The sequence below is a fragment of the Myotis myotis genome, unplaced genomic scaffold, assembly GCF_014108235.1.
Source record: "Myotis myotis isolate mMyoMyo1 unplaced genomic scaffold, mMyoMyo1.p scaffold_m19_p_10, whole genome shotgun sequence".
Classification (NCBI taxonomy): Eukaryota; Metazoa; Chordata; class Mammalia; order Chiroptera; family Vespertilionidae; genus Myotis; species Myotis myotis.
Window position 1 is genome coordinate 76592406 of NW_023416314.1, and position 70764 is coordinate 76663169.

General features: G+C 56.6%; 4 long non-coding RNA genes across 4 annotated transcripts; 2 read left to right on the forward strand and 2 right to left on the reverse strand.

Annotated features, from left to right (window-relative positions):
- Positions 1-3146: 3146 nt before the first annotated feature.
- On the forward strand, positions 3147-7505 carry LOC118665182. Its single transcript, XR_004970580.1, has 3 exons — positions 3147-3378; positions 5637-5709; positions 6073-7505. It is a non-coding gene; the product is annotated as an uncharacterized LOC118665182 (long non-coding RNA).
- Positions 7506-17421: 9916 nt separating this feature from the next.
- LOC118665184 lies at positions 17422-32803 on the reverse strand. The gene is made up of 3 exons (XR_004970582.1): positions 32497-32803; positions 20340-20411; positions 17422-19609 (listed from the first exon to the last, which is right to left on the reverse strand). It is a non-coding gene; the product is annotated as an uncharacterized LOC118665184 (long non-coding RNA).
- Positions 32498-35385, forward strand: LOC118665185. The gene is made up of 3 exons (XR_004970583.1): positions 32498-32592; positions 34263-34317; positions 34976-35385. It is a non-coding gene; the product is annotated as an uncharacterized LOC118665185 (long non-coding RNA).
- A 2379-nt stretch (positions 35386-37764) lies between these two features.
- LOC118665183 lies at positions 37765-43313 on the reverse strand. Its single transcript, XR_004970581.1, has 3 exons — positions 41999-43313; positions 40190-40296; positions 37765-38779 (listed from the first exon to the last, which is right to left on the reverse strand). It is a non-coding gene; the product is annotated as an uncharacterized LOC118665183 (long non-coding RNA).
- Between the last annotated feature and the right edge of the window lie 27451 nt (positions 43314-70764).

Here is a 70764-nt window from a genome sequence, read left to right on the forward strand (position 1 = left end):
CGCAGGGCGCCTCATACTGCAGGCGGCGCTCCCGGTGCTGGCCAGGGTGCCGAGCATCTGGCGTTCTCTGCCGCGGGTGGGACGTGGGACATTGCGCAGCCGCTCCGGGACAATTAGGCAGTTTCCTTACGCACTGGGATACGCTGTGAGGATAGGCCCCAAAGAAAGGAAAACATGCCCACAGAGACCCCCGCGGGAGAGTCCGCGGGGGCAAGACCCCCGTGCCCCGTGGCCATCGGCGCGGGAAGGGATACGCAGTCCACAAGGCGCAGACGCGCACGGCCCGGCGACCCCGCTGCCGTCTCGCTGAGCAGGGAGCAGACCGGGAGCCGTGGCTGCGCGGCTCCATCGTGCGGTTCCACAGCTGGCAAATCTGAGCGGCGGCAGCAGGAAGCGGGTGGGCAGCTACCTGCAGGGGGGGCGGGAGGAGGGGGGGGGGCTGCTGGATTGCACAGCGGCACGAGGACACTTTCCAGAGGAGTGTATATCCGGGTAAGTGCGGGGGTTGCCCAACTGTGAACATCTTTCACCTCATTCAATTGCACACTTAAACTGGTGGGTTTTGTCGTACGTACATTACACCCCACAAACCGGCTGTTTCCAAGCCCGAGGCCTTCCCTGGCGGCCCCACAGTAGATCGTGTGGATATTTGGTGACGTTTCCTGCCCAAATGCAAACATTCTGTCAACAGGCTTGGCCGGGGCGCGATTCCTGGGGACTGGGGGAAGGGGTGAGCCTCCGGCCGGCGGCACCGCGGCCGTGAAAGCCACGTGGTTCCCTGGCAGCTGTGCGGGGAACAGCTACGTCTCGGCGGCCTACAGCAGGGAAGGCTTGTGTCGCGCTTTACGGTAGCCACAGTCAGTGCCGTTCTCCACACGCCGGCGTCCAAGCTGAAGGCACAGAGCTGGTGTGGGCGCGCGAGCCGAGCCTCATGGCAACCTCAATGGCACTTCAAGTTTCTGCTCAGAAGCATATCCTCTCGCGTTCCATTGGCCCAAGCAAGCAGGTGGCCTCACCCAGTGCTGGGAAGGAGCACAGGCCCTCTCCGCGGCTTCCGTGGGGATGTCCTGTTCGCGTATGGAAAGGGGATGCAAACATGCTACTAGCACATCTCCCAGTCAACACATACACACACACACACACACACACACACACACACACACACACACCAGACTCTCGCACACAGCTTACACCTTCAAAGCCTGGGTTCCTGGATTCAGAGGACCTGGGGCAGCCCGCGCTGCCAGCCGCTGGTAGCCGGGAGCCCATCCTGCCTGGGCACTCGGCCTGGCCACTTCTCAGCACACGCCTTCCAGGAAGCCACTGGAGGCACCAGCGGGACCTGCTGTCCCACAGACGGGCACACAGTGTCCCAGCGGCATGGCTGGGCCCGGAAACCAGTCCCAGAGGATAGAAGGAGGTGACCCACGGTCCCAGTCCGCCCAGTGGAGGAGGCTTCCGGGGGCGGGGATAGAACCAACCAGGAAAGTCTAGCAGAGACACCACCGTGTTGCCACTGCCCGTCCCCCTCGGGCCACCGGTCCTTCCCAGAGAGGCAAGTAGCCTGTGAGCACCGAGGAGCCACAGCTCCCGAAAGCGGGCCGTCTCACCGACCCTCCCTCCCACCGCAGACGCGGCTGCTTTTGGGCTGAACAAACCCAGCGTGGCCATCCAGGGGGAGCTGGGTGCCTTTCTCCACGTGGACCCTCTGCTCCGTGGGGATCCCTTGAGCAGAACGCAACTGTCTTTGAAGTATTGATCTTCTCTGACTCGGCGACTGAAACTATCGGACACGTGGGACATCTGAACTTAGGCTGAGGCTGTTCTGTGGCCTGTGGAAGCTGGAGGCTCGGGGGCGGACCAGCCATCGTCAGGCACGGCTGGATCCAGGTGCTTAAACAAAGTCCCGGGTTCTCTTGGCCACCAGCACTTTCTACCTCTTCCCTTCTCCCTGTCTTCCTCTTTCAGGTATTTCTCTGCCTTTCTCCGCTCATTATCCTTAGGCTTTGCAGACAGGTACCCTTCATGGGGTATGAAAAATGTCAGCAGGTGACCCCAGGCAGCTTTGCAAGTCTTGAGCCAAATGACACCGCCTCCTGCTGGGCGAGCTCCAGCCTGAGCCACACACCCTCCCTGCGATCAGGGGACATGGGTCCAGGACTGCCAGCCCCTCCAAGCCACATTAAGAGGGAGAGAAAGTGTTCAAAATTCTCCAAAAGAAAGGGCGTATTGCTGCCTTAAAAAGGAAGGGAGCCTGCTCCACAGAAACCCATCGCGGAGCCACGTCCACTGCAGCTGCGTTCTGTGCCTGTACGTGTCTGCACAGCCGGCCCTGCTCAGCGCTTCACAGCTTCTAAGACTCCACATAGTCACCCGCATTCACAGGCCGGGCACTCACAGGCTGGCCACTGATGCCCAAGCAGCCTGGAAAGGGAGACATATCGTCCTCCCCTCACTGATGAGGAAGCCCAGGTTCCGAGGGGCTGGATCTGCTTCTCCAGCTCACCGGGTCGTAAGTAGCAGAACTGGGGCGAGCAGTCAGGTTCTCTGAGCTCAATGCTTCTTGTACTTACTGCTCAGCTCCTGGGCTCAGGCTGTGAGGCCTCAATGCCATCTTCATCACCACCACCTTCAACATCAACATCCCATCACCACCAGCACCAGCACCACCACCAACATCACCATCATCTCCACAACCACCACCTCACCACCACCATCACCATCAACAACAACCCACCATCACCACCAACAGCGTCACCATCACCATTACCAACACCCTCCAATAACTACCATCACCATTATCAACTCTACCACCACCATTCCATCCATTACCACCATCATTAAAAACAACACCATCACCATAACAACAAAACCATCGCTGCCACCAGCTTCCTGGCAACCGAGCATGGAGCCCTAGCTCTTAGCTGCAGACACAGCCAAGGAACTGGGAACCTAACGGAGAAGGAGACGCTGGCTGAATCAGATTTTCCTAGTGGGAACTCCTCTCCTGGCAGCTCTTCTGTGGCCGGAACCCAGCGTTGCACTCACAGCTTTGCAATGCCTCTCCGAGTTGGCTGAGCTGGTCCCAAAGGCCTGCGATCCTGTTTTGGAGAGAAACACACATGAGTCACTGGGGCTGACATTCTCTGAGATCTGACAGAGTTTCTACTTTGGGAACCTACTAACCGTGACTCAGCAGCGATTCACCCAGGAGCGGGCCGGGGAAGCTGGGGACAGGCCTTCTCATGGGCCCTGCTGTGGCCACTGGGAGCTGGGTCGGTGCTGGGCTCTGCATACTGTCTCCCGGTGACCCCATCATGGAGCTCAGGCTGGACCTGATGGTCAGAGAGAGGAAGCGGTGCTCCCCACGGTTACACAGTGAGTAGCGGGAAGAGGCAGAACTTGAACCCAAAGCTCTGTGACTCCAAAGCCACAGACGTCATTGTCCCAAGTGGTTGCTATGCTGTCCCAGGCTGGCCTTTCGACGCTGCCTTTCACTCGTGGATCTGGGAGCCCTGCTCTGAACGAGGCCCCTCTGGCTTGCACCCACCTTTCTGGGAGAGCGGCTTGGTGGTCCAGGGCGGTGCCCCGGGCGTAGCCATGTAAGCCGGCCGCGGGAGCAGCAGCGTGGCCGGAGGCCTCTCTGTGCTGCCAGGGGACAGGCTTATGTGTCAGTCAGGGTTCCACCAGGAACGAGATGACTCAAGTTGGGAAAACTGCAGAGGATGGGGAGCACGAGGGTGGGCGCTGCACCGCACTCTGGGCCGCAGCCACCCTTACTGAGGCTGAAGGGATGGGGAGGCACATTGCCGGGACCTGGAAGGAGCTACTCTGACAGAGAGCTGCCTAGGGGGACGGTGCGCCCTTTCATCCAGGGACACAGCCTGCCCAGGTGACCCCAAGGGGAGCTGCTGTGCTGTGCATATTGTGACTTCTCCTCCCCTCTTACCTGTAGCCAGGGCTCGCCATGGCCCCGCCCCACAGGAAGCCAGAAGGCATGGAGCCCAGGAACGGGGCCCATGGGGCTCAGCCTCTGGGGAGAGAGCAGGGCAGAAAAGGAGCCTGGAGGGTCAGTGGAAAGTGGCCGGCACAGGGTGTGGCCCTGTGGACCCACAGCATCTCCTACCCCCAATGGGGCACATTGGGAAGGGAGATAGTGCCCAAAGGGAGCTTCCCTCTGTGAAGCAGGCAGAGGGGCAGGACGCCCACCCAATCTCAGCTCTTCTAGTGGGTCCGGGGGTCCTCAGGAGACTACAGACGGCCCCCAGTGCCTCACCCGGGGATTGGTGTGCCCACAGCCCTGCCTGCAGATCCCCTCATCCTTGGGGGTGTTCACTCTTCCTGCAAGGAGCTCTCACTGTCTCTTTCCCTGTGGGAGACCATCAGGGACCAGAACCCCCCAAATCATAGCCAGCAGTGATCAGTCTGTAGAAACATCCTCTCCCTCTCCAGGGCTTGTCCCATATGTAATCAGCAATTTCAAATGGACAAAGAAACAAGAAAATGTGACTCATAGTCAAGAATGAAAAACAACAGTCAATGGAAATCAACCCTAAAGTGGCCTGGATAATAGATTTAGCAAACAAACCTTTCAAAACAGCTCTTATAACATTGCCCCAAAGTTAGAAGATAATATGCTTGAAGAATTCATGGAAAATGTAGTCTTAATAAGGAAACAGATAAGGAATCTAGGCAGAGACGTGGACACTGTAATAAAGAACCAAGTGGAAATTCTAAGTCTGAAAAGATAGAGACATTAACATTCACTGTTGGAGCTGTGGGCCTGAAATTCCGGAGGGAGACCAGGTCGGGAGCTAGATATCAGAGAGTCATCAGCTTGGAGATGAGAATAGATGAGCTCCCGCCTAAGGCCGTGGAGACTGAGCCACAGCCTTCACTCCCACTGGGGAGGTCAGACAAGCAAACAGCAACACTGAGCCCGCTTAGGTGACTGCCAATAGCACCTTTCCAATCCCACCTCTCAGAGGACTCGGCCCGGAAACAGAGCCTCACCGCGCTTTGTCCCTTTCGATACACAGCTCCTAACTACAAGCTCCGCGCGAAGCAGAGATTTGGTCATGGGGATCCTTCCCTACCAAGTAGAGCTGCTTTGGGAAACCAGTATGAATGGGGCTTCTTGCTGGGTTCCAGGCAGATGAATTCCCCTGCTCTCTCCCACCCTTGCAAAATGGGATCTGTGATCTTGCTTGATTCTGGGACCAGCAGGGCCCTGCTGGGTGCCCCGTATCCCTAGGCTCCAGAACCTGAGGAGGGGTGTGGAGGAAGTGGCTGCTGTCAGGGCCTTGTTGGCACAGAATCAGAGCAGGGCTGCTGAGGTGAGAGTGAGGAGCTCCCCATCCAGTGGCAGGCAGGGATTAAAAGTGCCTTTATCTGAGCTCTGACCTCGTGCAGGCACTGTGCTAAGCATGTTACATGAATCACCATAACGTCCCCATGAAGTGACAAGCCCCGTTTTCCAGGCAAGGGCACAGAGACTTAGAGGAGTTGGGTGACTGACACCAGGGTAAGGTAGAAAGTGGTAGGACTCGGAGTCAAACCGGGTCTCTCTGACTCCAGAGCCTGTGTGTTTAGATTGAGGTATGTGTCCCACTGTTGTTCAAACCTATTTCTTCCAGAGTCATCCTGGTCTCTGCAAATGATTCATCATTTTTTCAGCCACTGGTGTTAAGCACCTGGGAATCAGGATGGGTAGGTAGACGAATGGGTGAATGAATGGATGGGTGGATGGATGGTGGATGGTTAAATGGCTGAATGGATGGAAGAGTGGGTAGATGAATGAATGGATGGGTAAATGCGTGGATAAGTGGAAGGGTAGATGGGTGGATGGGTGGGTAGATAATTGGATGGGTGGATGGATGGATGGATGGATGGATGGATGGATGGTTGTACATAGGAAAGGTCCCCACACCTTCCTATCCCTCCAAAATGATTACTTCTGTGGCTCCTTCAGTGTCACCCATTGAAGGATGGCTCTTTGGTGTGCCAGGGGAGACTAGCAAACACGCCCAGCTCCTCCCATCTTCTCCATGCACATTCTTCTTCCCTTTACAGTCACGCCCCAATCAGGCCTCACACCGTGGCACCCTCTTGAGGGACTCAGCTTTCCAGGAGCCTCTGCTGAACCAAAGCTTCATGATCCTCGCTCGCCCGCCCACTGGGAGACGCTGCTGGCTTCGGCCTCCCCCTCCTCAGCCTCCCAAATCCAGCCCCCCAGCCGGCCCCCAGCCCAGCACGGAGTCAGCCCCCGTCACCGCAGCTGTCCACACTGACAAAGCCTGGCTGTTCGATAAGGCCGTGCCAGCTGGAACGAGACACTTCCCGTCCGACGGGAGCTTCTGCACGGAGCCTGGGGGCAGCTGTCGGCTCCGGCTAGAGGAGCGCGGAGCCGGATCTGGGGCCTGCACCCTCTCTGGGCCCTCCCTCCCCCAGAGGCTCCACAGGGGTCCTGACATGGGGGGTCTGGAGGAGGGGCTTTTGCTCTCTGGACCCTCTGACCCCGATGCTTAAGAACCCGCCCCTTTGGGAAGTACAGGGTTCTGTTGCTAGGACAGGGCTGGGGCTGGCGGAATGTTGGCCCCTCCCTGGGTGACACTGCTTTCCTTGGTCATCAGGTGCCAGTGACCAGAGCAGAGACTGAAGTAAGAGGTGAAGGTCGTCTATGTAACCAGCAGCAGAGCATGGTCACAGCCAGGATGGACATCGGTGTTGGCCACCAGGGAGGCAGAGCAGTGTGCTCCGGCCAAGTCTGGCCCTGGGTCCAGCAAGAAACCACTGCACCTCTGGAACAGCTCTGCCGAGATCTCCATGGCAGCTGGACAGCCACTCCCGGCCCCTTAAGCTGGTCCCTGGCCACTGGACACTCATCCCATAATGATTTCTGGAGCAACTACTACGTGCCAGGCATGAGGACACCAACAGGTCCAAACCCCTGCCCTCGTGGCAAATATGTTCCCAGAGCACAGCCTTCTCTGACTGGGACCAGCCCTGCCCACTCACCCAAATCCCAGGCCCAGACCCCAGACCCAGCCTAGACTCCAAGCCCAGACTCCAGGCTCAGCCCCCAGCCCCCAGCCCTAAGCCCCCATTCCCCAGCCCTCAGGCTCAAACCCCAGACCCAGACCCAGCACAGATCCCAGACCCAGGTCCAGACCCAGGTCCAGATCACAGAAACAGACCCCAGACCCTGATTCAGGCCCAGACCCCAGGCCCCAGAACCAGATCCCAGACCCCAGTCCCAGATCCAGACCCTGGGCCCAGACTCAGGCCAGACCCCAGACCCTGGCCCAGACATAGGCACAGTCCCAGACCCTGGGCCCAGACCCAGGCCCAGCAGAGCCAGCCGCCTTTTCTGGCTTGATTCCTTTATAAGTCTCTAATTACATCCTGGGAGAAGCAATTAGAATGAAACGGAGGGGTTTTTCTCTCTCTCCCGCAGGCCAGGCCTGTTTAATAACTTAATTGAATACACAGAATTATAATTACAACGTTAATATTTCCTCTCTGTAAAGCCGCCGCATTCTGCTGGAAGAAGCCTCCCTTGGGAATGGCCGCTTCCCACAGCCCCCAGCGCCTCGCGGTCCGAGTCCACTGCCTCCCTGCGGGTGCCCCCCTGGCTCTGCTGATCCTGGGGCCCAGCAGGGCTGGCAGGAGCTCCAGCCCGGGGGAAGCGCGTCCTCCCATCCTGAGTGTTTACAGTCGAGCTCAAACCACACGGTGGAAATTACGCCGAAGCTCCTAATTGCACATTTCCTTCCTCCAACCATTTTCTTTTGACGGTCGACTTTGAAAACGTTCACCACTTAATTTTCCCTGGGGCAGGAGGGGGGAAGAAAGGAGGCAGCGGGAGGGGGACCAGCTCCCCGGGAGGGGCCCCCACTTCTCTGGCGTCTCCAGCGGAAACTCGGGGGTCGCAGGCTAAGGAATCTTACCTCCCGCCTCCCACCCCCAACTAGGTGTCTCCTTGAGTCTCATTTCTTGTCCATAAAATGCAATTAAGAATATTCAGCTTGCAAAATAATGGTTTGAGATGGGCCGGCACGTACTAGGTGCTCAATAAATGCCGGGCTCTTTCCTCTCAGCTCTGTGGAGGAAATGTGGGCAGAACCCCCCACCCCCCCACTCTCGTACCTGCCCCCCCCCCCTCACTCTCATCTTCTGTCTGCGTGTAGTTCATGCACCAGCTAAGAGCAGCTGCCAGGGTCAGGTCCCAGCGTGGCCTCTGGCCAGCAGGGCCATGAGGGCCTGGGGGAGTGACTTGTCATCTCGGTTTCCAGGTCCATAACAGGGCATCATAATGGGGCCAACATCACTGGGTTGTCCTGAGGATGATGGGACTCACCTCATAAAGCGCAGGACCAAAGGAAGGCTCAGCGGCGTGGCAGCGACCCCTGCCAGTCGCTCTGGAGGTGGCAGGGGGCCTTGGGATCAGACAGACTTGGGTTCCAGCCCTGAACGTCCATGTACTTGGGACAGTCAGCTGATTCCCCGGATCCCCTGGATCTCTCGCTGTGAAATAGGCACCAACACAGGGTTGCTGCAGGGTGTGAGGCAAGGAATGGGCAAGCACTCTTGCCCTGAGGCTGGGGCTCCGAGGGGGCCTCCGTCCCAGGAGTGATGAAGGGAGGAGGCTGCCGTGCGCCCCGCAGCCCCCTGAGCCCAGGCCATGTGGGAGACCGTGTGGTCCTCTCTGCGAGGTCCCTGTGGAGAGGCCACCAGGGCGGTGGTGGGAATAGGAGCTCCCGCTTCCTGTGGAACAGGGAGCTGAGCCTCAGTTTTCCCATCTGTGAGCTGGGACCCCACCTCCTTCCCAGCTCCGACCATTCCATTCCCTTCTGTAACCACCTGTGAATTCTGCCCTGGGCCCTGGCTGCTCCCCGGACACGTGGGCACTCTAATAACAAATGGCTGGTAGCACCTGAGTTCTCAATTCGTGCTAGCTGCTTTCATAAATTATATATCTTAGATCAGCTTACACGTATTAGCTCATTTAATTCTTAAAACTGCCCCATGACAGAGTTATATTTCCATTATTCCCATTTTACAGATGAAGAAACCAAGGCTCAAAGTTGCCCAAGGACACAAAGCTAGAAAGGGGCAGCCTGAGGCCAGAGCCTCTGCTCCTAACCATTGTACCACACTGCCTCCTTCCGATGAAGCAGAGTCCAGAGAGGCCAGGAGCCTGCTGAAGGCGCCACGGCAGGTTACTGGCTGCACACACGCACAGGAGTCCTAGCTCCCAGGCCTCTGTTCTTGCTTCTATACCCCCCTTGCTTCTATATTCGCCATCCAGCCATATCCTCTGGGCATAACATGAGCAGGTTCTTCCTGGGAGAGGGACACAAAGGAAACTTCTACAGTGAGGTACCTCGTAGTTTCCTGTGAAATGTTAACAAAATCGGAGAAACTAAGATGGCGGCATAGGTAAACACCAGGAAATTGCCGCCTCACACAACAATTGAAAATTACCGCAAAGGACAGAGCAAACATCATCCAGAACAACAGGAAGGCTGGCTGAGTGTAAATTCTACAACTAGAAGGAAAGAAAAGCACGCTGAGAGCCGGAGGAGCTGCAGAGGTGAAGTGCTGCGGAGGTGAAGTGCAGAGGTACGGCTGGCTCGCGCGCGCGCGCGCGCGCGCGCGCGAGTAAAGGGGGTGGCACCTGAGGACGCGGCTGTCTTTTTGAATCACAAACTCCCGACTGCTCTGAACTCCAGTTCCGGGAAGTCTCTGGGGACCCAGGACTCATACGGGGAGAAGCTGGTCTGTCCGGCAGCGGACGAACTTGAAGGCGGCTTTCCCTCAGAGGTGCTTGCAGCCGTTACCGGGACACTGAGACCCGCGACTCCGGGCGGAGAATCAGCCATAGCTCCTTGATCCGCCCTTTGACTCCCTGAGACCCCGCCCCACCCAGGCTGCGGCAGAGGCTTGTGCATGTGAATGTACCTAACTGCAGCCGAGCCAGGCAGACCCGGAACTTCCAAGAGAAGGCCCAAGGCCCCGCAGCGGCTTGCATTGCTTCACAGCTGAGCCTCTTCGTGGCTCCTGCTGTGTGGCCTCAGGCAGAGGCTGAATTAGCACCTCCTTAGATCCAGGAGCCACTGTACCCAGTGGTCAGAGGGGGACCATCCAGATTGCAACTCCTCAGATCCATAAGGGACGCACTCAAGGAGCAGACTCAGTGAGCACCAAAGCCCCACTGAAGCAAGTCTTGCCCCAGAAGGGTGTCTTCAGCACAGAAGTTCTCCCACTTTAGACACAGCTGATTCTCACAGCCAACTGGCCTGGAGGTCAATTCCTCCCAGTGATCCTACAACAACCAAGGCACCAAGAGTGCACCAAGAGTGTCCACCCCAGGTAACTGGGGAGGCTGAGACACTGGGCCCTACAGGACACCTGGCGCGCAGGGCCACTCTATCAACACAGGGAAGCTGCCAAAATGCGGAGACAAAGAAACAGGTCACAAATGGCAGAAATGGAGGAAAGCAAACGATTGGATATAGAGTTCAAGGCCACGTTTATAAGGTTTTTCAAGAATTTTATGGAAACCGCCAATAAATTTAATGAATCCCTCAATAAGTATAGCGAGACCATGGATGACATGAAAAAGGACCAACTAGAAATTAAGCATACACTGACTGAAATAAAGAATAATTTACAGAGATCCAGCAGCAGACAAGAGGATCCTAAGAATCAAGTCAAAGATTTGAAATACAAAGAAACAAAAAATACCCAACCGAAAAAGAAAAAAGAAAAGAGATTCCAAAAATATGAAGATAGTGTAAGGAACCTCTGGGACAACTTCAAGCGTACCAACATCAGAGTTATAGGGGTACCAGAAGGAGAGAGAGGGCAAGATATTGAAAACCTTTTTGAAGAAATAATGACAGAAAACTTCCCCTACCTGGTGAAAGAAATGGACTTACAAGTCCAGGAAGCGCAGAGAACCCCAAACAAAAGGAATCCAAAGAGGACCACACCAAGACACATCATAATTAAAATGCCAAGAGCAAAAGATAAAGAGAGAATCTTAAAAGCAGCAAGAGAAAGACAGTCAGTTACCTACAAGGGAGTACCCATACGACTGTCAGCTGATTTCTCAACAGAAACCATGCAGGCCAGAAGAGAGTGGCAAGAAATATTCAAAGTGATGAATAACAAGAACCTGCAACCAAGATTACTTTATCCAGCAAAGCTATCATTCAGAATAGAAGGTCAGATAAAGAGCTTCACGGATAAGAAAAAGCTAAAGGAGTTCATCACCACCAAACCAGCATTATATGAAATGCTGAAAGGTATTCTTTAAGAAGAGGAAGAAGAAAAAGGAACTCTTACCATTTGCCACAGCATGGATGGAACTGGAGAGCAAATAAATACCACATGATCTCACTCATTTGTGGAATATAATGAACAACATAAACTGATGAACAAGGACTGATCCAGAGACGGAGAGGCATTGATTGGACTGTCGGGACTTGGAGGGAAGGTAGGGGAGGGTGGGGGTAAGGGGGAAAGATCAACCAAAGGACTTATATGCAAGCATATAGGCCTAATCAATGGACATGGACAACGGGGGGGTGAGGGCATGAGCGGGGGGGGGGGGGGTAGAGGGTAACGTGGGGACAAGGACACATATGTAATATCTTAATCAATAAAAAATATATTAGAAAAAAAAATGTTAACAAAATCTCAACAAAAGACACCAGGACCCACAGCAGCTCACCAGGTCACTCAGGAATCGTCAGGACTGTGATTTCCATCAAACCATCAAGCACTGAACCCCCTTTTGTAAGCTCAGAGCTCAGGCCCTCAGCGGTGCCGTGCGTGCTGAGCTCACCTCCGTGCAACATGGTCAGGCGTAAAAATGTCCCACGGTTCCCGCTGAGGGTTACGGAGAATCATGAATGCAAAACACGGAAAAGTTAGTGGAGTTTTAAGCACAAAACACATGTGGCCTCGTTGAGATAGAGGGTTTCCAAAGTTGTTCAACCAGGATGGCGCCTGGCTGCGACCTCGCCTTCCTTGAGCACGATCCACAGAGAGTGGGTGAGGGCTTTCTCCAGGGCTCCACAGTGTCGGGCAGACCACATGCCCCTGAGAGACGTGCGGGGAGTGAATGAATAAGCGAGCGAGCGAGTGGCGTGCCGGGGACGGTGCCCTTGGCAGGTGGGCCATTTTCCTCTCCGGCTCAGTGAACTTATGCGCTGGGAGAGGACCTGTGTTCCCAGCTGCCAAGTCTCCAGGCAGCAGATCTGGGGCCTCACAGCAGCAGGGACCTGCACCACCCACCCAGGGGGCACCAGGCCCAGCGAGGGTCAGAGACCTTCTGGAGAGAGCAGGGCTCAGAAGGCATCCCTCCCTTTCTGGGAAGTCACACCGTCCAGCCCTCTCTCCCTGCAGGGCTCCAGGAACCAAGGCCTTAGCCATCCAGCTGGGCCAGGCAGCATGCCCCCCCGCACCCCCCCCCTACCCATCCAGCGCGCGCGCACACACACACACACATGCGTTTGGCAACTGCTCAAAAAGATTCCAGGGAGGTGGCCTAAAGAATGAGACACTGTATGAATGAAGGAATGTGTGGTAGGAAGTGACAGTGGTGACTCAGGGTGACTCAGCCTGGAGCCTGCCAGGGGCCCGCTGAGCAGCCATCTGTGGCCACAGCAGCCCTTGCCCACTCACCTCAGGCCGGGGCCAGTTCCCCTCTCCCCAGGACCCATCTCTCGGCCTGGCTTTATGCCCAGACACTTGGAGAATGGAGGGGAAGAAGGTGCATGGCAGGTGCCTAGACTGAGCCCAGGAATGAAGTTGGGAGAAGCTGTGAGCAGGAGGGGAGAGGGGCTGGGTTGCTACGCCTCCCCCTGGAGGACCCGGGAACCTCCTCCTGCTTTCCTTAGAAGCCCATCTCATCCAGCACCCCTTGGTGTGACAAACAAGGGAATTGAGGGGGCCTGATGTGGAGATGACCAACCAAAGTCAAGGGGCTGAGAAAGCGGAATGAAGAACAGGCTGCAAGTCTCCCAGTCCCAGCTGGGACCATGGATGTCCCCAGGCTGCAGCCCAGGTGGTGGCAGGCATGGGCATCATGCCAGGCAAGCCAAGGCTCTGCTCGGGACCTGCTAGCCCCACCAAGGTCTCTGCCAGAGTCAGTTCACATTGCCCACAGTCCCTCCTTGAGACAGACTCAGATGTGTATTGCACTGTCTAACAACCCACCAATCCATCTATTCATCTGTCCATCTGTCTATCCATCCATCCAATGTGAACTCTTCCTTGCAGCCTGGCCATGACCTCAGCATCTGAAACACACATTCACCCCGTGTTCATCCATGCCTCATTCTCCAGATCTACCCATCTGTCCATTCACCCATTTGTTCACCCACCCATCCATCATCTGTCCATCCATCCATTTATCCATCCCATCACCCATCCATCCATCATCTATTCATGCATTCATCATCCATCCATCCATCCATCCTCATGGCCATCAATTAATTCATCCATCCACACATTTATCTACCCACTTATCTATCCTCCCTTACACCATACATTTGTCAATCCATTTGTCTTTCCACATACCAATCTGACCATCCATTCATCCATCAATTACTTATTCACTGACCCAAGCTTAGTAAGCCTTGACAAGGTAGCGGGTCCTGTGGCTTTCCCCTTACCCCCAGTCTTCCATGCCCACTCCTTCCTCTAGAGCTATCATATCTCATCCATCTCCAAGCCCCCATGACTCAGGTCATGGCCCGTGACTTTCAGGAGCTCACAGTCACAAGGGACAGACAGGATCTGGACCCAAAAAACTCTAGACCGGACAAAACTGTCCCTTCTCTTTCCCTCCCACCTTGTCAACTGTGGAGCCCTTGGCCTTGTTCCTGCCGCTGCTGACCTTCATCCCTCACCTGACTGGGGAGGGAGAGGCCCCCAGCTCCTCACCGTACAGCTAATTGGCCAGGAGAAGGCCTGGGCCCCAGACTCCAGGGCAGCAGTGATTATGAGCAATGCCTGTCGCTTCCTGCCTGGCCCCAGCCCGCCCCTCCCTGTGCTTCTAGGTGCAGTCTGTGGTCCTTGGCTGCAGGGCCTAATTAATTCTGGACTGGCCCAGCGCTTTGAGATTGCTGGATAAGAGGGAATTCCAGATGGGCAGCTCAGCCCCATAAAACCATAATTGGCTGTGTTTTTTATAATCATAATAATACCTTACAGCTTTTGCATTTCAAAGCACTTCATTTCCATGAGTGAGTTTAGGGCCCGCAGCAGCCAAGGCTGGAGGGTCAGGAGGGGCCCTGATGAGAACACAGGATGGCACAACACTGTGTGACCCCGGACAAGACTGTCTTCCGGACCCTCAGCCTCCTCAGCTGTGCCGGGGAGGCAATGCCCACCTGGCCAGGCACGTGAGGTCGAAATGAAACCCGCCCTTGGAGAACCCAACGCAGTGCCCTGGGGCGCGTGATACAGGAGCCTGTGGTCAGCCGGGTGAGGGGGGCAGGGCCTATGGACTGTCCACCTGCCATTGAGAAGTCACACCCCCTCAAGTGGCCCAGAAGGTGCCACAGACTGAGGTTCCAAGGCGACATCCAGCACCTTCCTCCTCTATCCATGCCCTGCAGGTGACTTCTGAGGGTCAACCACCTTCTGCTCTTTTCTCTGCTGAGTTGTCATGCTGTGTTAGTGACTGTGGGACAGAAAGAGGTAATGGAAATAGTCTCCACGAATGACAGATGGATCCAGCAATGCAATCGGGACCAATGCAGCCGCGCCCACCCAAGGACCCTCCACCATCAGTGGCAAAGGGGCTGTAGGGGCTCAGGGTCCCCTCTGCAGCCCGTTCCTCTGGGTTCCAGAGCCACCAGGGCCTGCAGACAAGGGAGCGGCTGAGGGACACCGCGCCACCCTGAGCCGAGCCAGGCCCCAGGCAGGGGCAGGGGCAGGGCCTAGCTGTGGCCTCTCCCCCGACAGTCCTTCTCTTCAGTTCAAGCTCAGGGCTTAGTGCCTCCCAAACTGGCCAAGGTTCAGGGTCTGAGATTTCCCTCTGCTGATGGTCTTGCTCGCCCCTGCCCACCAGGCCTGGGGGGTATCCCTACCGCTGAGGCCGCCCCTCAGCTTTGGGAGGGCCTCGGCAGAAGGGGTAGGCATGCCTCCCCTGCCAGGCCCCTGCCCGGCGGCCCCTCCTCACCTGCCCAAAGCCAGGCTTGGCTTTCCAGCTCAGCTGGGCCCCTGTCCCCTCCCAGCCTCCTGCTGTCCTGGGCCCACCCCAGTGCCCCTCTCGGTGGCCCCAGTGGCCCTGCAGCTCACCAGTTCGCTCTTGCTTCTAAGCCTTTGAGCTGATGGTCCTCTTCCTGGAGCCCCACCCCTGCCTCACCCCCTGCCATCCCTTCCCCTGGCCGATGTCTCCTCACCCTCAGGGGTCTGCCCAGGTGCCCCAGGGATCACATCAAGGTCACTGGCACTGAGGGGTTCTAGGGTCAGCTAATGAGTGAAGAATAAGTGATGCTGTGAGACCCCCTGGGGCTCCGTGTGCACATGGAAACGTCACCCCAGGAGGAGACACTGCTGGGTCAGGAGTCTGTGCCCCGAAGGCCTTCATTTTCTCCTTATTCCTTTATCTTCCTCTATCCTTGGATCCATCCCAGCCTGGGAGGTGGAGACCACAGAGGGGAGCGGGGCCACCAGGCAGGGGGCTGGCTGCCCCACCTGGGCCCTGGCCTCCCAGTTGCCTGGGACAAAGACCAATCAGTCCTCAGGGGAGAACCAAGTCTGCTATGGCCAGTACCAGGCTCCGGTCCCTGCCCCGGCCCCCGGGAGGGTGAGCCAGGAGGCTGGAGAGAGCGATGAACACCAGCCAGGCAGATGTATAAACTTGGCTTCTTAAACCCCGCCCCCCAGCACCTGCACCGCCCCCTGCAAACCTGCAAATGCCACAGGACAGGGAGGTGGAGCCGGGGCTGAACACCCAGCCAGGACACGGGTGTCAGGCAGGTCCTGTTTTTGTGAATGAAGCATGGCCCAGCTTCCTGCCGGCCTCGCCTGACCACTCTGTAACCTCAGGAGAAGCGCTGACAAAAAGGGGAACTTCAAAATCTGAGTCAGACAGAAGCAAAACAGACAGAAATGCTTCCTGGGTTTCACTAGGCTTTCAACTGAGACTTGCCCCAGAGTTGAAATTACCGACGGGCCCCTGCAGGAGCCCCTTGGCCTGTCGGCCACACGGGGGTTTCTTTGTCCCCTTGCACCCCATTTGGGCAGAGAAGGGCCACCCCACACTCCCTCTCTAGGGCCTTTGACAGGACACGACTATGTAGGAATCGGAGGTTCCTCCACCCATTCATTATTAATCCAGCACATTTGTCTTGAGCCCTTACTCTGTGCCAGGCCTCGTGCTGTGAACAAGACACACAGGGTCCCTGCCCTCCAGGGGCTGGCGTTCTCCAGCGGGGACCAGTTAACACACAAGCAAGCTGAATAGAGCTGTGGGGTGCAGTTTGTGCTACAGAGAAGGGCGCGACCTGCTTTGACAGGAGCCGGCAGGAAAACCTGGCGGAGCAGGGGGCATGAAGCCGCGTCCGAAAGGAAGAGACGGAACCTCGAAGGGAGGACGTCATTCCCGGGGTCAGGAGGGGCTGCCCGGATGCAGCTCGGGATGTCCTGGGAGCTGCAGAGGCCGCTGTGCTGAGGGTGAGCGGGACGGAGAGGGTGGCTTGCACAGTCCTGTTGGCCTCTGGGCCAGAGCTTGGGCAGGTTGTCTGGTCAAGCAAGAAGCAAGGTTGCCAAGTGCCCGGGGCCTCCCGTCCTGCAGACCGGCCGGCTTTGGGAGAAATCACGGGCTTATCTCCCTGGGAGCTGGCAGGAAAACCCCTCCATCCTGGGGCAGGGGGAGAGGGGTGTGGAGGGAGGAAGGTGCTGCCCACCCAGCTCTGGATGTCTTGCCAGAGATCCCCCCAAACTTCCTCCTGACCCCCATCCCTTCCCCAGGCAGAATCCCCCACCACCTCCCCCTACCCTTGCCAGGCTAGTCGGATCTGCTGTCCCTTTAAAGGGCCCTGAGTCGGAGTTAAGGAGACTGACTCAGTGTGGAAGGGGTGGTCCCTAGGTGGCCAGGCGCCAGGGCGGCAGCAGCGGAGGAAGCCGGCGACCGCAGCTCCCTGTGTGCGTTCTGCTGCGAAGGGCAGAAACCACAAAACGCCATTTGAATTCCACTGTGCAGCGTGGCTTGTGTAATGAGGTTACCCCTCATAATGGGGGCATTCAGGGCCCACGCGGGCCTGCAGGGCCGGAGCCAGCTGATGCTGATGTCATCTTCCGTTAGGCGTCTCCCCCCGCCCCACAAATTAAGGACTTGAAAAAAAAATGCACCAGGAAACTAAAGCGAGAGCCAGAACGGAAGTCTTGGTTTTATTTATAGTTGATAACTTATGTCCGGCCTGCTCCAAGGAGGCCCAGCAGGGAGGATAACGAGCCCCAAGGAGGGGTGACAAAATGCCCCAAACCCTGGGGTAATGTGGCATTCTAGAGCGAGCCTGAATCTCTGTTCTGAGCTCCCAGAAGCCAGCGCAAGAGGGGAGCAGGTGTGGTGACATGGCAGGGGTGGGAAACGGGGGCCTGGGAGTCTGGGTTCAGAGTACAGCCCAGCCACTGAGGGGCTATGAGGCCTGAGGCTCTGCTTTCTTATCTGAAAATGGAGAGAAGAATGCTGACTTGGTCGGGAGGGCCGTGCAAGGCACCCAGCACCGGCTCTTGCGTTTTAGCGGCTCTGCTGGCCTAGGAACTACAGGTAGGTCGCGCAGTTGCCCGCTCCCACACCTACATGCCTGGCAGACATCACTAATGGGTTGCAGCACAGTTCCCAGCCACATTCTGCCTCACGGCCCTACCCACACAGTCTCCAGGGGCCATCACCCGTGTGTCAGAGTTGCCTGGGGGTGAACCTGCTTGTCACCCAGACCTATAACCAGCTGAGGAGGGGTCCAGAGGGGCCTCAGCCATCTGAGGAATTCCCAACACCTGGTTGACGCCTGTGCATGGCAGGCACTTAAAAAAAATGTCTAATAATGAATGTTAAACTTAAGAGGACCTTTCTTCTGCACCCAGGGACTGAGGGTGAACCAGGCATCAGGCCCTCAGTGGGCACCCTAGGCCTCGGGGACCAACATGAACCAAACTGCTGTTTACGTGAGCTCTGCTGGCACAAAAGTGAGATGCAGTCGTTCTGGGGTACTTTGGGGATGCCTGTCCTGTGCCACGCCCTGGTCTGGACTGCGGAGTCCTCTGCGACCCTGGAATCAAGCAGAGGACAGAGACCCCAGCACGCAGGTTGTCCACCACACGGTGTGTTCCGGGCAAAGCCCACGACTGCCCAAGAGGCCGCGGTAACTCTGAGAAGAGTGGGCCAGATGGGGCAGCAGGCTTTGCTCCGAGTGCTGCGGAGCCACGAGTTTTCCTGGCCGACCAGGCGAGGAAAAGCATTCCAGGCAGAGGGACCTCCCAGGTGAAGGCAAAGAGGCTGGTGTGTCAGGATCCACAAGCTGTTCAGCATGAGAGGGGGCTCACCTCCTTTGAGAAGGAGCCCTGGGCCTTGCTTTTGGATGGGACGCATGTCCCAGCTTCTGTTCCTTCCAAGACTTACTCAGATGATTAATTAACTAAATGCACTACGTTCCCAGCAAGCTTTGCAGACTGTGAGCAGGCCGCCCGGAGCTGGCAGCCAGAGGGTGAGAGCAGCAGCCACACAGCTGGTGACTGTGGGCCCAGTTTGAGTCCTCACAGGTGTCTGAGGCCATCAGGTAGCCCTGGGCAACGGGTGGGACCAATGTGAGGTTTTATCTCAGGACGTGTTGCAAGCTACACTGGAGATAAGAAAGGTAAAGGGCTGGTCCATTTGCTCTCATGATTTTTCCTCAAATGCTACTTCAGGTTAGACTTCTGAGCAGGGTCAGCACATGCAGAGCAAACATATCATTGCTCCCAGATTCTGCACTCATGACAGGCATGACCAATCAATGATAGAATCCTCAACCCAGTACTCAGGCAATGGATCCCTGGGGGTGGTTGGGTCTGGGCCACCCTTCTCAGTGAGATGGACACCCTGCTTTGTCATGAAGCCCATCAGGGTCTGACCCTCCTTTTTGCCCTTTGGACACTTTTGGCCAAGACCGTTGGAAACTGTAGAAACCAGCACAAAGGGAGAATGAAACAGGTCTCTCTCTGCCTCTCTCTCTCTCTCTCTCTCTCTCTCATGCACACACTTGTGGGAACATAGGCAGAGCAAGGTCATGTGCACACAAGTCGTCTGAAGACAAGTGAAATATAAGCCAGGCGCTCTGTCTCAGGGTCTAGGACTGCGCCTGCACACAGAAGGTGCTCAATTAATGTCTGATGAGTGAAGGAACTTCCTGGGTCCAGGCTGTTTGTGGGCAGTCGTGCTGTCCCAGCACCGTCTCTTGGCCACGTCCCACCTCCTGGACCTTGCTGAGGCCCTCCGGGTTCTCATCTCTCCCCAGGGAAGGGTTGAGGCTGTGGGACGCCACCCCCATGGAGCGCTGGATGAAGTAGGGCCTGGAACTGTTTGCCTGGAGTCTTTAAATGACTGTTGATATAAGGTCCCAGATAAATGCCGAGCGGAGACCGGGGTGGGAGAACCGGGCTCATGGGAGGGGCTCTGGCAACCACCCACCATCCCTGCCCCTTCCTCAGGGGAATTCACTGGCATCGAGAAAGGATTTTCGGAAATGGCTGTGTTTGAAAGGCCCCTGCTTAATGTTCCCTTAAATTGGAATAGGTTTCACTTGACAACGTGTCTGCTGACCCGCGGGGAGAGGGCAGCCCCTGCCCGAGCGAGTGCCCGCTGACCCAGGAATTCCTGCATCTCAGTTCTGCTCCGCTCAGGGGCTCACTTAGCCAAGTTCAAAGGAATGCCTTTTCCTGCAGCAAAACAACAGTCGGAGCTCAGAGAGTCACTGCCCTCCGTTCAGGCACCTCTGTGGGAACCTGGATCAGGGACATTCCTCTGGAAAGAAGAATGTGCACGTGGGGGACAGATGGGCCCCTGCCAAGTCCAGTCACTCAACAGCAGAGCCTGAGGCCGGGGAGGACAGACTCCAGGCTGGTCCTGGGAACAGAGTCACACACAGAGGCGGGGTGGATGGGGGGAGCAGTCTGCATGCACCTGCCTCGGGACGCTCTGAGTCAGGAGGTGGTCCCTGAGCTGGTGGCTTAGCAAGGTGACACATGATGGGAAAGACCCAGGGCTGGGGGTGCCCAGGAGAAGTGTCTGATCCCACCCAGGGTAGAGGAAATTCTCCCAGGGCAAGTCCTACCTAAGGCAGGAGCTCCATTAGTGTGGATGAGCAGGCTGTGCTGCAGTAACTCTCTTCCCCGGTTCACCAAACCTAAGGAGATGGGAGAAGAGGAGTAAACAGGCTGTGTAAACAGGGAAGGGTGAGGTCTCCCCATTTTGCAGACAAAGGCACCAAAGCCCAGAGAGGAACCAAGCCAAGAGGGCTCACGGGTGCCAAGCATGCCCCCAGCCTCTGCTGGTTCAATCTGCACAACAACCCAGAACAATGCGGGGGGGGGGGGGGGAGCATATTATCCCCATTTCACAGATGGAGAAACTGAGGCACAGAGCAATTCTGCAAGGTCCCTACAGTCATCCCAGAAGCTAGTGGCTGATCTGAGGTCTAATCCAAGCCCTCTGACCACACAGCCCCTGTGCTCACCTTCAGGTGACTTGCCTGAGGTCACAGTGCCACCAGGCTGGGCACAAAGCCGGCTCTCCTGGCTCGGGCTCCCTCGCCCTCTCCCAGGGGAGAGCTTCGGCCACTTGAGGACCTATGTGCACTTATCTGGAATGGCACCGGGGTGGAGCAAATTTGGGGTTCATTCTGCTCCCGCTATCGTTTTCATGGGCATATCTGGGCATAAGACACCTCAACTTGGCCCCCAGGTCTTACCAGTGGAATGACCAGATCTGGAATGGGGGACCAATCGCCTTATCTCAAAGGACAGGTGGTGATGAAAGTATCGCATGCCACCATGTTGAAACCCGGGACCCGCCACCGCCCCTGCCCCTGCTGAGCGGCAGGTGGGTCAGGTTGGGGGTCAGAAAAAGTGATGTCACCATTTCTGGCCTTGGGGGTCTGATCAGGAAGAGTCTGCACCTCACACCCCCAATTTGAAGTACAGCCGTCACATTTGACCCCACAGTTATTCTGTGAGTGATGTTGGGAGGGGGCAGGGGGGGCTGCGGGGGGCTGAAGGCTGGGCTGGGACTGGAGGAGTCACCCCCAGACTGCTCCTCCACCTGGCTGTTGCCGCCAAGGCCTCTCCCCAGGGCTGGTTGAGTGTCCTCACAGCATGGCGTGTGGTTGAGGAAAGCAGGGCAGAAGCCATACGCCTTTCATGACGTGGCCTTGGGAGTCATGCTCTGTCATTGTCACAGCATCCCATTGGTTATCAGGGAGACCTCTGGAGGGGGAAGGAGCTACGTGAGGGTGCGATGCCAAGAGGTGAGGTCATCAGAGGCCACCTTGAACCGGCTGCCACCCCCAGACCTCTCCAACTCTGCCACAGGCACCTGAGTTCTGCTACAAGGCCCGTGGGCAATTGTGCAGTGGTGCCTGGTGTGGGAGAGATTTCAGAGCTACTGGGAGTGGGGTGCTCTGGAGGAGGGGGCATGCCAGGTGTGGTGCCACACTGAGAGGAGATGGAGCCCGTGCCCTGGCGGCAGCTGTGGACCTGTGTCTCCACGGAGGTGAGAAGCTCACTCCGGGCCATCATCACGCTTGGGAAGCACATGGGTGAGGGGCACAGGGGGCATCCTTCTCAGGCACCTGCCTTCTCAGCAGCACGATAGGGACGCGGGGACAGAGTGAGCAGCTGAGTGGCAACCCTTCTAGCTGTGGCACAAGGGCTGGTATTGGTGACAGACAGACCTGAAATGTGTCCACTGGGTGTGACCCTGAGTAAGTCTCTCAGATCCACTCTGACCCTCAGTCTCCTCCTCTAAAAGGGGATCGTTGTTTGTCCCCTGCAGGAGAGAGCGGAAAGCCACGTGTGTCAAGAGGCCTGGCCCACACCAGAGCTCTGGTTCAGCCTCCGACACAGCCCCGCCCTGGGAGCCGCTGACTCCATGGGACACCCACCAGTGGAACACGAGTGTCCCAGTCCCAGGTCAGCCAGTGAGCGAGCACGCTTTCTCCCACGCACCCGGACCAGCCAGAGTCGCCCTCCTGGGTGCTAGGGAGAGCGTGCCAGCATGGCTGTGGTTGTTGGGACACCACATTCATGACAAATGACCTGGGCAGATATTTCACACCTCTTCTTTCACATTCCTGCGGGAAAATGACATGGGATGCGGAATGCTCCTCCCCGGGACAGCTGACAAAAGACACGGCGCGCCCTTATCTCAACTGGAAGTTCTGTTTTTATTTTACCAAACAGGGGCTATCGGGGCTGCTTAGATGAGAGAAGTGTGTCATTGGAAGGGCAAGGCCAGTTAGGAAAAGGAGGGCCTGGGAGGAAAGCTGCAGAAAGAGACCATCTCCCATAGCTTGGCGTCGGGGGCCTCAGGACAGGCGGGCACACCCAGACCGCGCCTCTGTGCGGGAGCCTCGGCTGTGGCGACAATGCGTGGTGCACACTGCGGCTCAGCACACGGGCGCGGGGTGACCCCTCCCATCGAGGAGACACGGACACATCGGGGACCTCAGGAGAGGCCGCCCCTGCGGGGCCGTGGCCTGGGGTCCCTGGTCTTCATTTCATCTGCTTCTTCGGAAACGGACGCTCACGGGCAGTAGAGGGGCCTCAGTGACCCCGATTTCAAGGGAAACCCCTCACCATCCCACACCAGAGAAGGAACACCAGCACAAAATCAGGGGCCTGACTGTGTGTTCCCACAACGCCTCACCCCGCGCGGGGGTGCCGTCCTGCCGCCTTCTAGCATATTCCGCAGAGGCTGGCTCGGGGCCCAGCGGCCCATATTGCAGACAGAACCCTCGGCCACTGCTGACGGTGGGCTCGCTGTGACATGGGCACCAGGAATCCTACGGGCCATTGGCCTCACCATGTTCCCATCCCGCCCCCGGCAGCATGCCTGGCACACAGCAGAGGTTTGGCAAAGGTTTGCTGGGCAAACACACCAGACCACAGAGCAGACTTCAGAACCAGAAGAACCCGAGTCCGGATGCTCTCCAGTGACTGTGACCGAGGGAAGTCACTTAACCTCCCGGGTCTCGGTTCCTGCCCTGTGAGGTGAAGGTCACAGTGGTAACCCAGTAGGATCTCTATGAGGGTTCGGTGAGACGATGTTTGCAAAAGGCAACGCGGAATGGGTGCTCAGCGGACGTGCCCGCCGCCTCCCCTGCAGGTGGCTGAGGCCTCCCTGCCTCCAGCCGCAGGCTGCCGGTGACTGCAGCGGCCCCGGCGCCAGCCCCAGGAGCGTGGGAACTTCCTGCCCCCTGTTTGTCTTGGGCAGCTCGGGAGGGCTGACACCCTCTGTCAGCTCCAGCCAGGTAGCCCGGAGTGAAAGGGGAGAATTGTTCCCGTGACCTTTGTTTTCCTTGTCAGAGGTGATTTCTGCAAGCCCCGCCCCTTTTCCCTGAAGGCTAGGCCAGCCTTGGTCCCCCACTCCCAACGGGGCTGGAGGGGCCACCCGTGCACTGGGGGGCCTACAGCCCAGCGTGTCCCTGCCAGCAGGTGTGAGGCCCTATGTCCACCCCACCCCTGCTCCAGCTGCCAGCAATAACCCCCTGGTCCTCACTCCCTGCTCTACCCCCCGGGACCCAGGGTCAGTCATCTTACATCAGTCAAGCTCCCCAGCCCAGGAGAGATGCTCCCACCCACTAGAGCAAGGTACCCTCTCCTCCTCCCACCCTACCCACTGCACCCAGGAGGGTGTCTCCACGCCCGCCTCGGAGCTGGGCCACAGGTCTCTACACCATTGAAAACGCTTTCTCCTCCAAGTTCCCATCCCTGAGTCTCAGCCCCCTCTGCCCTCTGGCCACGTGGCCAGCCCACTGCTCACTGCCCGCCTTCCCCACTGTGGCATAGCTGGTGGCCCCAGGGTGGAGCCTCTGCACCGTGGGACCTTCAAGAGGTCAGCTGTGCAGTGGCCGCCGCAGGCTGTGCAGCTGGGGCTAAGGGCAGACTTGGCTCGCTGAAGCTTCCTTTCCGATTTTCCAGAAGATATCGATTATTAATGATCATTGTTCTTTCCTTCTGGGGCATGAAAAACAGGTTCAACTCACAACCGGAAAAGCAGCAGGTCGAGGTTCCCAGAGTATGAAATGTCAGTCGCCGGCGGCAGTGACATTCACCCACAGGCACTAAAAATAGACGTGGAGACAGGAGCACCGAGTCTCCGGGGCTGGAGACAGAGGTGAGCTCAGGGCAGACAGGACACTGGCCACTTACGTCTGCAGCCATGCGGCGAGGCAAGGGGTTTGCCTCTGTTTTTTTCTTAGGAGATAGAAAGAAAGTCAACTTGAGAAGGGTCAGCCCAGAGGGACTTCGCTCTTCTACATGTGACCTGTCCACATGGAAAATCTATACTAATAACAGGCCAGCGTCACGACCAGAACGACCGCTCGACCAGTTGCCATGAGGTGCATTGACCACCTCTCGGTCCCTCCCCCGCGGCCCACGCAAGCAGCGGTGGGCTACTGCGTGAGATTTCGCGTGCTGGGCCTCTAGTTTATGTAGAAACAAAACCTGTGGTGAGATGTGACCACGGGCACGTCGGGTTCAGCAGGATTCACCCCGCTGGGCCCGAGGAGGCAGAGGGCTCCTTCTCCTTCCCACAGGACGGACTGGACACGGGAACCCGACCGAGGCCGGCACAGCCTGGAGAACTTCTGTGATGACAGAAATGTCTGGGCTGCTCCATCCTACATGGAGCCACCGGCCGCTGGAGGTATCAAGCCCTCAAAATGTGGCTGTTGCGACTGAGCAACAGAATGACTAATTGTATTTCCTTGTAATCGATTTAAATTCAAATAGCCATCTTTAAATGCTGGCTAGCAGTGACCATATTGGACAGCACCGTTTCAGGCCTTAGGAGAAGGAACACTGTGCTCGATTAGCAATGTCTGCCAGGGACATGGGATGGGCAGGGAAGGCATGAATGCTGCGTCACTGAATGACCAGGGATCTGGCGTGAGCGAGGCCACCTGAGGCCTCAATCATTGATTCTGGTGCCTGCACAGTTTTAGCATTTAGGAGGTCCGTGAAGTTTGGGGCCACACCCCCTGTTCTTTCGTCTCCTGGCCTTTACTGAGGCAACTTCCGGTCTCCTAACTGCTTCCCCTCCTTTTGGGATCCCATTTCTAACACACTTTCTACACAGCAGACAGAGGGTTCTTTCAAAACACCAACCCAACCATGTTCTACGGTGCTCGGAACCCTAGCCTCGTCTCCCCGGCACGGCCGCAGACCCTCCCCTGCGATGCCTCCGGCTCGTCCCCTTCATTCTCCTCCAGCTCCGCTCCAGCACACCCCCATGATGCTGGCTGCTTCTGCTTCGGCTCCACTGCCCAGGAAGCCCTAGAGGCAGGCAGGGGCTATCTCTTGCTCTGTCTTAGCGTCCCCCACCCAGAGCAATGATGGGCTCCATGGAGGCCTCACGTGATTCTAGGAATTCCTGGGTTCATTTCCTTATTGTGTCCCCAAAATAGTAAGGCGAGTACCATGCCTGCCAGTTTCACAGATGAGGAAACAGAAGCTCAAAGAGGGGAAGGGTTTGGCCAAGGACAGGAGGCGCCATGACAGACCCGAGACTCAGACCCGGGGAGGTGACACTCTCAAATCTCGCTGTCTGCCCAGGGCACTCTGCCTCAACACGGTGGCTGCGCTGAGGGTGGAAACCAGTGTGTGGGACTTTCAGTCCAGTATTTCTTCTTCTACTGATTTAATATATGCTGGGCCCAGGTGAGGAAAGGGATGGAGGGAGGGAGGGATGGGTGATGGATGAATGGGTGGTAGATGAACGGATAGATAACTAGACGGATGGATGGAGGATGATGGGTCAATATTGGAGGGTGCATGGCTGGGTTGTCATACAGGTGGATGGACAGTTGGAGGCACGCATGCATAAATGAATGAATGAAAGCACAACAAAACATGGTAAGAAGTGAAACAAAAGGTCGTGACTAGAAAAATAGATGAGATAATGGTTTACCATGTTTCAGGTTTATATAAAAAAAAATTCAGGTCATGCAAGAAAAATTCTTGGAGGCTTTTGCTTATAAAGAGATAAAGGAAATGGTAAGCTGTGTGCAAGGCCTGGGCTGTGCAAGGGCCTGCTCCGCTGTGTCCTCCTCCCCCCACCTGCTCCCGCGGGCTCACGGAGCTCCTCCCTAAGGCCACTTTCTCATGGGAAGGCTGAGAAACAACAGCAATTTCTTCTGAATGGAACTCGCCCCTGAGCCAAAAAGTAAACACGAGTGAGGGAGGGAAGAGCCCAAGTTGGTGTGTGACTACTCAGCGGCGGTTACATAACCGGGACATACCTGGGAGAGGCCGTGATCCGGGGGATTTTAACAGGTGGAGGGGGCCGCGGTGGGAGGGAGGCAGGCAGGGCACGCCCGGAGCAGGAATGGCTGTGCAGGTCCCTGGCCTTGCTGGGACCTGGAGCCAGGTTTGCCCGGGGAGGAAGGAGGGCAGGAGCGAATGCAGGTGTCATTTACCGAGGGCGTTCATGCGATAGGCCTTTGCATGACTGTTCTGTTTAATCTCCTAGGGGTAGGTACAGTCCTGCTCCCTCTCACAGATAAAAAATAGAATGAGAACAGAGAGGCGCAGTCCTGAAGCGAAGTTACACAGCTGGTGTGGCAGCGCTGGGACTGCTAGCACCAGTCACCGAGTGCACGAGTCCACCTCTTCCTTCTCTCTCCAGCCTCCCTCCTCCCCTCCCTCCCACCAGTAAATCACGTGTCCATGTGTTCTTTCAACTTTCCCTCTATCCACCCCCCCGACCCCTCAACCAACCCCTCTTCTTCCCCAGGTTTTCTCGGCCCTGGGTACGGACCAAAGAGACGAGACAGAGCCGCTGCCTCGAGGCCTTGGTTTCTGATGGGGGACTGAGCTGAGCATCAGTGTCCATCTGCGACATGATTTTCAAACCGCGCACCGGGCCCTGCCTGTGTGTGGAGGGCCCAGGAGGAGCTTTACATGCATTTCTTCCTTCATCTGCAAGGCAGCTCCCAGCTCAGGGTCGCTCTTCCCTGTGGCAGAAGAAGAGACTGAGGTCCACAGAGGCCCTGAAGCCAAGCCTTGGGCCCGGGTCAGGGAGCGCTTGGTGAGGGGACAGCCCGGTGGGCTTGGGCAGGCACCTGGGGCTTCCTTGAGCGGAGATGGGAAGTGTAGGGACATCGTGTGATGCTGGGTGGTGGTGGGAGGGTGGGGCCCAGTGTGGCCTGGCTGTCCCACCAGACCTGGTGGCTGTCAGCCTCGGAGTTGCTGGCCCCAGGGCCTGGGAGAGCCCCAGGGACACCAGGCAGGGCCTTGGCCTGGCCGAGCACAGGCAGCCCAGAGTAGGGACCTCAGCCCTTAATCCAACTCTAGTTGCACAAACACCCAGCGCCCATCTCAAGCCGAGGTTCAGCTCTGGAGTCCGGGTGCTGCCTGAGGATCACCGGTCGTCTTACGGAGCCAGTGCCCTCTCTGCTCGCCAACAACCCTGGGGCGGGAGGAAGGTCCATGCAGGACCCTGGTCAAGGGGTGGGAGCTTCTTTTTTTTTTCTTCCAATGTACCAAGTCCAGGCTCCTAAGTCACTAAGCCTCCCCTCCCTGTCTCCCCTATCCTTCCCCTGAGGCTGAGCAGCTGCAGGTAGACCAGCAGCCCCTTTGCCTCCCCTCCTAGGAAGCTAGAGGGAGAGCTGACACCCACTTGGCACGTGTCCCTGGAGGGCGCTGCCCATCTCAGGAACTCTCCACAGGTGGGCGATCAGACGGGAGTGATGGCACGGGCAGATACCCAAGGAGTTGTCTGCTGCAGCCCATGAAGCCCCTGAGGCCCTCGCCCTCGGCCTGACCACAGTCCCTGGCGCGCCTCTTGGAGCCCAGGGCTCTCCAGACCCCTGGCTGGGACCATCTCCAAGGGTCCTTCCAGCTTCAGCACACGGAGATGCTGGCCATGAAAATCAGGTCACCACAGCCTACAAGGGAAGGCAGCTGGAGGGAGAAGAGGCTTGGTTTATCCGGCTCCTAATCTCACCTGCCCTAAGGTGTCCCCTTGGCCATGTGCTGGGCCAAGCTCTGCCCCCCATCATGCTCCCATCTCTGCCCTTGCCCATCTGGGAAGCTGGCGTGCGTTAGGAACTTGGGGATTTTTACAGGACAAGAGCCAGGGGGGTCCTGGGCCTGGCTGGGAGGGGGCCTGTGGAAGGAATGGAGGGGCATGATGGGCCACCTGTGCCCCAGAGTGAGGGAGGGGGCTGGAAAGGGTGCCAGTGGGAGCAGGAGGCCCGGGGCCAGCTGCAGGAACCGAGCCCTTCAGAGAGAGCCCACGGCCCTTCTGCACACCACACGTCTTGGTGGCGCGGATGCCCAGCTGACTTCCTGCCATGATTCTGCCACCACCTCAGCCACCGTGGGGGCTCAGCCCCTTCCCCTCAGATACCATAACGGAGGGGCCAGGGACAGACCTGGGGGAGAGGGAGGGGCCAGAAGGGAGTCGGAGCTCGTTGTTCCCAGCACACCCTGCTCGGGCGCCTGCCCCCCACCGATCAGCCGTCAATCCTGTCCCCTGGGAGGCAGCGCACAGGCCCTGGACCTTGTCAATCTGCGGAACATACGAAGCCGGAGCCAGAGCGTTCCCACGCCGCACCAGCGCCGAGGCGGGGCCCTGAGCGGCAGATCGCTGCCTGTCACAGGCCCGGCGCCCCAGCTCCTCCACACGAGGCCCTGCCATTCCCATCGCACCATCGGCAAACCGAGCCCAAGACCCTCGGGGTCACCCCGTCTCAGGGCGTGTGGGTCTGTTTCCTGGAGTTTCTCCTCGTGCCCATAATGCACTCTGCCCCCTCTATGGCCAGGGCAGGGGGTCTACCCAAACCAACAGCATCCTCCTTGGCCCGACTAAGGGCCTGAAGTTCCCTAAGTGCCGTTTGAGGCCCATTTTCAGACTCACACTTCCCAGTGGGCAAGAGATGGGAAACAGACGTTTATGGAGAGGAAACTGGGCTCAGAGAGGTTAAGTGACTTGCCCAAGGTCACAGAATGAAGAAGGGCAAGAGTTTGGATTCAAACCCAGAACTGTGTCTGGCACATAGTAGGTGCTGAATGAATGAATGAATGAATAAAGACCACAAGGCCATGCTCTCAGCTCCCACCCTATGCCCTTGGTGTCTGGCTGACAGCCTGAGGAGCCTGGCTCCGGCTGAAATACCTCCAGCATCAGGTGCTCACGGCTCTGCGGTGGGACTGTCTCCCGGACCTCTGACCGCTGGGATATTCCTCCCACGCCTCACCCACCGTGGGTCCCCGATGGCAGCTCACAGGTTGAGTCCTGTTCTCTCCCCAGGGCTCCAGAGTGCCTTGACCCCTAACCCTTCCCAGATTCCCTTGCACTCCACCTGGCTCCCCGACTCCGACCCCTTGAGCCTCTCTGGCCCCGCCCCACATGCCTCGCCCTCCAGAGGTCTCTGCTCAGCCCTGCGTCATCGGCCTCAAAGCTGAGTCGGGAAGTCCCTCTCTGCCCGCATCTGGTCTCCTGGCCTCCCCTGGGCATGGTCAGCACTGCTGGGCCCAGAGGCCACCTCTTCCCCCTTCCCTGGAGGGTGGGGGAACCCTCCTGCCCCAGCCTCCCCAGGAGTTAGCATCCTGAAGAAAGACCCCTCCACCCACCCTGTTTCATTGTAACTGCACCGGCCAGGACAGAGCCCACTGCTCTTGGTGACCCGGCCATTTACCTTCCCACCACATAGGCCCGTCGCTCCCACCTGAGAAAGCAGACACCACCCGCACGGAGGTCTCCGAGCATCCCTGGACCCTGGGGGGCGGGGGGACGGGGGGGAGGAGGTGCCTGCAGCGTGGAGCAGAGGCAGCAGCTCCAAAGTCCTCTCGCAAGCCCCAGGGCAGGGAAATAAAGCTCACGGTGTCTAACGTGGAGAGCGAGGACACACAGGGGCACAACCTCCTTCCACGCCAATAGCATCAAAGTCGTCCGGGAATCCGGGAGTCCTTCACTGGAGACGGGCCGGAGTGTTTGCTATGGATCCTCCAAGAGGAGGGAGGAGAGTCTCTTAAACCAATTTGACCTCAGATCCTTTTCTCAGAGTGTCTCATGAGACTGGTGTTCCCTGGAACCCACTTTGATAAACACTGTGGAGTTGCCTCTAAAGCCCTGAAGTGCTAGGGTCCAGAACTCTGACCCAGTCCCGAGTGTGGGTGGGGTCAGAGGATGATGCTTCGAGAGCCCCAGCTACCAAGCATGGGCTCCTGGCGTTCCCCAGTAAGTGATGCCTGGAGTTGCCTCCTTGTTCACAGGACTATGTGGCCCCAAAGCCCACGAGGCCACCATCAAGGATGAGTGGGAGCCAAATTGCAGCCCCTCTGGGGACCTGGAGGCCTAGTACAGCCCCACAGCCCAGCAGAGCCTGCAGCTCACCGCCTGGGACAGAAGCTTCAAGACGCCCACGCAGGTGACGTCTTCCCCTAGGGAGGACGGAAGCAGGTGGCTCCGCTGCTGCCCCTCTGAGGGCCTCCGCCCACATGCCCCTCCAGGTCTGCTGTGCTGCCCCCCAGCCAGAAGCCTCCAGCTGGCTGTGCCTTCAGGTGGCATTGGCAGGCCCAGGCTCAAGGAGCCCAGGCAGCCTGTGAGTGGGCCCAGCGGGCTCCCAGGCGGGCACCATCTGGCCCGGTTCCAGGCCCTCTCCTTCCAGGCTGGCCCTGAATAGCTCCCGCGTTTCCCCAGCAGGGCCTTTGATCTGGAGCCTCTTCCATTCATTCCCACCCTCTCTGGCTTCCCATCTGATTTGAGAAGGGCCCTCCACGCCTCCTTCCGCTTGGCGTTTTCCTAATCCTCCGGGCACTGCACACTTATGTTCCCTCCTGAGCCCCAGCCAACTCCTTCTGGTCCCCTTGACATTCCTGCCTTGTCTCCTCCCTCCCAGCCGTGGCCTTGCCACACGCCAGGGCCTCAGCGGGCCTCCCTCAGGTGGGTGTACTCCTGGCACCGGCATCATTCATTCTTCCCCTCCTGCGTCCATTTACCCAACGCCATTGAGCGCCCCTCTGTGCCAGGCACAGGCCATGGCTGTGGTCCTCCAAACGCAGAGCTTCTCTCTGGGAGCAGAGAGCGAATGAAGGAGCAAGTCCCCATGTGACTGGGGCTCTCACACACAGGCCTCCCAGCACAGCGGCAAACCCCTCCACCCCCCGCGGGACACGGGGGGCTACAGGAAGGCCAGGAGTTGCCTCAGGTGCTCTGATCACACAGCTCTGAGATCCAGGACAGGAATTTCTGCCTTCGGACCCACCTATAGAAAGTGCTGTTCACCTTCATCAAGGCCTCCATCCCTGACTGGCGAGGGTCTGGGCCCCAGCTGAGAGGACACAGAGCTTCTGAGGGGATCTCCGTCAGCAGAGTTCGGCCGAGGCCTGTGGTCCCTCCACTAGGCTTCCCAGTTAGAGAGGGGACCTCTGGGGGTGACAGGGGTTACAGATGAGACATGGATGGACAGGGGGATCTAGTCAGTGTGTCCCGTGGCACACCCAGAAATGCCGGCATGTGAGTTGGGCTGACCCCCTCTGTGACCACGGCCAACTCCCTTTGTTGGCTCAGTTCAAGCCACCTCCCTGTCCAGAAACCATTGCCCTTGTGTCTAAAAGAAAAAAGATTGGGTCTCACAGTGTGCAGAGATGTTCTCTCCCCACCAGGTCAAGTTTGACACCCCTCCCTCCCAGGTAGTCCCCGCACGTCCGGGAGTGGGGAAGGCAGAGCGCACAGGAGTGGTTCTGGACCATGAGAAGCAGGTAGAAGGTCACTTCCAAGCCAAGGCAATGAAAGCCCCTACACCTTTCCGATGGCAGGACCGTGAGATTAAAGATATCCTAGATCACAGAACCACCATGTGCAGGGCAAATCCCCTGACAGGCACCCTTCACTGTGTGGGCGAAAAATGAATCTTAGCACTATGAAGCCCTTGCGATTTGGAGGCTCATTTGTTATTGCAGCAAAACCTAGTGTATCCTCACTAACACACCAGAGGTGGCGGATACATGAAACAGGCACCATCACGAAGAGCCTGGCACCTGGACCGACATTACTAATCCATCTGGGTACTGTCCCTTCCCCATCTCAGCACGTGCTCCAGGGAGCCCACACCAACCGATCCAGGAAACATAAGAGGTGACAGGCTCTTTCTAGCTCACAAATTGTCACTCAGACGGTTGAACAATTTGATTGGCCCCCTTCTTGGCCACCCAGTGGTGGGACTTGGGAGCCCGGGAAGCTGTCCCTGGGGAGGTCCTTACCACCCACTCTTCAGGCTTGTCAAAGTTCCCTCTCTGCCGGTCTCCGAGTGGCCCCTGCCACCTGCCCGCCCCTCCTTGCCGGCTCTGGAAGCCTCGGTGAGTGATTTCGGCGTCGGTGACGTTTTTCTCCCCTCATAGCAGTTACTTGTAGAACCAAGTAAAGGCTTGTCTCTCTGAAGACGCCGGGGAGGAGCGGGGCTGCCCCACGCTTTCTCATTCTTTCTCAGGGTGTGCCCGCCTGAGACCCAGGAGACAAGTTCACCTTCTAGAAGGAATGTTGGGCACCACCCGAGTCCTGTCTCGGTGGTCAGCTCCCTCCCGAGGGAGCCTGAGAGGAGGGAAGGGCCGTCCCAGGACGGCGGCTGGCTCCTGAGGGGGAGGCCAGGGAGAACACGACTTTCGACAATGGGGCTTTGATCTGCCTAATGTCAGGAGACGGGAGGGCGCGGACGCCAGGTCCTGTGTCACTCCCGTTCCCACAGGAGATGCCCTGTGCAGGTATTCACATGGGGAAATTCTTGGCAGGCCGGCCCCTGGGCCGGTGCCCATCGCAGACACAGAGTGGCAATTAGCTTTGGAAAAACGGTGGGCGAGGCCTGTTTGGCGGAGGCTTCAGCCTCCAGCCCAGGCAGCTTCCAGAGGAGGCAGGGAGGCTGCCCCCACGGGAGGGGGCGCCCTCCTGGTGTGAGCGAGGGTGAGCTTGAGAGGTCCCCGTGGTCAGGGGCAGCCGTTGGGGCACAGACAGCCCGCACTCTGTCCCCGGCTGACTGCGACCTTCGCCAAAGCGCTGAGCGAATGGGCCGCGCGGCTCCCAGCTGTGTCCAGCCTCGGGGTTGGAAGCACATGGAGAGGCCGGGCCACGGGAGCGCTCACAGGATGTTGTGTAACGCGGGAGCCCACAGGGCCGCCCTGGGGCTGGGGCCAGGCCGGCAGGGCTGCCAGGGGCCCATCCTCGGAGCTGTCAGGACGCATTATCTCCACCTCCGCTCAGGAACAATGGCCTCACCTGTAGTCACTCCTGTTCCGAGGAGATGAAACGCCCGCGCCTCCTGCCCGCGGCTCCGGTTTCCCTGCAGGAAGGCTGCGGCGGGATGGGCCGGGAGCCCCAAAGATAGCGGAGCCGGAGCTGGGCGGGGGGGCGCCTCTGCAGATCAGCCTCCGAAGACAAGACATCCTGAGGGCTTCTTGCTCCCGCCTTCCTGGCCACCTCCGCCAAGAGAGGGTCCAGTGTGGATCGGCTCCCTCGCTGTCCGTTTCTCAGAAATTCTGACATCTCCCCCCACCGCCCCCCCGCAGGGACAAAATCCCCATCACAGCCCGCGTCCTGCACCCGAGCCTCTGGGCGCAGGGATGTCAGCCCCGCAGCCGCGCGCGCAGTCGGGTATTAGCAATGGACACGGGGACGCGTTGGCCAGGCACGGCCCGAGCGGCGTGCACTCATTTAGTCCACACAGCCAGCCCGTGAGCGGCCCCGGCGAGTGTCACCCCCACTTCACTTTTGGGGAAACCGAGGCACACAGCTAGTACCGGAAAACCCCCGTGTGAACCCTCACCGCCACACCCAGGGCCCTTTGGTGATGCCAGTAAGGGATTCTCTGAACCAGCTGTCCCACCTCCCTGGGGCGGGGGCCTCGGCGTGCAGGCCAGGGGACTGTTTGTTAAATTCTCAAGAAGGTATCTGGCTGGCCCAGGCACCACTGCTCAAGCCTCTCTCCAGGCCCAGCATGAACCGATCACCCCAGCACGCCCTCGCTCTCCTTCCTCAGCCCCTGCGTGGACCAGCAGGACTGCTGCCCCATTCTGCAGATGAGGACACTGAGGGTGAGGTGACTCGGGGTGGTGTGTTTCAGCCCCTGCTCTGCTGCCTGAATGAAGGGGGAGGGGGAGGGAAGGGGGGACTGGGGAGGGTGCTGCGCCATCAAAGGCCTCGCGGTAAAGACACCTCCCCTTCCCCGTCCTGCCTGGGATGGTTCACACCAGCCGCACCCCCCCCTCACCCCCCCCACTTCTGGAGGGTCAAGGCCAGCGCTGTACACTCAGCGCCTAGGAACTGGCCAATTGGGTATTTCTGATGAACCCACTCGGAAATCTTAACTGTAGGTGGCATTTCCGGTCCTGATGGAGGGTAAACAATGGCCCACCGCGGCAGGAAAGAGCAAGGGCTCGCCCAAACCCCAGCCTGCACAGAGCCGTTGTGTGCGGACAGATGCGAACCTGCGTGTCGTCGGCAGGGAAATGTTTAGATACCAGAGAGCAGGCTAGTCTGTCAACAACGGGCCCTTTGTGCGGCGCAGGGGACGCGGGGTGGAGGGGAATTTGCATTTTTGAAGCATCCTGGCTGCGGGGTGGCAGACACTACCTGCAGCCCGGCGCCCCCCACGTCTGGGCGACCCCGTGCGGGCGGGCGTCTGTGTGCCGGGCACTGGGCCAGCGTGAGAGCCCCGGGAATGGAATAATGAAGAATTAATTTACCCAGCAGGGCCCTTTCAGTGTCTGGGAAGCTCTCGCACCTTCTCCGAGGGGCAGACGCGTTTCCTTGGGAGGAATGACGTTACACAATCGGTCTGTCAAGAGGCCGCATTCAAGAATCCAGGCGAGACTGCTTCAGCTGCGGCGGCCGCTTTGATTCACACACTCCTCGCGGGCACCACAGACCCCGGCTCCCCGCTGCCCCGAGAAGGCACAAACCACCCGCGAGGGAGCCCACACCGGAGCCAGAGAAAACACGGCAGGAACGGGGCTGTGCTTATGGCGTGCGGAGGCCGTGCAGCCCGAATTCCACAGCCGCACAGAAGTCTGTGTGGGGATCAACACCCACTGTGCGGAGGGGCACCCTGAGGCACGCGCGCGCGCAAACACACACACACACACACACACACACAGCACACACACCACACACAGCGCACACACAGCACACACATACACACACACAGCACACACACACAGCACACACACACACACACACAGCACACAGCACACACACACACCACACACAGCGCACACACAGCACACACACACATACACACACAGCGCACACACAGCACACACACACACATACACACACAGCACACACATACACACAGCACACACACACACATACACACACACACATACACACAGCGCACACACAGCACACACATACACACAGCACACACACACAGCACACACACACACACATACACACATACACACACAGCGCACACACAGCACACACACAGCACACACAGCACACACACACATACACACACAGCGCACACACAGCACACACACAGCACACACAGCACACACACACAGCACACACACACATACACACACACACATACACACACAGCGCACACACAGCACACACAGCACACACACACAGCACACACATACACACACACAGCACACACACACAGCACACACACACATACACACACAGCGCACACACAGCGCACACACAGCACACACACACACACACACACATACACACACAGCGCACACACAGCACACACACACACACATACACACACAGCACACACACACAGCACACACACACACAGCGCACACACAGCACACACACATACACACACAGCACACACATACACACAGCACACACACATACACACACAGCGCACACACACATACATGCACACATACACACACATACACACACAGCACACACACAGCACGCACACACACAGCACACACACACAGCGCACGCACACACACACATACACACACACGCACACACACACAGCCTAGGGCCAGCAAGAAGCACAGCAGAGATGACCCCGCCACATGTATTAGTTCTCTGTTGCTGTAACAAACTGCCCACAATGTGGTGGGTCAAAACAACCATCAGCATCTGTTGTCCTCACATTTCTGTGGGTAAGGAACAGGGCAGGGGTGCGGCTGGGCAGTGCTGGCCGAGGGTCTGTCCTGAGGTTGGAGGCTGAAGCTGGCTGAGGGGCAGTCCTCTGACAGTTTCACCAAGACAGAGGATCTGCTTCTAAGGCTGGTGAGTTGGCACTGGCTGCTGGTATGAGGGCCCAGTTCTCCATGGTTGGATGGATGGTGGATGGATGAAGCATGGATTGAATGATGAGCGGATACATGGATGATGAATGAATGAATGGATGGATGGATGAATGGATAAATAGATGATGGGTGGGTGGGTGGATGGATGGATGGGTGGATGGGTGGATGGATGGATGAATGAATGGACGAATGGATGGGTGGATGGATGGATGGATGGATGCTGGGTAGATGGAAGGGTGGATGGATATATGAACTGAGAAGTGGATGGTTTTTCCTATATTTCTTCTGCATAGTAACTGCTTGGAGCTTTTGGAAATCCTAGGCCAACAGAGACTGAATTCATCTACAGACACATCCCCAGAGCTAGCAAGACCCAAGAGCCATATTGAACCAAGTATGAATTCCAAGGCTGCTGAGAAGTCCTTACTCTCAGCATGATCTGCCTCCTGGCAATAATACATCGTCCTTGCCCCACCATGACCTGCCCTCCCTTCTCGAACATGTGCACATGCCTGGGCACACATGCGATGAGGACACGCCCACAACGGCACACCCACATGCTCCACACAGCAGGGCATTTGCGGTCATGAGGCAGCTGCATGCGCCCACACTCAGTAGGAGCTGGTCGGCTCTCACTGGGGCCAACAATGCCACACAAAGCAGCTTCTTCTCGATCTTGTCCTGGACTGGCAAGGGCAGGGGCGGGGCCTGGAGATCCTGGGGAGGGCGGGGGGTGCCCTGGAGCCCTGCTCACCGGCTCACCTGCTTACCTACTCACCAGCTCACCTGCTCACCTGCTCACTTGCTCCTGCCATCTGGTCTGACCCACATCCCACAAGCCCTGCCCCCAACCCTCTCAGCTTCCCTCGCCTCCTCTTTCAGCAGAGGCCCCCGTAGGGACCCAAGGTCCCCGCAAACCTTGGGATCAGGGAACTGAATACCGGCGACAGCTTTCGCCCCTTTCAGAAGGATGGGAAGTATTCCTTTAAGCAGATCTCCTGTGGGAAGTGCCATAATACGAAACCCAGGCCTCATCCCAGACCCTGGGCGAGAGGGGAGGATGCACACAGCAGGGTTATTCAATCTGGAGGCCCATTTAAGAAAAAGAACACCAAACTACAAATACAAATTGAGTCCAAACATAGCGATTTAGAACAGCGGTCGCCAGCCCGTGGACCACTGATTTAGAATGAGAAAGAAATCATAACAAATGACATCCTTTAAAAAGCTGACCAAACCATAGATCTGTTTATTTTAAGGCCGTATCTGAAACGTCCTTTGCAGTTTCTAGCAGGGAGAGGTATCTGTCTGGGCGACTCCTGCCCTTGGGTGTCACTCATGACCCTGATGACCACAGCGAGCAGCCAGGCACGCTCTCCAGGTCCTTGCCACCTCTGGTCCTGGAGGGAAGAGGTGGCCCTGACGCCTGGACATTGTGGCCCCGAGCAGGACCTCCATGAGGCCCACGGAGCAGGTTGTCCTGGGGGCCAGCCTCCAGCCCAGGGTGAGACCCAAAGGCAGAGTGACTTGTAGGCAGGGGAGAGGCTCCTGCTGAACCTTGGGGTCGACCCAGGCGTCTGGCCCTCAACCTTCATTATCGCCATTGACGATCAGTGGTGCCTCCTGCAAACCCAGAGACACAGCAGGGACACAGCAGGGACACGGCAGGGAGTCAGCAGCCTGCACCTTGTCTTGGAGGGAGGGCAGTGAGGGAACAGCAGAATGAGGGATGTGGCCATCACCACAGGCACTGGGCCTGGGAGAACTGTCCTTCATGGGCCCGATTCAGGCTTTCAAAGCCTGCAATTCCAGACATCCCCATGTGGAGGCGCTCAGTCCCATGGCTGAGACATGGGGGCCTGTTGCCATGCCACGTGCCTCTCCTGGGTCCTAAGAGAATGTGGAGGGGTGGGGAACAGCTCCAACCCCAGCAGCCTCTGCTGAGCACAAGGTTGGGGATTTCCGCCTTGACAAGGTTGAGCCAGTAAAGGTCCCAGTTTCACGGGAGTGGGAGAAGCTGCCCATCCCTAAGCTCCTCCCCACATCAGCCCCCACATCCTGCCCCCACCACACAGCCGGCCCCACAACTGCCTCCTGGGGAAAAGCCAGACGCCTGGGTTGAGCTCAGATGCAGCGTCACCCATGGGAGAGTGAGAACCAGGGACAGAGAGACCGCCACGAGGGAGAGTCCTGGCGGCCTCAGCTTTGCTTGGCCATTTACGTGCTTCCAGAAAGTTCTCACTGCTCGAGCCTCAGTTCTTCTCTGTAAAATAAGCACATGGAAGACAGCTCCTCTGAGTCCCGCCCGGTACCACGGAGCTACGGCAAAGGCGATTTTGGAAGGAACACAGCACAATCATCACGGCAGGACCCCTGGTGTCAGACTCAAGGCCACACTTTGCCTGGAATTCCAGGCCCTGATGGAACCTCGGCCAGACCCTCCTCCTCCAGACCCTCTGGTCAGCTCACCCTGGGCCACTTTCTGTGTCCTGGACAGGCCTTGGGCAGCCCAAGTCCAAAGCCACATTCATTGTTTTCCTTCCATGGGAAATGCCCCCGCCTCCCGCCCTCCCACCCCGACCCCAGCATCTGAGATGCAGACTCTGTATAAGGGGCCTTTCTTTGCAGCTATGCCTGCATGACCCCCAGCCTCAGTTTCCCCCACTGTAAAATGGGGATTGTGAGCCCTGACTGGGTGGCTGGAGACCAGCCAATGGGACCATGTGTGTGTAAGACTGTGTGTGGGGCTGCCCCACAAGCAAGAGAGGGTGAGCTACAAGATGGCTCTCCCTTTTCAGAACAGTAGGTACGAGCTGCCTCCCATCCTGGGGCAAACCTGCCTCCTCCAGGAGCACGTGGTAGGTATCTCATCAGGTTCCTCAAACTTGCCTCTGAACCCCTTCTCTGACCCCAAGCTTCCCTTGTCCCCACTGTCACTTAACAATTAGGGGGCCGTTGTTCATGTCTGAGCTCAACTGTTCACACCCTCACGTGTGTCTCCACCCCATCATGGCAGGTCCAGCGGGGCTGGGTTGGGTCCACCTCTGTGGCCTCACAAAAAAAGGGGTTACTTGTGGATTAAAATGTCCTATAATGTTGCCTGGAAACCCCATCAGAGGTGTCATGCCCTCCCGCTTCGTCCGGACAGATGAAGGGTGCCATTCACAGACACGTGGGTGGTTTCCGGGGTGGACCTGAGCCAGCAGAGGGTGGGCGGGAGCAGATCGTGTGACCTGGGAGAGGGGACCCTCCGAGTCCACCCACCTCCAGACGGTGGCACGGGGGCAGGGGTCCAGATGGGCCCCAAGGACCGTCACTCTCAGGCGGGCCACACCGCCTTTGACTCTCGATCCCCTGCTCAGCCAGCTCAGGTTCCCTTTTTGCTCCGTGTCAGCCGCATACCGGGCGGAAGGCTGTGAGCGTTTTCTTTAAGAAGTACGTTCCCGGCCCTCGTTCCGTTATGCTTCTTCTCCCAGCACTGACACCTGGAAAGACGTTGACGAGACGCTTCCTTTTTAACAATAGGTACAAGCCGACAGCTAGTTCTAAAGCACACCTACCTCCTGTAATTTCTGGGAAATTCATTTCAAGATCAAAAAAAGAAAATGTGCCCTCCGGTTGGTTGGTTAAGTAAGTCCCGATCAATCGAATTTGATTGGAAAATGGCCCCTACCGATTAATTCACTTGTGTAGAAACGGGGGAACTCCTCATGGGTAAAGAAGCCAGGAAAACATCGTTTTTCAGCTAGATCCAGAACTGCCCAAATCGTGGTTTTGACACTAAGAAAAACAGAAGGACTGGGTCTCAGCCATGCTCTTTCTGTGGGATGAGTCCATAGCCGGAGACCCAGGGTTCAAAGGCGTTTTCCCACGGTCCCCATGTGCCAGAGCCTGCGGAGGGGGCCTCCGGTCTGTGGCGACTCCAGGCCCCTGAGCGCAGGCTTCAGGAGACAGTCGCTTCCCCGACACCCACCAGCCAACAGTCTGCTCTGGAGAAACGCCAGGGAAGCGTCAGGAGCCCATTGGAGGCAGCGTGATGGCACCTGTGAGGGAATCAGGGACTGCGGCAAAGAAACCCAGGCCGGGTGCAGAGACACAGCTCCGGGCTCTCGGGCCCGGGTTCCAGCCTCTGAGCCTCCACCCGCCACTGCGGCCCCAGGTGGAGACCACAGCGCCAGCACCCATTCAGCCCTCTTCTGGGCACCGCAACCCATTTCCTCTGGGGAGGGCTCCCCCCGCCCCAGGGTCACCTCTGAGTGTGAGTCACTGCCCTGGCCAAGGGCAGGGAAGGCCCAGAGCCCAGGCCTAGCCTGTCAGACCCGGGCCTGTGCTTGGTCAGGGATGGTCATGTGGCCCAATCACAGCCACCACTCTTGCTAGAAAATGCTGGGGACAGACTCGTGCTCAGTCCTGCGAGACCAGAACCTGAGGGGACCTGAGGCTCCAGCTGCCGCCACCATCATGTAACCCCCCTGGGAGGGAGCCTGGGGGTGGGGTCCACGGGGGAGAGGGAGAGAGTGGAGCCAGGGCCTGGGCCCGTGCAGCCGGAGCAAGCAGCTCCTCCAGCCAGGACTTCCTGTCACCGGCCCATACATGTAGCCGAATCCACTTTGAGTTGGGTTTTCTGCGTCTCGCAAATAAGACTCCTCAACAGCACGAGGCCAAAAGTCCAGGGAGGGTGGCGAGCTGTGCCCCGTGGTGGGTGCCTGTGCCCGGTGGCCTGGGCCCGGCTGCTCCTCTGTGGCCAACGCTGGCCCTCCGTCCACACCGCAGCCAGGCCGACCCCTCCCTCGATCACGACCACGGTGTGATGGGTTTAATTTATTGTCGGAAACCCTTAAAGGCGCAGGAGCTTTGAGGAGCCGGTGACAATAGACATAAAGCACGCATTTAACCCGTCTGAATGGAGGCTAGATTTACTGTCCCGGCCAGACGGGAGTTTTGTCCCCAAGTCATCTCAGAGTACATGGGCCACTAAAGATCTCCACAGAAGACGAAGACGGAACAAAGGAAGTACGTTTTAAAAGGAACTTTGTCAAGGAGTTTTAGATGTTTCCCCGGATAGAAAGCCAGGGCGCCTCACGGCAAAGGCCGCTGGGATCGCGAGTGGCTGCGGATCAGAGGGAGATGCTAATGAAGTCGTTTAAATGCAGGTTTGATGGACCCCGGAGAATGGGAGCAATTTCGTAGGAGCCTGCAGCAAGGTTAGGGAATCAAAGACGGTGGCTGTCAGATTTGCTGCCCGGGACAAGGCTCCATTGTCAGCCGCCTTTCTCAGCCAGGAAGCGCGTTCTTAACCTCAGTGTTTACCAAGCGGACATCCTAGCCTGGCCGATGGGCCTGCGGAATTTATGACCAGGAACAAACCTCTTAGAGGGAAAAGAAAACAGCGCCTACCAGCTGGGGAAGGCCTGTTTGCGAAGGCCCTGCCTGCGCCAGCTCCATGGGGGGTGGGCAGCGCTGCAGATGGAAGGGGTCTTACCTTTCAAGAACTAGCAACGTGGGAAGGAGGCTCCCCGAGAGGCGTCCTGACGGGTTTCAATGTGGCTTGTCTCAGTTCTGTCTCCTTAAGACAATCCCGATCTGGGCCCCTTTCAGCTGAGCGGGTGCCAACGGTGCCAACGGTTGCTGGCGGGGATGTTGAGAAGCTCACGGATACCCAGCTTGACTGGCGGATTGACATTTGCGAACTGGCATCCCCAGCTGGGAGGTGAGTTGCCCTCTCTAAACCTTCACGGTGTCAGCCACCAACGCGAGGCTCCAGACCCTTGACCCACGGCCCCAACTCATCCACTGGCCCCCACGTCCCTTGGCGCACACTGAGTTTGGATTCTGTGGTTATTTCAACGGTGCCGTGATGGTAACCGTGGGTAGTGCAGCAGCAGGCTCCTGGGGGCTGCACCAGAGACCTTCTCGGGCCGCCCCAAACCAGACAGGCTTCTATATAAGGACACGGTGTCTCTTATACCCAAGGAAGGACTCCCTGATGCCCTTCATTCCCCAGTTCTCTGCTTCTTGGTGCACTTGCCAGGTGTGGCCAATGCTTCTGGTCCAGAGACAATATGATTGACACAGGTAAGGTCAGGTGGCCATCCTGGCTCCATCTCCAGTGGTGGGGGCAGGGGGGAAGGAGAGCAGAGAGCAGATCAAGAGCAGGGTAACCAAGAGAGGTGACTGTTCTAAACGAAAGGATGTGAGCTAGAAAGACACCACCACGTATCCACACGTAGCACACCCTCTCAGTCGGCGGCTAGCCTGGGGCCGGAGCAGGAGTGCGGCACCGCACGGAAAAGGCAGAAACTGGGCGGCTTGTTCACTCGTGCCCCGAAGCGCTGAGGAGAGCTCTGTTTACAAACCCGCCATCCAAGGCTGCTCGTCACCTGCCTGGCTTATCTGATCGTTCTCACGTTCCCACTTGACCTGAACGGTGTTCCGTCTAGTTCACCTGAGTTCTGCAGGGCCTTGGAGAGAGCACGTTCCCCATATGCAGCCACCTACCACCTCAGCTGTCTCCCTCACCGGTGGTCCACGTGCCCCGTGCACCTGTGGGCAGACTCTGTCTCCCTGTGCTGAGGGGACTGCAGTCAAGGGATCTGGTGTCCACTCTGGTCCTGCAACCAGGACAACGGAGGGACCCACATTAAAGCCCAGTGGCTCCTTCCCTGGCTTGACAATTGCCTGACAAGGGGAGCGGGTGGCACCCACGCCCCCTCCTCAGGCCCCATGCCACAGCATGACTGGTTCTTCATCACCCCCTTGCATTGGTCACGTGATGGCCCTTTCAGCCTCTCCCCTGGTCTCTCCAAATGCCTCCTCCCTTCTACCCTCAAGCATCCTCTGACCATGTCCCTCCCCTGCTGTCACCTCTGCCCTGGCTCCCCATGGTCCCCAGGGTAAAGCCCAAGCTATGTGCGGTGGTCAGTCAGGCCTCGATCCACTCCCACCAAGGTCTCCAGCCTCATCTCTGAATACGCCCCTCCTTGAATCTTGAGCCCCTGCAAAGCTGAACTGCTAACAGCACCCTGGGGGCTGCAGGATGCTTCTTGACTTCTTGTCTCTGTAGCTGTCATTCCCTCTCTCTGGCTCTCACTCTTCTCTTGGACAATTCCTACCCATCCTCCACACACAACTCTGGGGACGTCATCTCCAGAATGCCTTCCCTGACCCCCTACCCCACTTCAAGTTACTGTGGGACCGCTCTGCCATGCCCCTGATGGTAACCGTGGGTAGTGCAGCAGCAGTACCTAGAAACTTCTTCACCTTTGCACGTAGCCCTTTTTTCAAGGTTACCTCTTGATGAGGTTCTTAGTTCCTAGCCTGGATTCTGACACTTTAACAGTGAATCAGTGAGTCTAGAACTGACCCACACCTGCACGATTACCTGGTTTAAGACCCAGGACCACTGCAATCCAAGGGAGGGAAGGATGATCTTTCAAAAGACAGAGCCAGGTTGACCAGATAGCCAATGTGGAAAAATAAACCTTTACCTCTAACTTTCATCAAGTATAATAAATACTTTTACTTCCACCTGGAAAAATGAGGCAGCCTCCCCGCTTATCCTGCCAGAGCAGAGTCAAAACAAAAGGGGGAGTCTAAATATGATCCAGAGGCTCAGAACATAATACAGAAAAGTGCAGGTTTCGTTTAACAATCACTCATCATCCCAAGAACCGGGAATATCTCCAGTTGAGTGAAAAATGATAATTGACAAATGCAAACACTGAGGCGACACGGTTGTTAGAATTACCAGACGAAGGTTGTAAAGCAGCCATGATAAAAATGCTCCAATAAGCAATTATGAATACACTTGAAACTAATGAAAAGCAACAGAAATCCTCAGCAAAAATAGGTGACAAAGAAGAACCAAATGGAAATGTTAGAACTAAAAAATACAGTAAGAGAAATAATAATTTTTTAAAACACAGATGGATTCAACAGCAGAATGAAAGAGACAGAGGAAAGAATCAGTGACGTGGAAGACAGGATAATAGAAACAGCCAAACCTGAGCAGCAGAGAGAAAACAGACTGAAAGAAAAATGAACCAAGCCTTGGGGACCCATGGAGCTATAACAAAAAATAAAAAATAAAATTCAGGTCATCAGAGCCCCAGAAGGAAAGGAGGAAGAGAGCACGGCTGGAAAAGTCCTGAAAGAAATATGGCTGAAAACTCCCCAAATTTGGGGAGAGATAGAAACTTCTAGCTTCCAGAAGCTGAGCTAACCCTACACAGGATAAACCAAAGAAATCCATCGCAAGACACATACCAACGAAACTTTTGAAAACTGGGGGCAGCATAAAATCTAGAAAGCAGCCAAAGGAAACCTGATCTAACTGAAGAGATAAATAGACAAATACAGAGTTACAGTTGGAGGTTCCCACATGCCTCTCCCAGCAATGTATAGAACAACGAGGCAGAAAACCAACAAGGAAACAGAAGCACGTGACCACAGCAGCAACCCGCGGGACTTCATCAATATTTATAGAACATTCCACTCAACAACGGCAGAAAATGCATTCTTCCCAAGTGTGTACGGAGCATACACCAGGATAAACCATACTCAGGCCATAAAACACACCTCAATACATTTAAAAGAATAGAAGTCATTCAGAGTATGTTCGCCAACCACAGCGGAATCAAACTGGAAACCAGTAACAGAAGAACAAAAAATGAATCTCTGAACACTTGGAAATGAAAGAATATGCTTTTAAATAATTCTTGGGTCAAGCAGGAAGACTCAAGGGAGGTCGGAGAAATATATTGGCCTCAGTAAAGATGAAAACACCAGTATTAGAGCGCCACAGCCAAGGCGGTGCTGAGAGGAAGGCTTTCAGCAGGCCATGCACGCAATAGAAAAGAGGAAAAGGCTCAAGTCAGCAATCTAAGCCCCCACCCCAAAATCCCAGAGAGCAGAGCAGATAAACCCAGAGAAAATAGAAATAAATAAGTAATAAAGACCAAAGCCGAAATCAATGAAAACTGATAACGGAAAAACAGAAATTTAAAAAGTAATGAAACACAGAGCTGGTTCTTTGAGACTAGCAATAAATTTGACAAAACTCTATGACTGACAAAGTAAAAAGGGAGAAGACACAAACAGCCAATACCAAGAACGACGCAGAGGATGTAACAGATCCTGGAGGCTTCAAAAGAACAGAATAGGGTGCTATGATCAACTCTACACAATTAGATTTGACAACTCAGGTGAAATCAACTAATTCCTTGGAAAACTACCACTCGCCCGATATGAAATTAATCATTTGAATCGCCTTATTAAGGAAGTTAAATTCCTAATTTAGAGAATACCCCTTCCAAAATCTCCAGGCACGGGTGATTTCACTGGAGAATTCTGCCAAATGTTTATAAAACTATTAAGCCTAATTCTACACAATCTCTCTCAGAAAACAGAAGAGGAAGGAACACATCCCAACTTAGATAAAAATGTACAAACAAAACAAAAAAAAGAAAGAAAGGAAATTACAGACCAGTTTCCCTCATGAATACAGACACAAAAATAATTTCAAAGCAATTAGCAGATAGGATTCAGCAATCTATGAAGTGAATTATCCACCATGACCAAATGGAGTTTACTTCAGGAATGCAAAGTTTGTTCAATACTGAAAAATTTCTCAATATAGCCCACCACAGTAACAGGCTAAAGGAAAAAACACAAATTATATCAATAAATGCAGAAAAAGCATTTGACAACATTCAATACAAATTTATGATAAAACTCTGAGATAAGTAGGATTAGAGGGACCAGAGCACCTATTTTAACACATCTACAGCTAACATAAGTCTTAGTGGTGAAAGAATGAATTCTTCCCTTCCGAGATTAGAAACAGGAAAGTCAGCTCTCATCACTCGTATTTAGAATAGTGCTGAAGGTCCTAGCCAGTACATAAGGCAAGAAAAAAAAAGTCATAAAATTGAGGAAGGAGAAATAAAACTGTTCCAATTTGCAGATGACATGATTGTTTGCCAAAACTCCCAAGGAATCCACACACACACACACACACACACACACACACACACACACAGAGGCACGCACGCACAAACAAACAAAAAAAACTCCCAGGACTATTAAGCAAGTTCAACAACATCACTGGATACAAGATAAACATATAAAAATTGATTGTATTCCTATGTAAGAGCAAAAAAAACGGGGAATATCAACATTTAAAAAATAATACCATTTAAATTACTCAAAAATAGTTGTAAATCTAAGAAAACAGGTGCAGGACTTTAGCTGAAAACTGCACAACCCTGTGAAAGGCATCAAAGGAGATCTAAATAAATGAAAAGCCATACTATGTTCATGGATTGAAAGAATCAACATAATAAAGATGTCCATTCTCTCTAAATTGATGTAAAGATATGGCTTGATAGACAGCAATTCCTTTCAAAATCTGAATGAGAATATTTTCCATATAGATTAAGATTATTCTAAAATGTATATAGAAAGGAAAAGGAATTAAAACCAAAAAAAAGAAAGAAAAGGATTTAGAACAGCTGAAAACAATTTTGAAAAAGAAGAATGGAGTAGGAGAAACTAGTTGAGCCGATTACAAGACTTATTATACAGCTACAGCAACCAAAACTGTGTGCTACTGGCAGAGGAATAGACACATGGATTAATGCAACAGAATAGAGAACCCAGCTAGAGGCCCACACAAATTTGCCTCACTCATTTTGATAAAGGTACAAAAGCAATTCAGTAAAGGGAAGATAGCATTTATTATAAATACTGGAGCGACTGATCTGCCATAGGCAATAAATTGAGTCCTTACCTAAGTTTCACACTTTCTACAAAAATTATACAAATGGAGAACAGCGTGTGGTTTTGTCATCATTCAGATTATGACAACAATAGTTGCCAGGAATTAAGGGGGGTGAGGGAGAAAGTGGGTGTGGCTATAAAAGGCAACTTGAGGGATCCTTGATGGAATGTTCTGTCGAATTACTGTATCAATGCCAATATCCTGGTTGTGATAGTGTACTACAGCATTACACGGTGTTACCATTGGAGGAACTTCAGTGGTTCTCAACCTGTGGGTCACGACCCCTTTGGCGGTCGAACGAGCCTTTCACAGGGGTCGCCTAAGACCATCCTGCATATCAGATATTTATACTACGATTCATAACAGTAGCAAAATTACAGTTATGAAGTAGCAACGAAAATAAGTTTATGGTTGGATCACAACATGAGGAACTGTATTTAAAGGGCCAGAAGGTTGAGAACCACTGAACTGGATGAAGGGCATGTACATGGAATCTCTCTGTGTTATTTCTTACAACTGCACCTGAATCTACAATTATCTCAACATAAAAGGTTGAATTTTTTTTCTTAAAAAAAGAAAAAGTTTAAGGAAGGGGAAAAGGCCATTAAAATCGTGAAAAGGCAAGTCAGGGCATGGGAGAAGATACTTACGAAAGGCTTGGCATCAGGACGTACAAACAGCTCCTAGAGGGCAATGCGAAAACAACAATTACTCAATTACATGCACCTGAACTCTATCAGGCCCACATCACTCAGCCTCCTGCGACCACAGGTTCGGACCATAAGGTCAAGCTTACAACTATAGCCTTTGACTATGATTGTGCTGGGACTTGCACTTGGCTCTGCCACGAGAGGATCATGCCCTCTCATTAGGCTTGAACCTGTCCAAACGCTGTAGCCGCTCTCCACAGCAAACCATTGATAAATACAATAGACAAATGAATCTCAAAAAGATTGTTGATCAGAAGAAGCTGATAGAGAAGATCGCACTGAAGGATTCTGTGTTTTTATGAAGTTCAGAGACAGGCAGAGCTATCTATGGTGACAGAACCATATGAGTGGTCACCTCAGATTGTTCGGGGGGGAAGGAATTGGCTGGGACGGGGTGCAGGGCAGCCTTGCGGGGGCTGGGGACATTCGGTTTCTTGACCTAGGAGGTAGTTACCCGGATGTAGACAAGATGAAAATCCAGTGAGCTGACCACCTAAGACTTGTGCACATTACTCATATGGGTGGCAACACTCAACCTCAAAAAATAACTTTGAGTGGTTTTTCAGGGAATGAGTACGACACGGGGAGGAAAAGGGGAGAGGTGAGGCATCTGTGGGTCCAGAGAAACAACCCCAGACCAGGAGCTGGCTCGGCCCTGAAAACTGGCACCTGTTTCCAGAGAAAAGGGAGCACCCTGCAGGTTTCCAGGCAAAAACCCCAGCTGGGGACAGGTGGGTGGGGCAGCAAGAGTGTCCGGGCTGCGAGCCCAGCCTCCCCCACCTGCAGCAATGCCCAGGCCGCCACGGGTCTCAGCCTGAACTTGTGAGCTCTTGGGGCGAGGCGAAGCAGGGTGGAGGCTGGGGTGGGGGAACCCAGCCCACTGGGGCGGTGGTGGACACCCGGCAGCGGCAGGGGGCTCCGTGGGAAGACGAGGGAAAGCCAGTCCCTGGTGAAAACCCAGGCTGCCCCGGGCTGCTCCTTCGCTGGCACAGAGCAGGCAGCGAATGAGCGTCTGCTGAACTGAGTGGATTCCTAGCATGAAGTCCCTCGAGGCTCAGCCCCCGTCCCAGGGAGCTACTCTTGGCACTGACTCACTGGTGGATCATGACCAGATTTCCTGAGTTAGTTTACAAAGTGCTTCTAACGAAGGAAACTCAGGTGCAGGTCCCCGGTCTGCCTCTCAATAGAACTGGTTCCCGTTCACAAGAGCTGTGTGGCTTTGGGCAAATTGCTTTGCCTTTCTGTGTCTCTGTTTCCTCATCTATAAAATGGGGGGGATGCTAGAGCCTCCAAGAAGCTGTTTTCTTATTGTTGTGATCCTGTCTGCCCCCGGGACAGTCTTCCCTGGGCCTCGTCACGAGCAGCAACAGTGCCCAGCTCCCTCCCTGGGTTAGTTACCTGCTGCCACACGGAGTCCAGGCGCGGCCTCCCAGGCCCTCTGCTCACGGCCACACGAGGCTGCATCAGTGTCCACTGGGCTGAGGTCTCATCTGGAACTCGACGGGAAGACTGTTCCCAGGCTCACTCGGGGGGTTGGCAGAACTCATTTCCTTGTGGTTGTAGGACTGAGGGCCCCAACCTCTCACAGGCCATCAGCTGCAGGCTGCCCACAGCTCCTTGCCATGGGGCTCCCCACCCGCCAGCAAAGGGAGTCCCTAGAGCAGTGGTTCTCAACCTTCTGGCCCTTTAAATACAGTTCCTCATGTTCTGACCCAACCATAAAATTATTCTCGCTGCTACTTCATAACTGTAATGTTGCTACTGTTATGAATCGTAATGTAAATATCTGCTATGCAGGATGGTCTTAGGCGACCCCAGTGAAAGGGTCGTTCGACCCCCAAAGGGGTGGCGACCCACAGGTTGAGAACCGCTGCTCTAGAGTGAGTGCGACGGCCTGAGGAAGTCTCACATAACATAACTCGGTCCAGCTGTGACATCCCATCACCTTTGCTATCTCAGAAGGAGCAGGTGACATGGGGTATGGACCCCAGGAGTCTGGGACCAGGGGACCCACCTGGAGGCTGCCAGCCACACCTCGATTCTCTCCTCCTCATCCTCACTTGCCACCCACCCCCCATTCCGATGCCCACTCCCACCCCACCCCTTTCTGAGTGAAACCTCATCCCCCCAGCACACAATCACAGCGATCTTAGGGGACCACTTCCCTCTCTGAGCCCCATCTCTTAGTGTGCAGGATGGAGGTCTGGGAAGTTAAAGAGCTGTTTCCTGCAGTCGCTGCTCACACACATGTTGGGCACACATGTGTACCCATCGGGGGGTGGAGAGGAAGACAGGGTCCTGTGTAAATATGGAAACCCTGCGTAAGAAGGCAGCAGACAGGCTGCTCCAGGGAGGTGGGGAGGTGGTGGGACCAGCCCCCCATTCTCATTGCCCCTGGTCCCCTCACGCGCTGGGAGATGGACCCCTTAGCAGAGCCCCAACTGGTCCAGCTAATGCCCAAGGGTCCCCACTCCATCTCCAGCCCCACCCCGGCATCTACACATTCGTGAACAAGGGCTTCTGGGCACAAAGGGATTAGCCAACAGGGGCTTGGGAAGAATACATGACTGAGCCTAGTTCTGCCAGCAACCTGCCCCTTCTCCTCTCTGTGCCTCAGTTTCCCCATCTGTGTGGGGCCAGAGGTCTGAACCTGATAGTCTTTGAGACCCTACACTCACCAATAGGGTAAAACATGAAGACAAAGAGCCATGGCTGAAGGTTGGTGTTTCCCAGGCTGCGGCTGGGCCCCGGGCCAGGGGACATCCTCCGGACTCCACGGGCAAACAGATGGGACAGTCCAATGGGCTGCTTGGCACAGGCAGGCCAGACGAGGCTCAGCTGGCTGGCACCAGGCAGGATGGCCCCATGGTCAGCCTGGCCAGTGGGGAGCCGTCTGCAAGATGGGGGGTCCTGGGGGGCCCAGGCCTCTTACCCTGAGATGCCCTTCCACCCCTCCTCTCCTCGGGCTCTCCCTTCAGGAATGATGGCCGCAGCCACGGGAGGACCCGTGTCCCTGAGTCACCCCACCCACCAAGCCTCAGGACCAGGGCTGCAGGGCACTGGCAGCTCATGAAAGGGTGTGGCAGGGGACAGGTCTGCAGAGGCCGCAGGCCACCCACGAATGAGCAGCCTCAGAGGGCGCCCTTCATTCTGCATCTCAGACGGGGTGGGCCAGGGACAGGAGACCGAGGGCAGCGGGAGTGCCCAGGCGGGAGCAGAGGAAGCGTCTACCGGGGCCCTGCAGGCTGGCCGCCTGGACTTGAGTCCCCACCCCTCTCCTCCCAGCTGCATGCATCATGTCTACCCAGCTCATTCCCTTCCTGAGCCTCAACGTCTATAACATGGGGTGATGACAGGATCTTGCTCTTAGGGACAGTGTGCGGACGACACAGGATGCGAGATGCAGGGAGCTTTCACTGAAAGCTGAAATGAACTGATGATAAGAAAAGAAAAAGGTGATCTGGTCTCTCTGTTCCTTCCAGAACTGTCACGGCCTGGGCATCAGGAATGACCAGATTCGGGGCCACGACTCCTCCTGGAAGGAGACCCCCTCCTGGGCCTGGCAGGAAAGCCCGCGTTCACCCGCCAGGCACTCAGCCCCAACCACGTCGCCCCCTCACAGAGGCTTAGCATGTCCTCAGAATCCAGGCGCTTTTCCTATTTGGAACATTTTCATTATCTTTCAGTGCCATTTCTGGGGTAGGAAAGTCACAAATTTAGCCTCTGACTCATGAGCCGTCGGCGGGGAAACGCTGTTGGGACTTGAACGAGGGCGGGCAGAGATTTCCAGAGATCGGGGTGGGTTTCTTTAAGCCTCTGAAAGTTCTCATTTCATAACCGGCTGACATGCACATAAAGGAGCGATATTTTTCTCACACATCCAGGGCGAGGCGAATCGCCCCACCAGCGCCTTTGATCACCGCGTCGGGCTGCTGTCAGCGGCCCCGCTGGGAGGGGAAGGCGCCGTCCCCTCCTGGCGACCAAGGTGTTTGTTTCTTTGGGCTCCTACCAACTAGCTGTGGGCTGCTGATTTTCTTGGCCATGTCCAAAGCCAAGGGCTGTGCTGGTTAGCCTCAGGAACAGAGTTGGGGTGCCAGGTCCCAGAAACCCAGCCCCGCCACCCGAAGCTGCTTGTGCCCACTCACCATTCGCGACAGCCAATGCCTCGCCCTGACCACAAGCTCGCCACATGCCAGGGTCCGTGCCTGAAGAATGAGATCTAGTTGCATGGCCACAAGGACCCCTCAGATACACAGTCTTACGCCCATTCTGCAGATGGGGAAACTGAGGCTCGGAGAGGTGAAACGCCCTTCCCAAGATCTCACCTCTACAAAGTGGGGGAAGTAGGATTTGAACTCATCTGTCTGGCTCCAACATCGGTCCCCTGAACAGGTCTTCTGCCTCCTTAACCCAGGTCACCAAGAGCTATTCAGCATCAACTGTGTTCACGGTCACCACAGGGAACAGAAGGAGGTCAGGTATGGCCCCAGTCCTGAAGGAGGTTGCAACCCAACCAATTGAATGAATGAGTGAGAAAACGAATGAATGAGCAAATGACTGAACAAATGAACGGGGTCTCTGACTGTAAGTTGACTGATTGCATTTTCCTTGTTTGTAATCCCTGTTGCCCTAAATTGGCAGAATCCCGCAAATGTTCCCAAGTGCTTGGGATCTGCCTGAGCCTGAGATCAGGGCTGGTGCAGGTGGCACAGTTGGGGGATCAGGCCCAGCAAGTGAGAGGGAGGCAGGGCAGGAGGATGAACTCACCGGGGGTTGTGTCATCAAGCTGGTGCCACTCTGGGCACTGGGGGCTGCCACCAGCTGGGGACCTCTGCAGAGCCATGTCGAGTGCACCTCCCCAGGACAGAAAAGGGATTTACCCACCAGCTCTTATCGTCCATGGTCAAGGGCGGCCATAGTGGGGTTAGCCCTTCACCCGTCTAGGTTTGTGCCTGCGTCAGGTGGGCTCAAAGCCATCGCAGCAGAGAAGCCCCCACAGAAAGGGTGGATGGGGCCCCAAGAGGCGTGCTGTCAGCTGCCACCAGCACGCAGCTGGTTGTCACTGGAGGGCTGCAATAAAAAGGTGGGACGTGAGAAGAGCCCAGGACAGGGCCCATCTGTGCAGTTGGTCATTTAGTGGAGACATGAAACCAGATGTTGGGAACACAGGGAAGGGTGTCCCCTGAGCTTGTTTTCAACTCTCCTGTAGGAAACACCCTTCTCAGCAGTGAAGGTGAGTTGGTGCTCAGCAAATATATGTGGGAAGATGGATGGATGGATGGATGGATGGATGGATGGATGGATGGATGGGCATGTGGGTGGGTGAATGAATGGATGGGTGGGTGGGTGGGTGGGTGGATGGATGGATGGGAATGTGGGTGGGTGGATGGTGGGTGGATGGATGGGCATGAGGATGAGTGAAGGAATGGATGGGTGGATTGGTGGGTGGGTGGGTGGGTGGGTGGATGGATGGACTGACGGATGGGCATGTGGGTGAATGGATATATGGGTGGTAAAGCCCAGATTTCTCTTGCTGTTAATAGCCCACCCACCTCTGTGCTGGGAATGGATCCAACAAACAAGATGGGATTCTGAGCCAGGTTGGAGAAGGAATACCAGCCAAACACCCTGAGACGAGCCTTTGTGTCAGATGCACTGAAGAGGCTGGGAGGTGGGAGGTGGCTCCGGGCCAGGAGACACAAGCTGTCTCCCAGTGGCCTGGCAGGGAACCCTCCCAGCTCTGGAGTGTGGGCCAGAGTTGGAATCCTGGCTCCCTTCCCTGCAGCCGACTGAACGACTTTGGGCAAGTCACTCGACTTCTCTGAATCTGGGCTTCCTTGTATACAAGTGAGGATCATAGGAGTTCTGCCTTCGGCCCTCTCTGCACATAGTGACCTCCTACAGAAAAACTGTCATCAGGTAGTAAACCCAGAAGCCCCTTCTCTGGGTGAAGAAACTTGGCCTCAGGATGGAGACAGTTCTCCCAGGTCCAGCTCAGACTCTGGTCACGGTGGTGGGATAGGGCCAGGGCCCGAGTCCGGCAGTGGAACTGGGAGCCCCCAGCTGTGGTTCCTGATGAGACGTGGAATGCTCCGAGATGCACGCAGAGCCTTTAGACCCAGAGCTACTGCAAGACCTGGTGCGCCTGGATTCTGAGAATGCAGCCAGAGGCTGACCTTCTGTGGATGGAGGGTCACTGCACTGCCAAGGGGCATACCCCGGGGCTGTTCTCAGAAAATGGATGAATTGTCCACCTTCCAGATGGACTATGACAAAGGCACTTGTGAACTGGGGGCATTAAAGGAGAGTGAGAGCCCTGACTGGTTTGGCTCAGTGGATAGAGCGACGGCCTGCGGACTGAAGGGTCCCAGGTTCTATTCCAGTCAAGGGCATGTACCTTGGTTGCGGGCACATCCCCGGTAGGGGGTGTGCAGGCGGCAGCTGATCGATGTTTCTCTCTCATCGATGTTTTTAACTCTCTATTCCTCTCCCTTCCTCTCTGTAAAAAATCAATATAAGATATTTCTTTTTTTAAAAAGGAGAGTGAGATCCACCCTGTTGAGGGAAGGAAGGGAAGAGGGGAAGGAAGGAGAGAGGGAGGGAGGGAGGGAAGGAAAGAAGGAAGGAAGGAAGGAAGGAAGGAAGGAAGGAAGGAAGGAAGGGAGGGAGGGAGGGAGGGAGGAAGGAGTTGGTTCGTTGGTCCATCAGTTAGTAACTTAGTGAATGATGAGCTTGCAGCCTGGTCTCCCTGACACCTGGGCATGGTAAGTCCCTGCCTGAGGTTCCCCCTCCACTATCTCCCTTTGGGCTCACCCTCCCCCAGGCAGATAGAAACACATCACTCAGAATGCCATGACCGCTGATGCCCACAGAGCCACACCTAAGGGCCACCCCTGGACATTCAGTGCGTCCTGCAGCTGAGACCCTGAGCCCCTCGCCCACCGCCCCTGAGCAGCCTGACTCCAGGGACCCCGAGGATTCCCTCTGCCAGACTTTGCTCGTGCCGAAGACTGGAGGACGGATGGCCACGGTCCCCAGTGCTCATTGTCCCTAAAGCTCACCGACTGGCTTCCCTCATCAGTTCACTCCTTCACAGTCCGGCCTGCCTTCATTCAGCGAACTCTTGCTGCCTCCTGAGCAAACATGTCCAGCAGGAAAGCCGTGGCTCCCCCACCAGGGGCAGCACAGGTGCAACACCTGTTTGGAGCCACAAAACCAGATGATGGGAGTTTGGCTCTGGGCCTCTCGTGCCACTTTAGGGCCTGGAGCCAGTCCACGGGCAGAGGCCAGGAGCTGGAGCCAACCCAGTGGCCAAGCCTCTCTGCGCCTCAGTCTCCCCACCCACGAAAGGGTCCTGGCAGCCCTGTGTCCTGCCGTAGGGTGGCTGCGAGGGTTAGAGGTGGAGCCATCAGCGTCAGCGACAGGAGGACAGACCTACTCTGCTCACCACGGAGCCTGCAGACTGGGAAACACCCACCTGTGTCCTTCGGGAGTGCCCTGAGGCCGCTGTGACAAACCACCACACACAGGGGGTTGTGGGGGGAGGCCCTTAACACAACAGAAATTACCCTCTCAGGGCTCTGCAGCCAGAAGTCGGAAATGGCCGTGTCGCAGGGCCATGTGCATTGAGGAGGCTCCAGGGGAGGGTCCTTCCTGCCTCCTCGAGCTTTGGGGTGGGGGGGGGGGCGCAGGGCGGAGGGGGGCTCCAGTTGTCCCATCCCGGGGCTTGTGGCCGCAGCGCCCCACGTGACCTCGCCATCACGTGGCCTTCTTCCCTGTGCCTCTTTCCTCTCTGTTCTAAGGACACACTATGTTCAGGACCCGCCCTAATCCAGGGTCATCTCAGCTCGAGATCTTTACAGCCACAAAGACCGTTTCCAAGTGAGTTCACATTCTGAGGCTGCGGGTGGATATGAACTTGGGGGGATGGATTCAACCCAGTACAGCACCCAGAAGGGATGGGCAAGTGACCCCTGCCTGGCCCCTCCAGCTCATGCCCCCCCCCCCCCCCCCCCCGTGGAATGCACCTCGATGTTTCCCTAGGAAAGGAATCCACAGGCGTGGAGTGAGCAAACACGAGGAGGAGCAGGGCGGTACCCGGTGGAAACCAAGGGATGGAATGAGTGCCAGCTACACACCCACCATCGATGGGAGCGTGGCCGGCTGCCAGGCATCGGGATGGAAATCAAGGCCGGCGTCACAGTGTCGGGGATTCCTGGGGCCAACCTTTAAGGAAGAGCAGGGTTCCTCCGGGGCCGGGGGAGGGGCTGGTGGGTGACGCTCAGCCCTGGGGCAAGGCTGCCGGGGCCATGTGCTAAGGGCTGGGGTGGGGGGTGCAGAGTTCACGTCAGGGGACCGGCAGGAGGACACAGTGGAGGTGGCACCTGTGTGAGCCCGCCGCGTTGCGGCCAGCACTGTCCAGCGCCTACTGGGGAAGGGAGGAGAGACACGCTCCTCGGGGGACAACAGCCGGCCGTCTGCAGCCGCTGAGGGTCCTCGAGCCGCGGGCAGAAGGTGGGCACGTGGACCATCTGCAGACAGGCCCTGGCGCGGGGACATGGACCCGTCACAGGCCGAGCACAGCCAAGACGGAGAGTTCACCGGGACACTTCCTCCAGGAGGGAGAGCACCAAAGGTCCCTTTGTCTCAAACATCAATGTCCAATCTTAAATTGGGTGGGGGGCGGGGGAGGGGAGGGAGGGAGGCGAGGGAGGGAGGCGGGGGCGGGAGCCATCACTGGGCATCATTCATGAGCCACACACTGGGCCCTTCATTGGGCCCCAAACTCGCCCCCGTGGCTACGCAAAGATTTATTGAAGCCCAGCGTGGGCTCATTGATTTCCCTCCAAACCGATCTGAAACGACCGTTTGCATCTGCCCTCGATGGAAAAGAAAGTGTTTATTTGGCAAACTTTGTTTGAAAAATCTGCTTGTCCTCAGAGAAGCGGCCGCGGGTTTGGTCGGGGCCGGGGCTGTGTGTGTGGGGGGAGGGGATGGCTGCGGTTCGGTCCCTCCATGGGTGCAGGATAAGGGTCCCGCCAGAGAGCACCAGAGAGCGGGGCCCCAGACACCCTTCCTTGCACACTGGGACCCACAAGGGCTGTTACACGGGGGCCCTTCGCTCCAAGATCAGCTCTCCTCGGGGCTTCCTCCAGCCCCCTCGCGTGTTTGTGCCCAAACAGCTGTGAAATGTGAAGAAATCTATACAGCTGAGTGGGAATAACTAGACGGTGAGAATGTCAAACATCAGCTACCTTTGAGGAAAAGGTGGACATTCCATCTGCCCTCTCCAGGAAAGAGACATGTCGTCCATGAATAAACTCTGGCCCGTCTTCACCTCCATAAAAAACAAAGAGCTTTTATAAATCAATAAGAAAGAAAAATGCAACCATAGAAAAATAGGTCAGACGTAAGTGGGTGATTCATAAGAGGAACGCACAGTTTGTCAACACAGGTAGCAAAATGTCCAATTTTCCCAATAACCAAAGAAATGCAACTTAAAGCACAGACAACTAAAACATTGCTCTGCACCCAGCAGACTGGCCGAGGCGGAGGATGGCCGTGGCGGGTCCGTGAGACCTGGAGCAGAGGCACAGCTGGGAACTAGCCTGGGCCCCTTTCTGAAGACCTGGCTGCAGGCACCCCAGCCCAGGCCGTGCATGACCTTCTACCCAGCAACTCCTCTTGTAGGAACGTCAGGACGGGCACAGAGGTCGGCTCTGAGGGGCCCCAGATGCGAAGCCTCATCGAAACCGCCAGCAGAAGGGACCGTGTCCGCCCTGCGGCCTCCGGGCTTGAGTGTGGCCCTGGCGGCAGGCCTGTCCCATGCAGTGGCCCCGTCACATGCTGCCTGCCCTGCATTCCAGGAAGTCAAGGACGTGTGCCTCCCCCGGATGGAGTGTGCGCTCCTGGTCTGGTGGCTGCAGCGACACGTGTTAGAAACAGCGGGCGGAAGCCCCTGGAGCAGACTGGAGGGTAAGGTCCGGAAGGAAGCCAGGCAGTCAGGACCTGCCCTGGCCGGGGGGTGGGGGGGTGGGGGGGGAGGCGGGGACACAAACACGAGGGGCCTCGGTTTCCCGCAAACACTGCGATTGCTCCTTTGCACAGCCTCGCAAACTCCTTCCCAGACCGCAGCAGCCCCGCCCAGCTAACCCCTGGAGCAATGAACTCAGAACGGCCTCCCACGGGTAACGCCCTGGTTGGCAGACAGGGAAACTGAGGGCAGCAGCCTTCTCAAGGTCACGTCTGCTTGACCCAGACCTGTGTCCTGAGAACCCCAGACCCTCACCAGCTCATTAACAGGCAAGTTCAGGTGGTCAGCTCCTGCCACACTGTGGCCCGTCCATCAGTACGAACGTGTCCAAGAGCCCCCTCCTTATGTCAGCAAGTCCCCAGCACCGTGGGGGAGCTGGGGACACACAGAGGAGTGGTGGGGAGTGACCCTGCCACTGTGTCTGGCTTCACCCAGCACCATGTCCTCAAGTGGACAGGCTCCTGCCACGGAGAAAAGAGAGGCTGATAGCAGGTGGGACATGGCCTGGGAGCAGAATAAGGGTCCCATCACTAAGTCAGGGAGGGCTTCCTGGCGGAGGGAGTGCGGGGCTGTATTTGGGGGTCGAGGAGGAAGTGTGGGGCAAGATCCAAAGTTTTCTGCAATGGGAGCAGACTCACCCAGCTCGCTTTCCTGAGCTCCTGTTAAGGGTCCCTGCGTCTAAGGAGAAACGCCTTTGGTCTACTAACAGCCAACATTCTGGCTCTGCTGGGCATTGGAGATGCCTCAGACCCATTTTACAGATGAGGGCACTGAGGCACAGAGAGGTGAAATGTTTGCAGGGATCACACAGCCATAGGTAAGTGAGGAAATAAGGATTTGTCTGGCTCCAAAGGGTTTTCTCACCATCTGACACCCCTTGTCACCTCCTCATCCTCCCAGGCTCAGAGAAGGGGAGCCCCTCCAGGAAGCCCACCTGGATGTCAGCCATTCAGCCCCCAAGGGTAGGTAGTGCATTAAGAATCACTGGGGCCCTAGCCAGTTTGCCTCAGTGAATAGAGCATCGGCCTGTGGACTCAAGGGTCCCAGGTTCGATTTTGGTCAAGGGCACATGCTGGGGGTTGCGGGCTCAATCCTCAGTAGTGGGCATGCAGGAGGCAACCGATCAATGATTCTCTCTTATCATTGATGTTTCTATCTCTCTCTCTCCCTCTCTCGTTCTCTCTGAAATCAATAAAAATATATGTATTTTTTTAAAAGAATCATTTGGGGTCTTGAGATGACTCTCAGGCACCTGGCCAGTCCTGTTTGGACTCTTGGCTTTTCCCACTGAAGAAGGTGAGGAACCTGGTGATGATGGGACCTCAGAGGGCGGGGGAGACACAGCCGGGGAGTGGAGCAGAGGAAAGGGCTGTGGAAACAGCGGCCCGTGTCCATGCGGGGTCAGCCGACACCTACCCGTGCTTTGCCTGGGAACACAGTCGGCACTTCATCACTGCCTGGCGAATGATTGAAGATAACGCCCTGCCTTGAGAGAGGGGCACATTGACACGTGTGTGAAAGCATGTGCACCAGCAGGCCATCCCCGTGGTAACCGAGGAAGGTGCTCCCCCTCCCCAACCCCTCCCTCAGCAGGGAGATCAAAGAGGGTCTGGCCTAGGTCGGGGGTGGGAGTCGGGTCAGAAGATCCCGGGTGCTGGTGCAGGTGTGCACAGAAGGCGCTCAATACTTGCTGAGTGAACACGTGTGCTGGGTGCACCGCCCTTCTTCCCCACTAGGGGACAGTGGTTTACTCGCCTCTGAATCCCCACCCAGGCTTGGCACAGGGCCGGTATACAAGAGGCGCCAAAGCTGCCCCCTGACAGCTGAGTCCTGGTGGAGGGAACAGCGCTCCTACCAGAGCCTCTGACTGCACCTGGGGCTCTGCTGGGACTTCGGCAACAGCGTTGAGCACTGGGCGTGGCAGGAGAGGCCTGCCCCTCGCCTCCTGCAGCTGGGCCAGGTTCCAGCACCGCCCTCCAGACACACGACTGGGGAAGAGCATCATTATCAAAAAAATAAAAAGGTTCTGCCATCAACAGATAAACGGATAAACAAAGCGGGGCCCATCCACTCAGTGGAAGATGGTACAGCCTTCCAAAGGAAGGACTTTCGGACACCGGCTGCCGCGAGCATGGGCTTGAGGCCGTGGCGCTGGGCGAAGCCAGACACAGTGGGCAGATCCTGTGTGCGAGGCACTGAGAGGAGGTCCCTAGGGGAGTCAGACTCAGAGACAGAAAGGATGGGAGGGGCTCCCAGGGGCTGGGGTTACTGGTTCATGGGCACAGAGTTTTTGTTGGGGATGATGACAAAGTTAAGGTATAGATGGTGGTGATGATGGGTACCGGACATTATGAATGTATTTAATGTATTGAGTTGTACACTTACAAGTAGTTAAAGTGAGAAATATTATCGTATATTTTACCACAATTTTTGTTAAAAAAGGAAAGCCCTGGCCAGTGTAGCTCGCTTGGGTGGAGCGTCACCCCCACACGCCAAAAGGCGGCAGGTTTGATTCCCTGTCAGGGCACATACCGGGCTGCGGGTTCTATCCCCGGTTGGGGAGGATGCAGGAGACAGCCAATCGATGTTTCTCTCTCATGTCGATATTTCTCTCTCTCTCTCCCTGCTTCCTTTCTCTAGAATAAATTTTTTAAAAATAGGTCTGACCTCAAACGGGCCTCCACCCTGTATGAGCTGTGTGGCTGTGGGCCAGTCACTTCACCTCTCTGTGTCCTGTGTGTAGCGTGCACATCACAGCAGTGCCTCCCTCGCAGGGCTCCTGTGGGAGCTACCTGAGCAGGTGCACCCAGGTGTCCGCCTGTGCAGTCTTGTCTGATAACCTTGTCTGATGACCTTGGTGGACGTTGCTGCACCAGGAAGTGGAGGGTGAACTATGCCCTGGACTTGGGCTCCCAGAGCCAAGTCTCAGTCCTGGCCTCCCCTCTTGGGCCTGTCGCTCTGTGCCTCCTCGCTGGTCCCGTCAACGTCTGGCAAGGTCCTGGGGAAGGCAGGAGGGGCCCGGCGAGCTGCTTTTGATATGGAGCTCCAAGACCAGGCCCAGCACCTCCCTGTGGGCACAGCTCCCCTCATTCCGAGAGAGCTCAAGGCAGGGAGCTCTCCCAGCAGGTCACGACCTCATCCTCATTCGTCTGACCTCCTGCCTCCTCCCTCAGACCAACAGCTCCTTAAGGACAGGTGCCGTGTCTGACCCAGCCCCGTGTTCCCAGCCCCTGGCTGGCCGTCGGTGCTTAATAAATGTTTGTTGCCTCTTTTAGCTCAGCCATTCTGCCCCCGGACTCAGAAACGGCACGAAGTTCAAGTGGAAGGCCAGTGTTCCAGAAGAGCAGGCCCCTTCGTCCACAGGGCCGGTGGCCAGGGCCGGGACAGAAAGAAAGTGTTTTGAGTGCCCCCAGCCCCCACGACGGGCCCAGGAGACAGCCCTCGCCTTTCCTGGTTTCTGGACGCTCACTTGGCTGGTGCTCCCTTCTCCTCTGTCCCCTCAGCACATTGACCCAAAAATGAATGGAGAGAGAGAGAGAGAGAGAGAGAGAGAGAGAGAGAGAGAGAGAGAGAGAGAGAGAGAAGGGGAGTTAACTAAACCAGAATGAGCTAAAAGCCCCTCCCACCAACATGTGTTACCCTGTGTTATTAAAGCACTTTGTCTTTACAAGTCAGAAACATTTTTAGAAACTCCACAGACCCTGGCCGTCACATCAGTATTCATGACATCTGTCTTTTCCTCTGAAACGCCCTGAACGCAGCCTCCCCCGCAGCAACGACCCTCTCCTCCTGCCCGCTCCCTCCTTCCCTTCAAAACAGATTGGGAGACAGATGATTGCATTGTCTCCTCGAATTTCCATCTGAAAACTCCCCTCCGTGCTGGCCACTGGGCGCCCCTATTAAGGCGCGGGCACCACGGGCCACGTGGGGTGGCCAGGCCTCTGTCTCCCGCTCCCTGGGGCCCTTCCATCGGAAGGGGAAAAAGAGCGGAGCAGACAAAGGTGCGGGACATAAATTAAACCCGGCTTTTTTAAGTTCAAACCGAATTTTCTTTATTTTTCCACAGCTGTCACAGGAACGGGGTAGAAATCCAGTAATGCATGTTTAATGTATTAAAAAAAAAGGGGGGGGGCACAGACCGTCCACTCCGAATGTCCCGTCCGCCGATGCACACTGGGGACATTATTTCGGGCCAGTGAACTCTGAGCAAGTCAAGTGTGGAGACGTGGACTGAGGCCAGGGACCCCCACCAGAGGCTGTCAAATCTACTGAAAGCCCACTTGTCAAGGGCGGCTGGGGCGGGAGGGGGCAAGCATCTCGCAGAGCAGGACACCCGCCAGCAAATCGCCCACTCGTCCGCGGCCGGCTGGCTGGCGCTGGCCCGGCGGGACGGACTGCGAGGCGCACGGATCCGTGTCCGGCCCCGGCCACGCTGCGTCTGGCCAGCCCTTCCAGGCCCTTCTCGCAGCATAAGAGCTGAAGTTCGCTTCAATGTTCCCGGCTACAGATGCGAAAGCTGAACCAGCAGGGACAAGGGTCCTTGTCCCTGAGCCACTCCGTGCCCAGGCCTGGGGCAATGTCTCCCTTCCGTGTCTGTGGGACGCCCACAGCCAACGCATCCTCACCAAACCCTCAGCCCACTGGGCCCCAAATTGAGCTTTTCCCCCAGCGGAGAGGCATGGGGAACCAGCCCCGCTGAAATGAGGTGTGCTCACCCCCCCAACACCGTGGATTCCATGGCCCAGCCCTCCCCCCCTCCCCCTCCCACCGTCACCACTGATGTTCAGAGCCCAGTGTCAATCATCCTTCTAAGGAGAAGAGCTGACAGGCCAGGCACAGCGCGAAGGTCTTTGCCAACATGCACTCACTCCCCCTCAACCCCTCCACTTTCAGAGGAAACTGAGCTGGCTGACCCGCAGGGCTGGGGCTGGACTCTGAGACCGCAGTCCTGACCGTGTCCTCGGGCTTATCGTCTGCCCAGCAACCAGGCAAGGCGATGTGCCTTGAAGGCCTGCACCACCGACATCAGTCCGTCCACTGCCATCCAGCAGGTGCTGGGGGGCCGCTCCCCATGGCCTCGCACAGCTCCGGCCAAATGAGGCTGCTGCCACCATCGACGCAGGGCAGGGGGCGCTGCCTGGAAGCTGAGCCACCCTCCCATCAGCAGCCTGGGTGGGGGTCTCCAGGGACCCAGCCAAGACAGCCATGGGTCCAGACCTCCCCAACATACGGGGAGGCATCCCTCACCTGCCACCCTCACCTCCCAGCGGCATCCCTCACCTGCCACCCAGCCCGCCCAGACCGAGGGCGATGATCCCAAATGACCCTGGACCCCAGCTCTACCCCTGATTCATTTGTGGCCATGAGCAAGTCTCCCTCCTGGGCCGCGGTTTTCCCATCTGTAAAAAGGCTGAATGCCCCCTGTGTGCCCACCCCAAAGGGTCATTGTGACTCTAAATGAGCAAAATAGAAGTCCCTAGAGCAGTGGTTCTCAACCTTCTGGCCCTTTAAATACAGTTCCTCATGTTGTGACCCAACCATAAAATTATTTTTGTTGCTAATTCATAACTGTAATGTTGCTACTGTTATGAATCGTGATGTAAATATCTGATATGCAGGATGGTCTTAGGCGACCCCTGTGAAAGGGTCGTTCGACCGCCAAAGGGGTCGCGACCCACAGGTTGAGAACCGCTGCTCTAGAGAATCATCAAGTGTTACCCCAGGCAGAGCAGTGCTGACCCCACACTGACCCCAGCACCAAGGAGCCAAGGCTGCTACCCTGGGCCGGGCATCAGTTTCCTGTTCTGGGTGCAGCTCTGCCCTGACCCACAGCGACCCTGACAAGCCCCTGCTCTCTGGGCCTCCATGTCTGTGCAGAGGGGCCCTTTAAAATGGCCCTTCCAGCTCTAAAACTGTTTTCCTGTTTTTCCAAACCAACGGGAACCCCAAAGGAGCCATTGCTGCTGATGGGGTCAGTTCCCATGGGATTCGGTTCCACCCAACTCAGGTGATGAGTAAGCCCCATGGTGGCGCACGCTCTTGGATTGGTCACCCTCAAAATGCCCCGCGGTCTCAGCTAAGGGGCTTGGGCCAGCAACCCAGAACCGGGGGAGAGCGTTTCGAAGCGAGATGCCCGTGCTGCCTGAGGATGTGCACGCTCAGACTCTCCGGGGGAGCTGCCACGGGCATGGGGCCACGGTCACAACTTCTGGTCATAGATACCGACCCAGGGATTACCCACCCCTCCCTCAGGCAACCCCTGCGGCACACGGGTAGGTGCAGGGCCACCTCACATTCGCAGTCACAGAGCTGCGGGGTGAGGAAGGGGGTGGCCTCGGGGGACACCAGCTCTAAAGTCCCACAGATCTGACTGAGGCTCGAGGAATTTGAGCAGTTTGGCCAAGAGGGCCTCTCAGAGGCTCCGTCCCTCCATCTGCAGCCTCACAGGATGGTGCCTTTCTCCAGCGGGTCCTTCTGAGGCGGTGATGGCGAACCTTTTGAGCTCGGCGTGTCAGCATGTTGAAAAACCCTAACTTAACTCTGGTGCCGTGTCACATATAGAAATTTTTTGATATTTGCAACCATAGTAAAACAAAGACTTATATTTTTGATATTTATTTTATATATTTAAATGCCATTTAACAAAGAAAAATCAACCAAAAAAATGAGTTCACATGTCACCTCTGACACGCGTGTCACAGGTTCGCCATCACTGTTCTAAGGTCGCCTGGACAGATGTTTGCAGAACTCCCCAGCACCCCCTGCAATCAACACAGAACTATCACCACAGTCTCTCTTTTCCACCCCCTGTTAGTGGCACCCACCGCACCCACCACCCGTAACCCCAGGCAAACGCCGTTCTGTTTGCCAGCTCTCCAATTTGGTCGCTCAGAATGTGACAGACGTGGAACCCTGCGGGGTGGGACCTTTGGAAATTGCTGTATTCGCCCTGCCTACCACCCTGAGCTCTGCCATGGGCTGAAGGTGTGTCCCCGACCCCCCCGGGGCCTCGGAATGTGCCTGTGTTTGGAGACAGGGTCTTTAAGGCGGTGACCGAGTTAAAATGAGGCTACTGGGTAGGCCCTCGTCCAGCCTTACTGGTGTCTTTTAAGAAGAGGAGATTTGGACAAAGAGACACCGGGTTGCTCGTGCACAGAGGAGGGACCAGTGGGGGACTCGTGCGAGGGTGGCCACCTGCAGGTGAGAGAGAGAGAGAGACCTCAGAAGAAACCCACCCTGCCGACACCCTGGCCTTGGACTTCCAGCCTCCAGAGCGGAGAGATGAATCTCTGCTGCTCGCGCCCAGTCTGTGGTATGATGTCACGGCAGCCTGAGGAACCGATGCTGATCGGCCCACGTCGTGTGGCTAAATGGTTCGCGCTTTTTACTGGTATCTCGTGGTGTGTGTGCACCGCCGTGTGTTTAACCGTTCACCTACCAGGAACATTGTGGCTGTTTGCTATTGGGGGCTCTTACAAATCAAGCTGCTATGAATAATCATGGGGGAAATCCCCGCACCGTGCACATGCACATCCACACACATGCACACACACACACTCACAGGCACACACACGTGCACACACGCACACACGCGCGCGCACTGGTCACAGCTCCTCCCTGGGGCGGAGGACCCTGAGGTTTTTTTCCCCGCGGGCAAGACTTCCCAAGGGAAAGAACCCTCCAGACTCGCCAAGCACCCTCCAAAGCAGACATTCCTCCTGAAAATTCCCCCTGCGCCCCAACTGGAAAAGCACCTCACGTCCAAGTCAGGCATTCCCTGCACAGGTCTGGTCGTAAAATCTGACACTCAAAACCCCGGTGCTGTTGGAGGCCGGTCAGCGGTCATTGCTTTTCTGAATGGCATTTTTAGAGGCCAGTGCAGGGCTGGGACTGGGCTGTCAGGACCGATGGGGCCAACAGAATCAGCTCGTTGGGTCCTCCCTGGACAACAAGAGGGCCTCCAGCCCCACGCCTGTCCTGCCGCCAGGCTGGGAGGCCCCGGGGAAGGCCCCCGTGCCCCCACACAATAGCAGCACCTGCCAGGCCATGCTCTCCCCGGGGAGCCCCCAACCCGTGCCGGAGACCGGGCGCCTGGCATGAGGCCCCCATTGTTCGCCTCCCTCCCGCTCTGGGGTCCTTCCTCGGAGTGACAGGGCAGTCCAAGGGGTCAGTCCCGGGGCGCTCACAGGGGGCTCCTGGGCATCTGTCTCAGGCCATGGGCAGCAGGAGAGGGCCTGGCCCAGGCCTATTGTTTGGGGCCCAGCAGCCACCCAACAGGAGAGGGGCCCATTGTCCCCAGGCAATCTGCCACGCTCCTGCCTCCCCAGCTTCTCCAGGAAGAAGGGAGGCTGCCCAGACACATCCAGGAAACCTCGGGGAGACATCCCGACCGGCACCCAGACGCCCAGAAGGCCACATTGTAGGGTTCTCTGGACATGACCTTCTGGAAAAGCAAGGTTATGGAGACAGAACGCAGCCGCATGGGAGCAAGGACTAGCGACAGGAAGCTCGGGGCTGATGGAGAACACGCTATAACAGTGGTTCTCAACCTTCCTAATGCCACGGCCCTTTAACACAGTTCCTCATGTGGTGGGGACCCCCAACCATAAAATTATTTTCGTTGCTACTTCATAACTGTAATTTTGCTACTGTTATGAATCGTCATGTAAATATCTGATATGCAGGATGTATTTTCATTGTTACAAATTGAACATAATTAAAGCATAGTGATTAATCACAAAAAACAGTATGTAATTATATATGTGTTTTCTGATGGTCTTAGGTGACCCCTGTGAAAGGGTCGTTCAACCCCCAAAGGGCCGCGACCCACAGGTTGAGAACCGCTGCTCTATAACCTGAGGATGGGGTGGCTCGGGTCTGCACCTTTGTCAGGATGCCTCGAGAGGTGCCCCTGAAAAGAATGACTTGTACGGGGCGCACCTCCGTGAACCTGGCTTCCACACAGGGTGGGCAAGGCCCCCTGGGCTGGTTAGGGTTCTGAGTCCCAGCTGGTGCCCGGCCAGGAAGACCGGCCCTCTCCCCACCGGGCAGGAATAACCCTGAGGTCAGCAAACTGGTTTTGATCAAGGGAGCTCTTAAACTGAACTATTAGCAGAAACCCAAAGTATCAAAGAGAACAAAGCAAAGATGCCTTCTCCTCAAAACAAAGGCCGTGCTCAGAAGCCGGGGGTTCCTGGAGCTCAGGGCTACCGCTGTGCTGAGGGACAGCTCACCCAGCCCTCAGAGCTGGGCGCAGAGGCCCCCCGGCTGGAAGAGGTGCAGCTGGGTACATGGAGGCATGGGGGGAGGGGCGGGGAGACACGCAGCCGGCACGGGAAGGGCACTGCGTCATGGAGACCCCGACAGACAGGGACCTCGATGGGAGAGGGAGGGCACCTCAGAGCTGGGAGCACAGCCCTGGGCCCGTCGGCAGCTCCCCAGCCGAGTCTGAAGAGGCAGCCAAGCTTCCGGGCTTCCAGGACGCAGAGCCCACTCCTCCGCCCGGCTGGGAGGCCTGGGTCGGTCGCTCTGCTCCTCTGTGCCCAGGTGCCCTCGAGTATGACGTGCAGTGGCACCTGCCTCACTTGGCTGCTGTGACTGTTTAAATGACACAATGAACCTAACAAACCCAGACCCTTGACGCTCACTGAACGTCCAGGCGGCAGCTGCACCCTGACCCTTTCCCTGCGGCCAAGGCTGAGGCTGCCGTGGGTGAGCACCGCCCCCCGCCCCCCGCCCCTGCCCCGCCCGCGGTCTCGTCTGGTTCGTGTGAGGGGTCTGTGTGCGACTGGGTGGGAGAGCTGAGCTCTGGTGCTGTGTCATCTGAAAGCTCTGCCCCCCACGCCTCCCAGAGTCGGCCTGGGACTCTGACCACCTCGCGTCGGGCCTGGAAACAGGCCTAACGCGCTCCAGGCGCGGAATCAAAGCCCCTCTGTTGAGCACACGTTCCCAAGCATTTGGAGGGCCTGGGAGGTCCGGGGGGTGGCGAGGACGGGGTTATAATTGGCCCTCCCCTGGGCCAGTACCACCTCTGGAGAAGGGGCCACGCACAGAGGTTCACTTTCCCAGCCCAGTGAGGGCATGTGTTTAATTAAGATCCATAAAAATGTAGCCGGCTAAGCAAGAGCTATTTCATCTTCACAGTCAATGCTGGTATGTGTCTTACCTGGAAAAAGTGGTTTATGCAGAAAGAATTTCCCAAATGGGTTCCATATGCCTGCTTCCCCTGAGTGGGGCCTTCCACCGGGGCTGGGGTAGAGGTAGGGGCAGGGGTTGGGGCTGTGGACCGGAGGCTGGGGGCTGGGGCTGGGGCTGGGGCTGGGGGCTGGGGCTGGGGCAGGGGCTGGGGCTGTGGACTGGAGGCTGGAGGCTGGAGCCTGGGGCTGGGGCTGGGGCAGGGGCAGGGCCTGGGGCTGGGGCAGGGGCTGGGGCTGGGGCTGGGGCTGGGGCTGGGGCAAGGCCTGGGGCTGTGGACTGGAGGCTGGAGGCTGGAGCCTGGGGCTGGGGCTGGGGCAGGGGCAGGGCCTGGGGCTGGGGCAGGGGCTGGGGCTGGGGCTGGGGCTGGGGCTGGGGCTGGGGCAAGGCCTGGGGCTGTGGACTGGAGGCTGGAGGCTGGAGCCTGGGGCTGGGGCTGGGGCAGGGGCAGGGGCAGGGCCTGGGGCAGGGGCAGGGCCCGGGACTCCAGTCCCCTCCTCCTAGACACCCAGCCTCAGTGCGTAGCCGTCACCGGCCGCCACAGTTTCAACAGAAGGCGTCATGGCCAGTGATACGCGGTAGATTCCACAGACGGTTTCATCCGGGGAAATTCTTCCTGGAGCCGGCTCCGTCTCAGGTGAGCCACAGGGAGCTGCTGGGAACGGAACTGTTCAAACCACCCCCAAACCCGAGGGCCCTGACCAGACAGGGCCTCATGCTGACCGTTTATGGCCAGTCGCTCTGTGGCAGATCAAGGCCATGAGCACAGGCCCACGACACTGGGATCCCAGAGATGGAAGAAGCCAGAGGCGTGTCTGGATGCATCCCACACATACGGTCCAGTTGGCACCGCCAAGCCCCAGAGAAAGGACACACTAGTCCAAGACCACAGATCCAGTAAGCCACAAAGAGTGCCGCGGGTTCAGGGTCCCAGCTAAGGGGCAAAACACAGACAGGGGGGCATAGGGAAGAAAGAGGGAGGGGCTGTCCTTAACACCCACCCCTCCCAGTGCATCTGAATGTCACCTTCTCCAAGAGGCCTGCTGGCGTGCTGCACCCGTCACAGGGCTGCCTAGCCCTTCCCTCTGGGACATAATTTTATGTATTTTTCAGTTTCCATATTCACTGGCTTTACCCCCATTCATACTGATTCCCAGGACTGTAGAGGCCATGTTTGTCTTACTTATTGCGATACCCTGTGCATAGGGCAGATTTTAACATGTAACAAGTGCTTAATTCATCATTACCATCATCACCATCACCATCACCATCATCATCATTATCGTCACCATCCTCACCATCACTGTCATCATCATCACCATCATCATCGTCACAACATCACTATCACTGTCTTCATTACCATCACTATCATCATCATCATAATCAACATTACTACCATCCACCATAATCATTACCATCATCACCATCACTGTTATCACCATCATCACCACCACCATCACCATTATCATCACCACCATCATCACTACCACCAGCATCATCATCGTCACCATCATCATCACAACATCACTATCACCGTCATCACTATCACCATTATCATCACCATCATCACTACCACCACCATCATCATCGTCACCATCATCATCATCACAACATCACTATCATCATCATCATTATCACCATCATCACCATTATCATCACCATCACCGTCATCATTACCATCACTACTATCATCATCATCATAATCAACATTACTACCATCACCATAATCATTACCATCATCACCACCACCATAAACACCGCCATCATCAGACCAGGACAGCTAACCCACACTGAGTGCCAACCAGGCACTGTTCCGGGGTCTCTACATGGACTAACCCTTTGCACCTCCCAGCTTTGTGAGTGGGTCTATACTGTCCCATTTCACAGGTGAGGACCATGAGGCACCAGGTTTTAGAACTTGCCCAGAGTCAGACAGCTCACAAAGAGCAGGGCTGGGTTCCCCCGGATGGGATGGAAATGACCCCTGTGCTGATGGACCAGCTTCTCTGAGTGATGTGGGGACAGCCCTTTGCCCTCAAGCCTCATTTTGCCTCACAGCACCTGACAAAGCCCTGCAGAGGAAGAAGCCAGGGCTGGTGTTAGGAGGAGGGGGCTGGAGTCCCGCCCCTGCCCCAGCCACCAAGTTGCTGACCACGTGGGGCCTTAGCGCCTGGCCCTCTGGCCCTAGGTCCTTCCCTTTTCCTGGTCTCTCTTGCACACACATGGCCTTGACTCTGCACCCCAGGCTCTAGCTCCAGCCCTGACGACCTGGGCTTCTCTCTGAATGGAGGCGCCCCACCTGAGTGGCAGGTAGACCTGCAGGGCTGCCAGGAGTGAGTCTCCCCACGGACCACCCACCCTTCATTGTTTGCTTCATTGTTTGCTCCCCTTCCAACTGCCTCGGCTTCCCCATCTATGCAACATGGTTGGCTTCGGGCTGTTGCTTTTAATTATCAAATGGTCCCAAGAATCCCGCCAAGAATCTGAATCAGAAATCGATGGCAAAGGTGTGTGACGAGGCTCTAAAGCAG